The sequence below is a fragment of the Eucyclogobius newberryi genome, unplaced genomic scaffold (assembly GCF_026437365.1).
Source record: "Eucyclogobius newberryi isolate DKJ021-1_F unplaced genomic scaffold, fEucNew1.0.hap1 SCAF_21, whole genome shotgun sequence".
NCBI classification, from domain to species: Eukaryota; Metazoa; Chordata; class Actinopteri; order Gobiiformes; family Gobiidae; genus Eucyclogobius; species Eucyclogobius newberryi.
In genome coordinates this window covers 19788591-19851815 of record NW_027315846.1, presented here as the reverse complement: position 1 = coordinate 19851815, position 63225 = coordinate 19788591, and the positions used below count along the sequence as shown (strand labels likewise).

Genomic DNA, 63225 nt, shown 5'->3' with positions numbered 1-63225 from the left:
GCACATGACATTGATTGACCGAAATGAGTTTCACCAAAACAATTATCAGGAATCCACAGGAGCTCTGCCAATATTATAAGGCTGATGTTGCGTTGATTTGTGTCATGTGTCAATCCAGTGCACTGCTCAACAAAACAGAATAATAATAGGAATCACAAGGATTTTGACACATTCTCAGCTCTGTTTGTCGACAAACTGAACTGAAGCTTAATGCTTTTGGATTGAGTCTACTCTTTTAGTTTATTTTAACCAAATCAATTACATTTAACAATTATAATAAACTAAAAGAATAAACACAAAATAAATCCTACTTTTTTTTTTAATGCTGCTCAAACAAATCTTCCTGTGTCTCCTTTTGTCAAAACAAAACATCAGCCTGCGCAGGAATTTGATCGGTACAACAACTTCTGGCGAGGGTCAGCCACCTGCTTGTCCCCATGGAGATGATACTGCGTCGTCAGGAGTTGACACGTTCCACAGTATGACATTAATCTCCACAGAGAAAAGCAGGTGATGCCACAACGATCATTTACAGGTAAGAGCTGTGGATATAGACGAGCTATAACACCATTTGTAATTGAATAAATACGAGACATGTGGGACTTTCCTGGCATCGCAACAACAACTTTGAAGACCCCGGAGCTGGGGTATTAATCAAACGCTCCAGAGATCAACATTCAGTACGATACGGCTAATCCTCTGTCAGTAAATGCATGTGGTTTGGAGGTCAGAGTTTGGAGGAAGAAATGTTCTGTGTTAAATAGGATGGATTAAATGTCTGTATTAGTTATGTTCACAAAATCATTAAAGTCAATACTATTTAGTTCAAAAAAAGAAATTCATTAATTGATTCAAAAATCAAGATTGATTAATAAACTTTTTTTGTCCCCCCATGAGAACAGTTCAGACAAAAAAATAATACCGTATTTTCCAGACTATAAGTTGCACCGGAGTATAAGTTACACCAGCCAAAATAATAGAGATAGATGCATAATAGAGAAGAAAAAAAAACATTTATAAGTTGCACTGGAGTATGAAATTATTTTATTACTGCAATAAAGCCTGCTTATGTTCTGTGCCAGTTTGTCTTCCATTGCATACTCTGGGATCAATGGATGTGACTCTCCTTTGTGTGTGTGTGTGTGTGTGTGTGTGTGTGTGTGTGTGTGTGTGTGTGTGTGTGTGTGTGTGTGTGCGTGCGTGCGTGCGTGCGTGTGTGTGTGTGTGCGTGTGCGAGTGTGTGTGTGTGTGTGTGTGTGTGTGCGTGTGTGTGTGTGTGTGCGTGTGTGTGTGTGCGTGTGTATGTGTGCGTGTGTGTGTGTGTGTGTGTGTGTGTGTGTGTGCGTGCGTGCGTGTGTGTGTGTGTGTGTGTGTGTGTGTGTGTGTGTGTGCGTGCGTGCGTGTGTGTGTGTGTGTGTGTGTGTGTGTGCGTGCGTGCGTGTGTGTGTGTGTGCGTGCGTGCGTGTGTGTGTGTGTGTGTGTGTGTGTGTGTGTGTGCGTGCGTGTGTGTGTGTGTGTGTGTGTGTGCGTGCGTGTATTTTAATAACAGCTGGATCAGGCATTTGAAACATTGCTATTTCGTGAGTCCAACCAAAGCATTACAACAACTAGAACCATCTGGTTTTGGACAAAGCCTAAACATTGGGGAAAGACACACAAGCCAGATACAAAAAAATATGAATCTGGCAAAGTCTGTGTGTAACACAACGCACATTAAAATCTTAGTTTAGCTTACGAACTTCTTCACACATCAACATGTTGCTACAAAATGTCCTACAGTGAAGATAGAAAACCTAGAGAAAATACTGCACTGAAAACCCAATGAACAATTCCAGAAGTCAGCTATAGAAAGACAAGTCTCAAGACAAAGGCCAGAACCAAATTTGACCAAATTGTTTATATACTTTGACAAACTAAATAGGCCTGCAAAATTAGGCAAATAAACTAGTTTAAATGCATTCATACAGTTGTGGAGTCTGGACCCTGGAGCGCACTTACTTCATTATCTCAGATTTGGGGTTTGGATAGTTGAATAAAAATGTTCTTTGCAGTCAATTTTTTATCCCTATTTTTTCGTAGGAAGATTATGAACGTCAACGTGTAGCCTAATTCAAATAAGAGACTCTAGGCACTGCACACAGTTAGGAGGGACTTGGAGATGGGACTGGAGCTTGTGTGCGACAGTTCGCGTGTGACTCCAGTGTCCGGCTGTCAGACCTTCTCTCAGTCGCTCCATTAGCAAAATGCATTTAACTAACTCTGTGAATTACTGTACATGAACCACAGCTGCAGCCAGAGCATATCGATGCCAAAAACAGTCAGCTCTGTTAGGTTTAGTGCGTCAGAGAGTCAGAGGACGGGAACAAACTATGCGCTGGTTAAATTCACTCATATGACGTCACGTTACCTGTTGGAGGTTTTAAGGATTGGCTATTTATTTAAAAAGTTAATATGAGAAACATTTTGCGACACGATAGGCAGACTATAGATGAGGTGTAATATGTTAAAGAATGGTAGGATCAAGTTCATAATTGTGCTCACCCATCAGAATAAGCCCCGAGAGCAGAGCAGTGCAGAGTGTGAAATGTTCCATGTTCCTCCTTTAGTGTCGGTGCTCCGGCGCTGGGCTCCGGGAGAAGCGGCTCTTCTCTCTTCTCTCTCTTCTCTCTTCTGATGCTGCTGATGCTGCAGAGTCTGTGACGCCACGCTGTTCGTCTGAAGACCAATGTGACGCACAGCGTGTCTAATCCACGGCACGCCCCTTTATCTGGCGACACTTTAAAGGTTAGTTGTCCCGTTATAACTTCACATAGCATCAGCCAACAATTGACCATGTTTGTCGACGTCATTGCAGTGTGTGGGGCTTTGTATTTTTACACTTAAACTTTAGATTGAATGGACAAAACTCTAAATGTAAAGTTTATTTTAGACTATCACTGCGCAGACTCAGCACTAATTACGTATGCGCCATATATTTACTCAATATAAATACACTGTTGTTGCCCTGCAATAACAAATGTAAAATGACATTTCCTTGCGTCAAACAGCTGCAGCTTAACTCTGAACACAGTTATGCGGGTTATTTGGATGTAGTGGCATCTAACTGTTCAGTAAATGGATCCAAACAGACAGTAGACACTGTTGGTGATGCTGTGATTCACAACCAGAGGGAAGATTTACTGGTACCACTTTATTATAACTTCTCCTCAATTTAATTAAGACGTCATTCATAATGAACAAATAGTTTATCAAGCATGATTCAGGCTTAGTAACAGCTTGATTATGGTTAAGTTTAGGGTTAGGCTTAAGAAGTGTTCTATTTATTTATTCACTATGAATTAAATCTATTTATTCACTATGAATTAAGTCTTTGTTCATGCTCTACTAAGGCAGGAATAAGTGTAACTGATTAACTTGTATTGGGTCATCCAAGTTGACCTAGACATTATATTGTTATACACGTGTGCTGATAAGAGTCACAAGTTGTGTTGTATGTTTTCATGCACATAGGGTAAAACGAACTTCTGTCCAAAATCAGAATTTATGTTTTTATTTAACTGGGACAATGCAATCATACATTGTTACAAACAAAGCTTTTAGCCAATCCGATAAATACAAAGTTAATAGCCAGAACTAATTTTCAACTCCCGTCCCTGGTTGTGATTTTTTACACTTTTTACAGATATAAGACATTAAAACACATTTCCATTTTCATAAATATATAAATCTGTGGTAAATGTATACAGCTACACTGCTCATTCTTCGTGCACTTTCAGAACACTTCCAAGTGGTACAGATTTCATGTTCTTTCAGCCATAGGTTAAGTCTGGAGGTGGACTTCTTTACCTCAGCGATGCACTTTATTTCAGTGGGTAATGAATTCTAGAGTTTACAGCTCACATAAGGAAGGATGATTGTCCAAATTATGTCCTACTAAATTACATTACTTTTTTCCTCCCCAAGGGAACGTTCTTTTTGTCAGCCAACCAGCGGAAGAAATAGTCCAAAAATAAAGAAACAAAGACGAGAGAGGAGTGACTGCTGCTCTGCTGTATAGACATCTGGGAGCTGATCAGCAATTGCATTTCCATTGCAATTAAAAAACCTATTGAACAAATGAGCCTTGTCCACACTGCCCTCGATGCCTCCACCACTGGTTGGCTTGTATCCAGTGATGCTCCTCATGCCACTCCATATTTCCCCTGCTGCTTCCTACAGCCTCATCTGCACTTTCAGCTGACATCCCCTCCATTCTGCCTGCACTGTAGGCCGTCTTCTTGTTGTTAATGATGGTTTTAAAGGTCTTAGTTATGGATTGCTGTTCAAGTAACATAGTAAGTACACTAGTACATTCAGTAAGACCATCAATCTACTCCCTGTGGACTCCTGAAGCAGACAGACTGCTGACAGAGTGTGACGAAGCAAAGAAATGTGCATTATTTGTTGTAAGAAATGATGGTAAGAGTAACCTGGCAGAAGCTTAATTGATGCATGTAGCACTATTGATTCGAGGTGCACAAATACAAACTTGTGAGAATGAATGTTGTTGTAATGTTGCGATGGGACTGGTCTGTATTGGAAACTGCCTTCAGCTGTTGTTTGGATTGTCCTCACACTTCCTTTATAAACCTTGTGACAGTTTTGCTTTGAAGGAAAATCATGGCCTACCAGAACCACAGCCTCCTCTTCCCATACAGTAAACGCGAGATGAGTTCTCTGCCATTGCCCTGTTCAACTAAGTCACAGTTTGATGTTTGATTCTTTAGCGTGAGTGTTTCTAAAGAATCAAAGTTCCTATAAATAGATTAAAAGATAAATAGCTAGATGGATGGATGGATAGATATAGATACAGTCGATAGATAAATGCAGTTGATGGATAAATATATGGATTGATAATAATAATAATAATAACTTTTATTTATATAGCGCTTTTCAGTGACCCAAAGACGCTGAACATAATAAAAAAGGGGGGGTATTTACAGACAGGGGGGACAACACGTACAATACACATTAATATACAGATAAAATGAACAAGACAGAAGAAGTAGAGAGAAAAAGATGGGGATGTAACAGGGGGTAGAAGAGTAGGCAATGGGGTAGAGGAGGCTAGGGGTAGGGGAGGTCATAGGCTTGGGTGAAGAGGTATGTTTTTAGGCGGAATTTGAATGTTGTGAGTGAGGGAGAGTGGCGGACAGGTTGGGGGAGGGAGTTCCAGAGTCGGGGTGCTGTTCGGGAGAATGCTCTGTCGCCAAAAGTTTTGAGTCGGGATGTTGGTGCAGTCAGGGTGAGAGAGGAGGAGGATCGGAGAGTGGCTCCAGCTCCAGTCTCCCTCGTGTCCGTCTGTCCGTCTGTGAGAGTCGGATCTCTCCTTCACTGGAACTCCTCCAGGTTTCTACGCTTTTTTCCCAAAGAGGTTTTTTTTGTAGTTTTTCCTGGCCGAGAAGGAGAGTCTAAGGACAGAGGACCCTGGGACATCGTCCCTCGCCACCACAGACATTGTCTGACTCCCTCGCCACCACAGACATTGTTGATTCATTTCTCCCTGTGGCCCTCAGAGGCAACTGTTGTTGTGATTTTGGGCCTTACAAAAATAAATTGATATGATTTGATTTGATTTGGGTGTCACAGTGGGGTGTCAGTGGGGTGCCAGAGGTTCTGTTGTGTTCTTCACACACATTGCCTGGTGAAGTGCTTTAAATTCCTTGAAGGTGGAAAACCCCTTCCCCTTCTTTTAAACCTATGAGATTTTTGCAGAATGGCACTATATATAATAAATAAATATAAAGAGTTATGTGTGGATAATTATATAACTATTATTTTGGCCCCCAGGCCCCACCAAACAGTGCAGTGTGAAATAAGAATGAGACTAGAAAAGGACATTTAAACCCACATGGCAGGCATGTGTGCTTTCCTCTAACAATCAGGCGGCACCTGTGGCGTAATATCTATTATGTTTCATAATACAAAATGCAATTCAAGTACACATTTTGGGTATGTCCAGTTAAAAATGTACATTGAGTTAAAAGGCACACCTGGCCTCCTTTCATTTACTTGAAGTGTGAACTTTGGGTTTTCCTTAAGTCACTATTAAGTCACAGTGCGCCCTGCGTCACCACACCCCACTGACCTTTATCCAGATGCAGTTTCCCGGGATCATCTCAAATTGAATCAGCTGATTGGATTACAAGAAGCTCATTACTTTGAATTGGCTGGAGAAATAAAGCTTTGTCTTGGGTCTCATTTCTTGACATTTCTTCTTAAATATACATCAGGCCGAGGAGCAGATAAACTTAAACCCATGAAAAGTTTGGAAAGAATGTCAGGTCATAAATACAGCGAAATATGATTCACAAGTATTACTTTATCCTTTTTGGCTCTTTTTGGTTCATTCTTTGAGTTTGTGGATCAGGTAAAGGAAAACATGTTGTGTATTCTGAGGACACGCACCTTACACAAATGGCAGTGAGCATTCCATACAGCAAAGGTTATGTCCTCTAAGTGCCCTCATTATCAGACTACTCTGCACAAACTGGGCACATAACATAGTCCCTGGTGACCAAGTGGATTGTCCGAATGCTGTGCTCCATGTGCAGCCGGCCGAAGCGGACAAGTTCAGTCCTTCTCGGGTGGCAGCCAACTGAAAAGATGCACTTATTGCCAACCACTGTAGTTGTACAATTTCCATAGTTTTACGTCTTTTAATTATGTGTTTTACGCAATATCGTTTAAAAAAAAGAGAACGAGAGAGACAAAGTTAAAAAGAGAGAAAGAGGGAGAGAAAGAGAGAGAGAGAAAATGGAGAGAAAAAGAGAGAAAGATAGAGAGGAAAAAAAGGAGGACAGCCTCTATCTGCTTAAAGGTATAAATTGCTTGTCTCCATGGAGATGGAATGTTCCACAGCATGGCATTAAAGCCCATATGACAGATTCACATGTTTTTCAAATTATGATGTTATTTGGTGAGATGGTCCCTATGGTAAATAATAGTACATCGTTTTTCATCTGACAAGTTGTAGTTTGAGAGAAAATTTGACAAATAAAAGAACATTCTAAGAAGTAGACCTTCTTCTTCTTGTTCTTTTGTGTTTTATGGCGGTTGGTATCTATAGTGTTACATTACCATCACCCACTGTAGTTTAGATTTTTGGAGTTACTTCCGTTGTTGCTGTTGCTTTCAATGGTGCATCTCTGAAACAATAACTGTCTTTCCATCCAGACTTTTAATCTTGATTGCCTTCCTTTGCAGAGCGGCGTCTTTACACACAACCAGCAGCAAGCCATTTCAAAGAGCTGTCGCACCTTTGATTTCACCCACTGCCTAACTTAGATTCGATGTTAGTGTTACTGGATTCCACTCATTAATGAACGCATCACCTTACCCTCATTCCCGACTACTTTTGGAGTCAACAGTAGCAAAACTTTCATCCTTCGTGTCCTCCATGTCCCCCATGATCCACCACAGTTTCTTGGTTCCGCTGTAACAGAAAACCTCCACCTCTGTGATGTCACCAAAAAGCACAGTTCCGTAAAAAATGCAGAGAAAATTGGCACGCAACTTATGACAGTTTAAACTGTCAGGTGTAATTATATGTCAAATCATAACTTTTGTGTGATTTAAATGGATTTTGGCCTTTGTTTACAAACTGGATGCAGTTAAGGAAATATCTTTGTCATATTTGCTGCCCATGTCCAACCAGGAAGCGACATTATAAACGGCACCAAAATATTGCAGATTTATAAAGTCACTATGCAAGATCTTCACAGTTAGTTTCACATTCATTATCTCGGAGGCCAGCCAAGATGGTGCAGCAAAAAAAAGAGGCCAACCTGTCTGAATATAAAAGATTCATTAAAAAAGGTCTATAATATCATTATTTTACACAACTTAATGATATTCTGCAACATCAATCTAGTTTAGAAAATATGCCAACAAACAACAAATAACTAAATTTGAATGTCCATTAACTAAAGCTGTATTTTTCATAATCTGTGGATGAGGCAGGGTAAATTAATACATTTTGTTTCCTCTCCTTATAAAGTGTATTGTGAAAGCAGTACTTTGTGCCTAAATCAGAGCACTGCAACTGTCTGTGACTAAAAACATGTACTGATCACACACTTAGAAAGAGACGTGTTGCTATATGACACTATGGGATGAGAGCTGATTGGCTGTGCATTGGCAGTTCGACTCTGCTTGTCTTCCTTCACTTTTTTCAAAAAAGCTATTCTAAAGCTGTGCAAAAACTGCTTATGATACTAGTGATGTGCCAGAGTCGAACACTCCTAAAACTGGACTAGTGTTGTGATGACACGTGTTTCTCGTGTTCCTTTTTCCGGATGTTACCATCCCATGGTACCGCAATGTCCACCACCACGGCTTTCCTCTGCACCTTGTCGTCCACCATTATGTCCGGTTGGTTCGCCTTTACCATTCAGTCTGTTTTTGTCTGGAAGTCCCAGAGGACCTTGGCTCGGTTGTTCTCCACCACCTTTGGAGGTGTTTCCTACTTTGTCCTTGGGGTCTCCAGCCCGTACTCTGCACAGATGTTTCTGTACACTATGTCAGCTCCTGGTTATGGCGCTCCATGTGCTGTCCCTGTCAGCATCTTGCACCCTGCAGTTATGTGCGGGATGGTCTCAGGGCCCCACCCCCTTTGCACAGCCTACACCTTGGGTCTTGTCTGGTGTGGTAGATCTGGGCCTCTATTGCTCTAGTGTTCACACTGTGTATACACACAGTATATAAGGGAGTAGTCACAGAGAGGAAAGCGGCAACAGCCAAATACCTACAACGAGTGAGGCAAGTCCTAAGACGCTCAATGGCAAGAACAAGTTCCCGGACAATAAAGCCTACCCTGCCAGTGATCATATACCCTGCAGGAATAACAAGGTGGCCAAAGGGAGGGATACCGACCACATCTGCGTGAAAGTTCCTCACCATGCATGGAGGGTTCCAACCCAAATCCAGCACCCTGAGACTGTACACTAACCGTAAGTAACTAAGTGGACTAGTGAGTGTGAGAGCCACTAAACAGGATGAAACATCCAAGATCCAAAGTACATCAAGGACAAGCCCCCAACAGATGACGTGCTCAGGCAATGGGGAACAGAGGAGGAGGTGCTAGAGGAGGGAACATCATTGGAAGACAAACATATATTTAATATAAGTATATTTTTTATGAATTGTTGTATGAAACAGCAAAACATATTATTAACAAATCTTTCTTGAACTATAACTATAATAATCATTATACTGATACATTTTAGTTTTTGGTGTATATAATATTTCTACAATACCTCCCCAAACCCTAATATCACTTGCAAGTTGTGAATTGAGTCCCAGTCTGTTGGATTATAGATTCCATTATCTTTACAACATCAGATGAGAGTGCAGCAGAACTGTCCACACAGGAGGGCTCTCTCTCGGTTGCATGTGAGTGCTCAGGAGGAATGTGTGACAAATGGGCCTCATCACAAAGTTCCCCAGAGTTGTTATTATAAAGCACTTCATGACACCAAACTCAATGTACCTGTACATACAGACTGTTCCAGTGCTTGTTTAAAATGCAGTATTTTATATTCTCGCTGGTTCTGGTGGGCTTTCTATGGCAGTGTTTGGGTCAGCTTGATGGCTTCTGACATGCCCCAAGAAATTTTAGCCACAAATTGTTTATGGTCCCTTTGAATCTGGTGAAAAAACAGCAGATGAAAAGCTGACTGATTTGCTCTGCGGAAACCCCTCAACACTTACTATGTTCACTCTGATTCATCCAAATATGCACATGGAAGTGGAACAGTGCTGCAAAAGGTGTTTGCTTCCACTTGTCGTAACAAATCCAAGCATCATAGTTGTTTTGTCAGTATGTCAGTGTGCATCTGCTAGGCCATGTTTTGCATGGTTTATAAAGTCTTTGCTCTATGTATTTGAAAAAAAAGGTTAGTGCCAGAGTCATGTGACATTGGTGCGTGCGTTGGGTCTAGTCTAAACCAACATCGATGTGAATTCTTTTGGCTTATCTATTTGCAGAACCAGATGCGGTTAAATACATAGAAACACGCTGTGTGTGTTAGCTCTTCTGTCTACAGTACAAAAGTGAAAAAGGGGGCTTTGTTGTGATGAATTAATTAATTATTATTGGCTAGATTATTCTGAACGGTATGTGCGCACAATCCACTATGGTTTTATGTATCCTGCCCTTTCTGTTTGTACTTATTCAAGAACGATTTGACAAACTACTTGTGTCTGATGCGCACAGTGTTGATCTCACAAGTTTATGGGATGCACAGCGTGGGTTCATGCACATGTGCTTTTCACTGCCAGCTGGCCCACAGCAGCTCCACAGCTCCAGCAGGAGGTGAGCTCTGTGACGTCAGCCTCTTACTGTGGACGAGAGCTGGAACAGAGACACTCTGTAGCTCAGGATCTGACAGCTCTGCCTTTTCTTCTACAGTTTATCAAATAGACATACACAGTGCATATTGGCCCGACCAAAATCCCCCCTCTCTATTGTGCCAGATAAGACAGGTAACACAGAGTTAGCCGGTGGGTGCACTGGACAGCTAACGGTAGAGTATTGATTGGCCAGCGCTGAGTGGTTCTCAGTCCAATTCATTAGTGCTGAACGACTAAAGCGCCTGACCTCATGCGTAATGCCATCAATGCAACAGAATCCGTTAGATTTCTGCCTCTTTGTGACCGTAAAAGCCACCTCACAATTACGGATGTCGCGGCAAAGCAAAACGTGTTAAGTTAGCTGGTAAAAGAGAATAGGCTGTAAAAGACAGGTTTAGATGGACACATGAAAGAGCATTAGAAAGCACAAAACATTACCACATAGATCTGTTTGACTTTTTAAGGATGTTTTACATGGTCATATACCTGTTCTTTTGTGATAAGTGGTTACGCAGTCAATAAACACACAGTAGAAATGTGAAAATCAGAAATAAATATCAGCAGGACTTTGAACATTGGCGCAACAGAGGCACTTAGTCATCATGCTCATCCGTCCCAAAGCTAAAATAAATCTATACTTATTTATTGGTAATAAGAGTAATGGTGTTTTAAGAATGTCACCTTAAGCCCCTGTTATGAAAAGCACTGCAGTGTTCGCTCATATTTCTGGAGGAAGCAGAGCCAATCAGCTGGACATGAAGCTTCAAACTAAAAGCCCTCATGAATACAGTAGCAGCAGAGGCTCCTTTTTCACAGGGCACGGGAAACTCCAGGGGACACTGGAGGAATGAGCTCATTTTTACAATTTTTTACTGCAAAAAAAACACAGGGAAATAGGAAGTAATTAAATATAGTACATTGTTTCATTGGGGTACATTGTGACTGAGTAGAGTGTGTATTAAACTTATACACATTTCTGATTTAAAACGAAACCCAGATCAAAGCGTGTCATCCATGACTTGAAAGCCTGGCCACAGGATAAGAACTTATTACAGTAGACGTTTCTTTGCATACGAGGTTAAACTGAATTTATAATAGGTATTGATCAGATTAATCCAGGGTTTCGCACTGTAACCCGAGGGTAATCTTAACTACATCATTCCACTGATCAGTCAGATGTTTTCCCTGCTTTTTTTGCAACTGAAAAACACTTCACAAATTGTAGTAAATAATTCAACACCATTTTGAAGAGCTATGCATCATTCTGACCTGGTCTTCTCTACAAGCTAAGAATGCAAATTAACATTTGCCGCATTCGTGTTTAGCTGCGCCTCGTCTTGATGATCGACGAGATTTAATGGCTGCAATGGGCTTAAACAGACTTTTCATTGCATAAGCCTATGGGAAAAGGATCAAACCATTGCCTAGTAAATAAATAAGCTTTTAATTATAAATTTAATAACACACTGGAGTTGCGGCGGCTGCTCTTGCTGGTTGATCCCGTTTGGATTTTCAACTCATCAGCGACGTCAGAGCAAGTTGGGGTAAAGTCGAACACAAACTTTCTCTGGCTGCACCACGTTCAGATCAACGTTGATCAACACTGAACGGATCTGTGCAGGTCTTGCTTATCCCAAACGCGCCTAGTGTTGTTACAGGCCCCTCCCTCAAGTGTGAGTCGCTGCAGAGGCCCCTCCCTCAGGTGTGAGTCGCTGCAGAGGCCCCTCCCTCAGGTGTGAGTTGCTGCACAGGCCCCTCCCTCAGGTGTGAGTCGCTGCAGAGGCCCCTCCCTCAGGTGTGAGTCGCTGCAGAGGTCCCGTCCTCAGGTGTGAGTTGCTGCACAGGCCACTCCCTCAAGTGTGAGTCGCTGCACAGGCCCCTCCCTCAGGTGTGAGTTGCTGCACAGGCCCCTCCCTCAGGTGTGAGTTGCTGCACAGGCCCCTCCCTCAGGTGTGAGTCGCTGCAGAGGCCCCTCCCTCAAGTGTGAGTTGCTGCACAGGCCCCTCCCTCAGGTGTGAGTTGCTGCACAGGCCCCTCCCTCAGGTGTGAGTTGCTGCACAGGCCCCTCCCTCAGGTGTGAGTTGCTGCACAGGCCCCTCCCTCAGGTGTGAGTCGCTGCAGAGGTCCCGCCCTCAGGTGTGAGTTGCTGCACAGGCCCCTCCCTCAGGTGTGAGTTGCTGCACAGGCCCCTCCCTCAGGTGTGAGTTGCTGCACAGGCCCCTCCCTCAGGTGTGAGTCGCTGCAGAGGTCCCGCCCTCAGGTGTGAGTCGCTGCACAGGCCCCTCCCTCAGGTGTGAGTCGCTGCACAGGCCCCTCCCTCAGGTGTGAGTTGCTGCACAGGCCCCTCCCTCAGGTGTGAGTTGCTGCACAGGCCCCTCCCTCAGGTGTGAGTCGCTGCACAGGCCCCTCCCTCAGGTGTGAGTTGCTGCACAGGCCCCTCCCTCAGGTGTGAGTTGCTGCACAGGCCCCTCCCTCAGGTGTGAGTTGCTGCACAGGCCCCTCCCTCAGGTGTGAGTCGCTGCAGAGGTCCCGCCCTCAGGTGTGAGTTGCTGCACAGGCCCCTCCCTCATGTGTGAGTTGCTGCACAGGCCCCTCCCTCAGGTGTGAGTTGCTGCACAGGCCCCTCCCTCAGGTGTGAGTTGCTGCACAGGCCCCTCCCTCAGGTGTGAGTCGCTGCAGAGGTCCCGCCCTCAGGTGTGAGTTGCTGCACAGGCCCCTCCCTCAGGTGTGAGTTGCTGCACAGGCCCCTCCCTCAGGTGTGAGTCACTGCAGAGGTCCCGCCCTCAGGTGTGAGTTGCTGCACAGGCCCCTCCCTCATGTGTGAGTTGCTGCACAGGCCCCTCCCTCAGGTGTGAGTTGCTGCACAGGCCCCTCCCTCAGGTGTGACTCCTGCACCCCCCTCCACTCACTCAGCTTGTTTGGCAGAGCTCTGCGGAAGCTGCGGCTGAATGACTCCTTTGTTCATGTCCAACATGAGAGAACAGCCTCCTGCTTTTAATCAAATCTGTTTCACTGAATTACGGCGGCCTAATGGCATTATGACCGGCTGACACTCATTTAGTCCAGTTTGGAATGTTACTATGTTGGACAATGCAGACTAAACAGTGCCACCCCATGGTGATCTAAAACGGCTTATTAATAGAAACAGATTCATTGACTTCCTGTTTAAACTGTAGAACATCGTGGTATTTACTGTAGCAAGAAGCAGATTTTCTATTGTGAAAAAAGGGCTATGTGACATTTTTGAACCCCACATGTATGAACAGGAAACATTTTTTGAACTAAGTATAATATTTTTGCCACTAGATAACACTAAACCACAAGCCTTATATGTCATGTGGTATCCAGCGGTCAATATGATCACTTTGATCCAACGTTTGTGCTCTGGTGAGTAGGCGTGTCCTCCACGGCCTTGGGTTCCCTGTATGATAATGAGGGATCCACCCATACCACCTGTGGCCCTTCTGAAGTCATGTCTCATGTTGAACTGTACCAAGAGCCAGTATTGGCTGGAGTAGTGGTAGAAAATCTGCCTGGGGATCAGCAGAATCCAGGGTCAAAGCTCAGAGCAGACAGTTGAAACACTGGGGTACTGAAATTACAATTAGTATAGAAAAAAACCTTACAAATCTTATCCCAATGATACACATCTTTAAATGACCATTTTCCTGATCTCCTCCTTTGCCTTCTCTTATATTGTTTTGAGAAACTTACAATAAACTGATTAGAAATTATATTTTTCAATAAATGGTAAACTTTCATGGCTGTTGAGTCACTCATTTTTACTCAAGTGCACCTATTAAGTACTCCTATTTGCTTTTTATTGAATAATTTAATATTATTGATTCACTGACAGAAACAGAATGTACAGCTGGCATGATAATAAACATATTCAAAAGAAGGCTTTTTATGTGGGACATATTTGGTAGATAGTGCAGAAGTGAAAAGCATCTGTGTGAGGAGGTTCCTCTGTACCTCAAGCCACATCCACACGGAGACAAAACTGTGACAATCTTTTTTAAAAACGTGTAAACATGGAACCATTTATTTAAATGTGTACATTCACATAAGATGTCTCAATACATTGTAATCCATATGCCAGGTCCTTGGGGGCGCAGTTAAAAAGTAACACAAAGACATGAAATGAAATAATTAAAACAACAACAACAACAACATGTTGGCTTCAAATGAAATGTATAGAGAAAGAGCGGTTAAACAAAAAGTCTGCCGTACAGCACCATTGTTGTTGCTGTCGGTGTTGTAAAGTTGCAATGATGCAACCTTCACAAAAAAGTTGCGGATATGACTTAACGGCAAAGATGCCAAATCAGCGTTTTGAGATCTTTGCACTCTGGGGCCTGGTTTCAAAAGTTCAGTTTTTAGACTCCTGAAACACCCGCTCCATGTTGATAGTTGCCATTTTAGACAAAATATCTTTGCAGATTTGCCCAAGTTTATCTTCGTCTGAGAACTCATGACTGCAACAGCTCAGATCAACATCAGGGGTGCAGCCCCTCCCCCACCTATGCCTGCTCTCACACACCTGCCCCTCCCTCACCTGATTGCTCCTCACAAGGGAGCCATTACTTCAGAAGGGCCACACGTGGTATGGGTGGATCCCTCATTATCATAAAGGGGGATCTGCACACACTTTTCAAACAACAAAGATTGTTGAAAAATAATGCCCTCTGAGGGTTGAAAGGTTGAGTTGTTATACATTTTTACACAGTGCACTTTTAACCTTTTCAAAATTCATATCTCTTATTTTGTAATATCCAAGTAATTAATCATCAAGCGAAGGACCTCACTCGTTTTCATCTGTCAGCTCTATCAGCCCCAAAGCAAGGCAAAGCATTTCTGGTTTTGAAGAGTTGGATTAAAACTGTAAGAGTCAAGGTGGTTAAATAGGCATTTGACATGACTGATTTTCTTGAATGGAGAAAATACTAAAATACTATACTTTTTTACTTTGACTTGCTTTTTAGCAGTGGTGGAAAGTAACTAAGTACAGAAAGAAAAGAACTGTATCGCACTTTCTACTCCACCACATTTTTTACTGGACTGAAAAGTAGAAATACATGCCCAGTGGTCAAATGGTTAAAGCGAGAATTCAAATAACAGCTCTGACAATTTACTGCATGTCCTCCCTTCTCTCTCATCACCATTTAACACATCTACTATAGATACATCTATAGATCTCTCTCACAAACAAGCACACTACGTCTCAGTCTATCCAAACTCTGAAGAACATATTACGTAGATGGCTGCTCGCAGGCTTCTATTTGAGAGCTCTGAGGTAAAGATCTGGTCATTTAGGGCCCTTGGAGGTTGTGTTCTGTATGTGACAAAGGGGGTCTGCTTTGTCCCATTAGCTTGTTTACCGCTTTATTCATTTCCTTTTTTTGTAATTTGTCATACGCCAACCAGACAGCTAAAATTAAGTATAACAGAATGTGTTTTTTAGATACCACCAGTTAATTATCACACCTTTAAATATGTTATAATATAATAATGTATGTAATTAAAGTAAATACATTTCCGTTAAAGTCAGTCATTCATAATCAAATAAATTTCAAGCAAAAGAAAAAAATGTAGTTTTATGAAAAAGGCTTAAGTGAGTAAGAATCGAGAACATCTATCAAACATATTCTTTAACACAATGTATAAGAAACATATGGGCAATGTTTTTCCTTTATAGAGTACTAACAACATTTTACTTATTACAACACACTTTTGATCACTAAATTAGATCGAAATTAGATCAACTAAATTAACCACAATAAGTCTGAAAGTGAAGTAGGTCTCTGTGCCCATTAACATCTGGCACAGAGATCATCAGGCACAACTCTAATAAATAAAACTGTCTCTTCTGTTAAGGCAGTGTTTTTTCATGCTTATACAGTTAACTTGTGGTGGGCTCTTAAACTGAGCTGCATTGATCACCACAGGCTTTTATCAAAGTGAGTAGACCCTCTGGGCATTTTTCCAATTTCCCATGTTTAACAAAGACAGTAATTCATCAATGAGCATTAATGGGCTCCGTCAGTAAAGAGCCACTAAATGAGGTCCTGATCAATGACAGAAGCAGTGAACACAGCACTACCCAGTCTATAGAAAACATGTTTGAACATTTGCACAAATACAACTTTATTTTCCCTTTGTGTTATTATTGCTAACGTGTTTTAATGTTTATTTAGTCATATAAAAAAATACTCTTATTTTTGATCAAATAAAAAGAAGGGACAAGGTTAGGTGAAAATCCGATTTTATTCCCAGGCACTTCTAAACATGCTTTCATTGGACAGAGTAGATTTTATGTACAGACTAACAGTAATTCAAAAAATGTTAGCCAATGGACACATTTGTGGAATCAATTATTCAATCCATCTGATAGTCCATCCACAGCTTTTTTATTCTTACCATTTGTTGTTTTGTGGTTTCAAGACAGCCATAAAAACCCACGAAACAAATTATGATTGTTGCCAGTATATAAACACTTCTGTTAGTGTTTAGAACTGCTAGATCTCTCCACTAATGCAGCACAGGCCTATTCACATGGCGAAGGATCATAGCACGTGTCCCCTGTTCTCTCACTTCTCACTCTGATCTTGGTGGCCAGTGTCATTACTGGGGGGCGTCCTGTGGACCCAGGACTTGTTCCAAGCGCTTTGTCCTGATGGGAGGCAGCTGCTCGTACAGGTCAAAACCACAGTCTGACTGCTGCTGGGGAAGACGAAACCGCAGAAGGTGCTTCTTCAACACCTGAAACCAGAGGTGTTCAGTTAATATGTGTTCTCAGAGAGCACACAACTCTGATCTCAGGACAGCAGCACAGATCATTCATAACACACACATCTATCACATAGACAAACCATACAAACCATAAATCCCATTTCCAGACCTTTCAACAAAGATTTAAAGTTTAAATCTTTGTTGAAAGGTCTGGAAATGGGAGTTTAAAGTTTAAATTGACCTATTTAAATCAGTTTCCAAACCTTTTGTAATTTATTCCATGTTGAGGGAGCAGAATGAAATGCCATTTTACCTGTTTCTTTGCCAACATTTGAAACAGAAAGCAACACTGAGTCTTGAGCACGCAAAGAATACTGTCCATCTGTTTTTTGTTGAATATATGCACTAAGATATGGAAGTAGCGACACAATAATAATTGAAACATATTTGGTAATAAATTTGATACTGTTGAAATTTGGCATCTTAAACCACACCATATTAACATTAATGTGGGGTGTGCTCTTGTAGACTCTTATCACTCTTATAAAGCAAAAATAAATTATAGGTTTATATCTTTATTGACCTTTATTTAACCAGGAAAGTCCCACTGAGATTTAGAATTGCTCTTTCGGGAGAGTCCTCGTCCCAGAGTGGACTCTATTGTACACGTTTTAGTGGTAGAGGAAACCTACGCAGTTACGGAGAGAACATGCAAACTCCACAAAGAAGGGGAATCAAGCCGTGCCACACTGAGCTGTACAGCTTAGTGTCTTTGTAGTCGCACACAGAGCAACGGGACTGAGCTGTCGTAAGTATTTCAAATGGAAGTGAAGAGTAAAGCAGAAGAATGTACAGAGTCTGGGGCAGAGCTACCTCATCAGTCAGGTAGAAAATTTTCCGTAGCATACTGACACGAGCCGCTTCCACCTCCTGTAACACACATACATACATCACTACAGGCGCTGTGCATGATTAAGAGTTAGAGCCAAGAAAAAACACCTCGGGAATAGAGTATATTCTGAAGAATTCTGACCTACACTTGGCTAATATTAGACATATGAAGAAATAATATATCCTCCTTAGTATGCTTCCCCTCACTTCAGCAGCTTAGAGTGTCTGACTATGTGAAGTATGTGAACTCTTACACATGAGCAGCGGGCTCTAGCCTCCAGGCTCCTCTAAAATGGGTTTAACATCAATCTCCTGTCCTTCAAAAACACCACTTTTCTGTTATGCATTAGACTCACATCTTTGATTTGCATTAAAGCCTTTTTATGATTTTTGAGGTTTATAAATGTGCATCCTTAAGCCCATTTTGGCGTGCATTAGACTGATGGAGAGTTGAATGATGGAGAGTTGAACTGAGGTATACAATATTATATAAATGTAACAACTACTGTAGTTAGATGATTAAAAACAAATTGCAAATAATTACTGTAAATTAAATTCCAGCAAGGCTAATGGTAACCTGAAGTTTATATTAATAAAAAAAGAGTCAGAACGTTTGTAGACATATATAGCTTTACAGTGAAGTGTATGTTACCTGTGATGCAGCATGCTGGGAGAAAATGAAGGAGTTGATGTGAGAGAGTGCAACCACATATAGGACAGGGCACCAGCGCTGTTTCAGGACTCCTGTGAGCAGGCAGCGGAAGTACAGGCGCAGCAAGGCTAGGCAGTCTTCAGGGGGAGAGGTGTAGCGCTCCAGGGGGATGGACAGCTAAGGAATTTAAGAACTTTAAAGACTTCGAAAAAACACTTAAAATAGACACAAATGTTAAAAGTTAACTTCAAACAACTTGAATCAAACAATACATGATTTCTGCATTACTTGTAGGGTGTAATGCAGTTTACTGACAATAATATTACCTGTTCCATAGTGACATTGAGTGAGCGAAGCATCCCCACGTGCTCTCCAAACACAGCTAGTCTGAGATCCACACTGGACCTTCGCTGCAAAGGCAGCAGCATCCAACAGCAAAACAACGGGTCCCCAAATGACACAGCCTCATACTGAGCCAGTAGGGCTGAGTACAGGTCCTGGAAGGAGGCCAGGCCTGGGGGACGGATGCTCAGGTCCATAGAATTCAGCCGGGATTCTCTGAAAACAGAAACATCTTCTATGATCACAAAGTTCTATGTTTATATGAAGAGGAAGTGCGTTGAGAAATGAACCTTGTGAGCAGCCGGAAAAAAGCCCACGTGAGACTTTGGATGGGTCTCTCGAGGAACAGGTCACTGGAGCAGAGGAACACACAGGACAAACGGGCCAGTTTGGCTACAGCCGGGATCACCTGCAACAAGAACATTTTGTCGCGATCATTTAATCAGAGTCAGGCAGGTCAATGTGTTCCTGTGGGTCTTCTTTGGCATATAGGCTTTATTGAATAGGACAGTATAGTGTGAAATGGTGAGAAAAGCAGGGAGGACATTCAGCATATTGTCAGAGGCAGGAATGTTGTTTTAACAATACAAAAATAACAAAGAATGTTAAATCACTTTTATTACTGCCCATTCACAAACCAGCTGTGGTGGAAGCTCATGTCTAAACAATGATGGGACATATTTTGGGCAATAATCAGATAGTACCTTTAGAGCCTCCTCTCTCCAGACGTCCAGCATCAGCAGCCACTGGAGGCAGTGGGTCACAGTTATCAGTGCACCCGGGGGCAGCTCCTCCACGGACAGACCCCCACCCTCAGACACCCCGGCCCGCTCATACAGGCTCACTAAGGGAAGGTAGGGCCAATCAGAAGGCACAGTGGGACCACTGAGCTCTGGGAGGAACTGAGATGTGATCCAAGGGGTTCGACCGAAGAGTGAGTTTTGGGACACCGCAACAGCTGGTTCCAAATGGGCCAAATGGGTCAGAAAGCAGGCCCGGATGGAGGGCAGTTGGGCACAGGCCTCTCTAAGCAATGAGCCTACGGCCTGACCAGAGCTGGAGATTTTCTCCTGGAGCCTGAGCTCCCCCAGTTCAACTGCCTCTGGTCCTCCACTGTGGCCCTCTCTGCAGACAAACAAAGTCAACAACAAATAATTTCAACCGCGTCATTCTTTAAAGAAATTAATCACACTTTTTGATTTGGAACTAGATCTTATTATATTAAGGATTTCCATTAATTAGCCTATTACATAGTAGGTTACAAGGGTTACATGCAAACATCAAAGAAAGCACTGGACTACAACTGAATCAGAACTACATTAGAATTGCTCACGGTATGAAGGACTTGCTAAAGATGATGGTTGAGAGAAGCTCATAAGCCAGGAATTCACTTCCTGGTAGCAGCCAAGTTAACAGAACCAGCGCCATCTGGTGGAAGAGTGGAGTTTGTTTGGCTACTTCTGGATCAACAGGAACCTGCAGATTTAAAAAAAACAAAGCAAAAAAAACATTAAAACAATTATTCAAACCATATAAACAATTATTTTTGCACCAGCAATGGGATTTAGTTTACAACAAATAGTGTAGTCTTTTAAATGTATTCAACTTCACCAACATGGGTCATGTGAGGACACTCCTCATGTTACCACAATATTAATATCATTATTATACTTGAATATTAACAAAGAATTCCCGATGGTAAACATACAGTAATCCAGATTATAATGTTGCAGCAGAGTGGCTGAAGCGTACCAGCCTGTGTGCCAGTCGCAGCAGCAGGTACAGGAGATGGTGCTCGTGGCGCAGGAGCCAGGCTCTAGTGAGGGACAAGGTAGGGGTGGCACGGGCAGCGCAATGAAGGTACTCAAGAACAGGCTCAGAAAGGAGACTGGTGAACTAAAGAGAAAAAGACAAAGATTGTGACATATCAAGCACAGAGTATTAGTCAACTAGGTCTTACAGACATCTCCCTGCCTTTAATGCGAGGCCTTTGTGGATGGATGTGACTGTGTCCAGCAGAAAGGCCAGTCCTGTCAACAGGGGGAGGGGAGATGTGGAAGAAGCCGGCCCAGGAGAGTCCTTCCATCCCGGACAAGACAGGCCAGGTAGACTAGCAGTGGTCTCACCATGGTTCTGGAGAGCACTACACACCGCTGAGAAAGACCTGAGGCAATATAAACAATATTAACACGGATATATCATCATACCTACCACACAAAGCCCTTTCATATGGAAACTCACTTAAGATTCTTCATGAGCTCTTGTACCACACGATGGGACAGCAGTGTCATGAGCTCTGATGCCAGCCCCTCCAGTTCCTCCAGGGTGTGGACTGGACTGAAGCTCTTCTGTGAAGAAATGTTTGGTTTCAATTATTACCCTTAACATTATTTTGATTGTGCCATCATACAGTGCCTGTCCAAAAAATGTTGCAACCTGGATTCAACTTAGCAAATGGGTACGAGTCTCCTATAGATATTATACTCTGTATGGCTGATAGGTTTAAATAATATGTTGCAGCTGAAAGCCAAACTGATGCAATGAGTAGCTTCTCATTTCTGAAACAACCATGTGGAAAGACAAATCCCGTGGTCAAAGAAAATATGTCAATGTGTATGAGAAGAGTCAGATCTTTGGCATCGGGCAGAGAAAACATCTGAGAACCAGAAACGAATCTACTACAGATCTGAACCCCAGTGAGAGTGTTTGGGACGAGCTGGAGAAGAATTTGTGCTGTGGTCACTCTCTCACATCATCAATCATTATATATTTTTTTTAATGTATATAAAGCAACACTGGAATAAACTTTTAACTTAGCAGAAGCTTATTGAAACTATGCCACAGTGAATGTAAGCTGTAATTAAATTGATCAATGTTCACTGTCAATTATTACTTAGTATGTACTATGTTTTTGTGAGTCTGTAATCTATAGAAGCTGTGCCCAGTGAATATGCTTAAACAAGAAGCCTGTACCTGTAGAGACAGTTGATGGTAATAAGCCTGTAGGTAGATGAGGTATGCAGGAATAAGAGCCAGGCTGATCTCTTTCTGGGCCTCACCATCAAGTCCTTTCAAAAAGCTCTTTAAGTGAGACACCAAGGTCTGCTGCAGTCCAGAGACATGTTCCCAGCAAACAGGGGGAGGAGGCAGGCACTGTTCACCACCAGAACTATGTGTAGAGTTCAAAAATACATTAACAATGTTTGAACAAAGTCATGTGCCAAGCCGGGGTCTGATAACTAACCTGAGCATAGCAGTCTGCAGCTCCTGGTGGCACCCAGCTGTATGCGTGATCTGAGTGAGCAGACAAACCAGGGCCAGCAGCCTCTGGAGCCGCTCCTCTAACAGAGGCTCTGACGGGGTAAGGGGTCCAGGACACTGGAGGGACTTCAGTAAGGCTGGATACAAATCACTTGGAACAAAGGGATACATATGCGTTTCTAATGATATATGCAATGACAATACCTTTAAACAGTATCTCAAAGTGTACGTGCACTTACAGGTATAGGTCGCAGGCCTGCCCATAGCGGGCGGCCACAGCCCACAGTCGGTAAGCCTCAGTAGAGATCCTTAAAGCCTCAGCCTCCTGTAGTAGCAGGTCACCGGGCTCAGCACTGAGCAGGCAGGAGAGACGCTCCTTCACCCCAAAAGAGTTTAACTGGAGCACACACAGCCACATTCAGAGAGCGGTATGTATGTATGTATGTATGTATGTATGTATGTGTGTATATATATATATATATATATATATATATATATATATATATATATATATATATATATATATATATATATATATATATATATATATATATATATATATATATATATATATATATATATATATATATATATATATATATATCAGAATATAGAAGCTCTCAAATTATAATCACTCACTATTCTGGCACAGAGATGTCTGCCAGCTGTGGACAGCACTCGAAGCAATTTCAACGCACTGGTTTGAGGGATTCCATATAGAGACTTGGGAGGGGCTGGGCCAGGGGCCAACCAAGAGGAGGGCAGGAAGTCGCGCACAATTCCCTCGATCAGACGAGGGCAGTCCAACACCTGATACATGCACAGTATTAAAATGTTTACAAAAAACATGCATGCATTCTTTTTATGCAGCTAGTGTGTAATCATGACTGTAATGTAACAGGCAGCACCTGAGTGGCAGAGGAAGTGGAGTGCCTCGCAAGCCGAATAATGATCTCCATTATGTTATGGATGACGTGAGGAGGCGGACAGACAACCTCCAGAATGTATCGCAGTCGAGGAAGAAGATTCATTTTTAATAAACCCTTAAAACAAAAAAATCTAACAAGTCAGTAACAAATAAGAGAACATGGCCAGGGTGCACAGACTTACCCTTACAACATCCTGCCGTGCCACCTCATAGTCACTCTTGTCATTTTGCTTTTCTTTGGTCTCTTTTAGGGGCTCGTTCTCATCATCATCCTCCTCATCAGCAGATGGCAGCAGAGGAAATGAGGCCATGCCACTAATCCAAGAGAAAGTGCTGTCCATACATGCCTGATGTGGAACATTGCAAGAATATCATTTGTTAGGGTCATCAAAGTGGAGGAACAATGATGGATATTCAACACCACTTGTACCAGAATCTGTGTTAGAAGATTATAAACTTACTTCCTCCTCGGCACACACTAGTAGTGCATGTAGCGTGTGCACGGCAGCGCACACTACGCCCTCAACACTGTCGTCCAGAGAAAAGCGCAGCAGGAAGAGGAGGCCAGCATCAAGCAGAGAGGGGAGCACACAGCCCTTCAGGGAGGAGCGGTACTCGCCATATCGGGCCTGGAGGAGAGTAACCAGGAAAGAGATTGTACATATAAAATACAATACACATACTACTATTTGTATGAGTGTTTGACTAAATCTACTGTGGTTGTGGAGGTTGCCCCATAAACCAGGAATAGTTGTTTGATTTCAGGCCATCTTTATACGTACATAAACCTAATGCCAAAGTATGTTATTAGTATGCGAGAGGTTACCTTCGAAATAATATTAGCCAGAGTGCTGAGAGCCAAACTCCTCTGCTGGATCACTTGACTACGGGACAGCAGGAACAGTTCCTGGAGAGAATACCCTGCTCGCTGTGAAGAACAGAAAAGATGGAAAGTCTTTAATACAATTAACAGCGAGCAGGGTCCAACAGTTAAAGCCCATAGTGTGACAGATGTAGCAACTCTGACCTCTGGCTCCTCTCCGTGGTGGTGCAGACCCAGGTGAGTGGGTAGGTCTTCTGTGGGTGGGATCAGCATTCCAGCAAAGTTGAACCGTGCCTGCATGGCCTACCAAAACGCACTACATGTTGAGTTTTCGATTAAAATAAAAACATCTAGAAGAATACAACTCTCCTACTTTATTGGTTCCCCTGTTCCTTGGTGGAGGCAAGTCTCTCATCCACTCAAGCTTCTCAGGCTCCAGTTTATCCATATGCACCCAGTCTTTGTGAGGCTTCACTGGCAGGTCAGCTTCTACACACAACACTGTTCATTGAGCTTACATTAGCATCAAAATCAAGTAGACTTTGATAAGTAATGCCAACAAAGAGATGACTTCTCCCTGTCAATTTAAATATTTATGTCCTTATCCATTCATCAGAACAAGGGATGCTGAGATCAAAGAAAGGCACATTACCAGAGACAGATTCTTGGTCGGGCTCCATCCCCACATCCACATGAGCACTTGATGAACGAGCCACAGCGTCACGAGGAGGAGTGCTCTGGCCTCCAGGTGCTGGTGCAGAGGGTGGACTGTTCTGGGCTTTACGTGATTTTATAAACTCCACCAGCCTTGGATCTAAGGCAGGGGACAATGAGTGAAACATTTATCACATGGAAAGTTAAATATATAATTCTATATACGTGAAAAAATTCAATGAACGTTAAATTGAAGTCAATTAATGAATATGTTATGGTAAACTACTTAAATAGAAACAAGTAGGTTCCACTTATAATAGTTGGACAGTATAAATCCTCATCATTATAAACATTAAAGATTATTTGCATTGGAGAGTATGCAGGGCTTCTACAATTGTTTATCATATAACTCACAAGAATATTATTGGCTCGAGCCATTCCATGGAATGGAATGCGACGAGTCTTTGTTATCGTTATTGCCTGGTTTATTATTATTATTATTATTATTCATGGTAATTTTGCCACAACTCGGACATTTTTGACCCCCTGAACATCAATGAAAAGTCCCACATGGGGACATAGACGCGATCGGCTCGACCCGAATAAAATGGAGGTTGCAAGAACGCCCGTCGCAACAATGCCGACTAGTTCAAAAAAGAAAAAACATGAAACTCTTAATCTTTGGCCTAGGCACATGAGACTTGGGACAGTGATAGAGCTACCTTTGACATCTGACCTTTGACGAATAAAACACACCTGGCAGCATCGCTCTATGATAAACAGGAAGTCAGCCATGTCGAATTAAAAGTGGCGCCGCCACGTTTGACTTTTTTTTTCAAAATCGTACTTGTCCTAGGTTTTTTGTCCGATCAAGCTCAAAACAACACTTTGAGCATCTAAAGACATATATTGATATTCCTTACGGTTTCCGCGTAACACGCCCTCAAAATAGTGGTGTGGTCACGCGGGAAGGCGGCAAGAGCAGCTTTAATTCAGGTTTGTTTCTGCTGTGCTGTGTATAAATGTGTACCAAGTCGAGACAGAAGTTTCTTTTGCTCATTCAAGATCTCCGACTCCGACATGCCCTCTAGTTTCTCTTGGTTCTCTCTGTGATTTCTCAAGATCTCCTCTGAGCCACTTGGCACCATGAGACCCTGCCCCGATATCAGCCTGGAGCCCGCCACTGCAGCTTGATCTGTAGAGAACACATGCATACAACAGCTGTTTGGCAGAGAAGATATAAGCGCACAAACAGAAATATTATTTTGGATGGAATATAATAACCTGTATCCATTTTGCACCCCACCACCAAGTCTTTCTTTGTCTGTGCCTGAAAAGATAAACCTGGACCACTGAACCGTGCCTTTCTTTTAGCAGTGATCTGCCGTGCAAAGATGCTCTTTTTACAACCAGGACCTGAAGCGTCTGGCATCTATCAAACGAAAGTGTATTCCAATAAATAAAATGAGTTACTTTCTATTTTATCTCTTGAATAATATATAGATGCATTACTTTTACCTCACAATGTTCAGAGCGATGGAGAACTTTGGGAAACGCCAAACCAGTAAACTCCGGGAGTGACACAGGGACAGAGCTGGTATCTTTTTCCTTTAAGACAGATATTGTTTGCAAGAAATTAGCCAAAGAAACATACAAAACAAAGACATGTATTTAATTTACATACAATTATTCTAGACAGGACAGCACTGATGTGAGTGTCATGTTTGTCCATTTGTTCCTCAGCATCGTCAAGCTCAAAGGTCACACGGCTGGACTTGACCCTGGACTTCTTTGGTGGAGCTGGGGTCAGAGAGGGCACTTCATCTGGAAGGTCTGCAAAAGTCACATGTTTAGTACCACAAAAGTCCCATGTATATGCAACACATCACTAGATGCTGAGTGAATGTTAAACCTTCTATGGAGACGACATCCCTCTGCCCATGCTCGTCTGTGGCTCCACTCTGCGGTCTCCTCTTGTCCGGCCGGCGGACCACACTGGCAGCGGCCTGGGCTCCAGAGCTCAGGAACCTCTGCTGCTCCACCAACAGGTCCGACTCCGAGTCTGAAGGCTGTGGCCGCCGCAACATCCTTTTCACATCACATAACACAGTGGTTCATTTATGTCAGCAACATATGCACATATGCTACCACGTAAAACTGACAATAATGTTCTCAAACCTTGTAGGAGGATGATTTGTTTCACGTAGAACAGCAAGTGAAGTTTACATCAGTACAACTAAAGGTAACTTATTAATAGAGCTGAGCCGGTGTAACTTCCTCTGACGATGCAAACTCAAACATGAATTAAATGCTCAAAAATGTGAAGGCTACTCTGGCTCACTTTCTTTCTTGGATAAAGCTCCTCGTGCATTTACTGCGCCGAAGATAAACACGCGGAGCCCTTTTAGTGTGACACCAGTCCTTTTCTCAGTTCCGTTTTCAAAATAAAAGCCGTGTGTGCGACGATGCATTCAACCTATCCAACACCGGGACGTATTTCTTCTTCGCGACATGCATCACTCTGAAACGCTTCACTTGACCATTATGGCCGTGTCACATCCATGAGCGTCGCGTGTTATCGGCCTATCTCTGTGACTGGACCGCGCTTCTTGTCCCAGTCGTCGCCATTCACATCCTCAGAACTGAATTGGACTTGGACAATATATCACGCGGTGTCAAGGTCGCTATTACAATTGATCGGCTGCACCATGGTGAACCTCTGCTGCCTCTGCTGCGGAGAAATCCCCCAACCCCGCCCCCCCCGGTGCAGCAGCAGTCCGACGGGAGGACCTCCGCCAGCACCGCGGGGCTCCCAGCATCAGCACCACGGAGCCTCCATCACCGACGCGCCGCGCTCCAGGGACCAACACCGAGGCGGAAGTAACGCAGAGCGATCCAAGCCAGCGAGCAAAACTTCTTAATCTGTGCCCGGACATGCAAAAAGTAAAGGATGAGCTCCCCAAATCCGGAGAGTGTGGAGGCAACTGCGGCCTCTGCTGCTCCGAGTGAGGATGGGACGGGGGGGAGAGCGGAGACTTCGACAGGCGCGAGTGATGTCCCGGAGGAGGTGAGGTGTTTACGTGGCGAGATGGGGAGAATATTTAGAAATGCACCCAGAAAAAGCTAACTTCAAAGCGCGTAAGCCTAGTCACAGTGCTTGGGTTTGACAGAATACATCCGTTTAACGCTCTATTATCTATATTGCCTATATTTAAACTAAATCTGCCAGATAATAGTCAAAAGTGTGGAAAGTGTAGACTACAACAGCTTGTTTCTATGTTCACTTTCTCTTAACTGCTCAATGATGAGAAGATTGGTTACATTCTTTAATTGAGAAGGAAGTTATTTTAAGTGTCCAGCCAGCTCCAGTGTGTGCAATAGTCAAGCAATTAATAATCAATTAAGCAGGTGTTTCCCCTTATTTCAATTTAAAAGTCAATTTGAAAGTCATTACATTTTTTAATTACCAAAATGAAGAACAAAGGGTAATTTTATATCAATATAAAAATTTTCAGGAATTGTAACGACTTCAAGGACCTAACCACTTGGATATTTCTTACTTAAAAGATGAAGGAGACAAATTGTGATAGCACCTAAAAGTATTAAGCCAAGGAGGACTCCCAATAGTAAAAGTATGAGATCAATTTCCACCTTTCCTGGAAGAAAAACAACACACTCTAGTTTTGTCTTACTCGGACTACATGTTATTGCCACGTAGTCTACTTCATAGATTTCAAATGAGTTGAATGTGAACAAACCAGCTATTACATATGACGTTGATTTAAGTTAACTCTATTATTACGAAAGTATTATTATACGTCTATTAAGGAAAGGATAACAAGAAACAAAAATTGCTAGAAGATTGTGCACATGTCTACATTTCGCTCTGACAAAAAAAGGTGAAGAAAGTGTTGTTACAGAGTTACATTTTCTGGGAAGCTGGAGTTCCAAAAAGCAGTGCTACAATCACAGAAAAATATAATTAGATCACCAATAGGCCAAAACTGTGAATTTAACCCCACTATTTATGACACATAATATAATATATTATGACAAGATCTGGTCTTGTCTCATCCTCGTGGACCTGATCTTGTGTCTTGTTTTGTCTTGTGAGAATTGTGTCTCATCCAATCCCTAATGTCTATGTCCTCTTGAGTTCATGTTACTTAATTATTGGCAATGGAAATGCTTAGTGTGTGTGCGTGTGCGCGCGTGTGTGTGCGTGTGTGTGTGGATAGGTTCATTGCTCTAAGTGCCTCTGTCCTCTCCACAGCAACGTCCGGAGCAGCAGTCATTGGGAGCGTGCATGTGCCGCGAGGCCCACTGGCGCTGCTTGATCCTCTCTTTGCTCATGTACAGCTGCTTGGGCGCAGTGGCCTGGTGTCAGCTCACCACTGTCACCAAGATCAGTTTCAAGTCTTCCTTCACCCCCCCTCTCACTGCTCCTCTGTCCTCACCTCTACGGGGTCTCTCAGGAGTGGGCTTTGGGGGCCACTCAATGATCTACCACGACAGCCCCTGCTCTGACGGCTACATCTACATCCCTCTGGCGTTCCTCGTGATGCTCTATGTGCTGTATATGGTGGAATGCTGGCACTGTCGAGCCAGAAGTGAGCTGCAGCGCAAGGCAGACATTGACAGCGTCTATGAGCGTGTTCTGAAGATGCGACAAGCCCAGCCCTGCATCTGGTGGAAAGCCATTAGTTACCACTTTGTCCGCCGGACTCGACTGGTCACTCGATATCGAAGTGGTGACGCTAACATCACTACTCAGGTGTACCACGAAAGAGTGAACACCCATCTGGCTGAGGGGGAGTTCGACTACAGCCGGTGTGGTGTGAAGGATGTCTCCCGTGACCTCAAGGGTCTGGAGGCCTACGCTGCCACAAGACTCAGATTTACTAAGTGTTTCAGCTTTACGGAGACAGGCCCTGAAAACGATTATTTAAACCAGAGAGCGAGGTTCTTTTCCGAAGTGGAGGGTTTGGATGACTACATGGAGGCCAGGGAGGGTATGCAGCTGAAGAATGTGGAGTTTAGAGAGAACGTAATGGTCTATGTGGACCCAGATAAGATGCCTTGGTACAGTTCACAGGCGGCATTCTGGCTGGCAGCTTTCCTCACATTGTCTTGGCCACTTCGAGTTCTCAGTGAATACCGCACTGCATTTGTGCATTACAGAATAGAAAAACTGTTTGGCTTAGAGTACAATCCAGAAACGCCCTCAAGCCAACAAAATGAGCAACCAATAGGAAACCATACCGGCTGTATTATTCCTAGAGTGGACACATTAGATAGCACAGAGATGGAGGTGCACATACGTTGTAATAGACAAGTCATTCCAAGCTACTCCGAGGCCATGCTAATAAACACAAGCACCACTGAATCCATCTCTCTACAGGACACAGACTACACCGCCTCCTCAGACTGCCTCCTGTTGGACCGGTGTCAGACTCCGCTCAGTTACGGTGCACTAGTCACGCCAGATGTCTGCGAGCAAAGCACCGGGCCAACCCAACAGGAGAGGAGACAAAGAAGGAGAACCATCACGAGCAGCTGTTCCTCTCTCTTCTCGTGCCGTGGGACGCTGTACCTCTCACATCCGTCCTCGGACACCTCGCGCTTCTCTCTATGCCGAATGTATGGTTCCCAGCGTACCTTGGGCTTTTGGAGGAGCCGCAGCAGCAGCCTCAGCGAACCCTGGTGTGAGCAGTCCTGTCAGCCGAGCACCAGCGTCAGCCCCCCTTCATACGGAGACGCACACTTCTTCCCTGTTCTGATAGTGCAGCATTCAGAGGGCAGGGGTAGTGAGAGTGGGCATGAGGTGAGGGGCTGTTGTCTACGTAGAGACTCCGGTGTGGAGACGGCACTGTGACAATTAAAACAATCACTGCACTGTAGACCAAATAACTCAATGCATGTTAGTTTAGAAATAATAAATCATTGAAATGGTTTGTCCTCTTCCACAACGCCAAACCTGTTCCTGGGTCTACTCCAGTCATGTGGCTGGAGTTGGGGACCTGTGTTTACAAATGAGTACCGCATTATTACATTAACAATTTGAGGAAATACTATTTCAGCCCCTAACTGCATGCGGTTGGAAGTTGAATTGAATGTAAATAGATTAGCTAATAAATAAATGTCTAGTGATTCTCTTGATCATGTTGGTTATTGTTTCTATTGACCACACCCTGTTGTTAATGGATGGTTGGCATATTAAACATAAACATGACAACAAAAAAATCACATTCAAAGGGGATATACTATGCAAAATCGACTGTATTGAGCTTTTAACTTTCTTATAATTCTCATCATTAGTTTACACAAAGCTGTATTTAAATGGTTCATCCATGTTTGAGTAATCCTGTACTGTCCGACAGCTGGGGTTCAAGAGCTCAGAAAATTAGGTCAACATTTTGGGTTAAAAAATGTCACATAGCCACTTTTCATCTTTCATCTTTGGCCAGCATAATGACTGAAGGTTGAGCCTGTGACACCTGTAGATGCAGCAGAGTCTGGATAGAATATGAGACAAAAAATAATTTTGCCCATTATGCTATTATTAGGCAATTTTGCCCATTATGCTATTATTAGGCCAATAACAATCCGCTGCTTGTTATGATTAAACGTCACTATGAAGGTGTTACTTATCAGCTCTGCAGTTTTAAACGCTGAGCTGTTTTAGATCAATACTGCAGTTTACAATCATGATCCACCTATGTTTAAGTTTAAGTACCTGTAAATAAGTATATGTGTCTCGTTTGAACACATTGGCCATTCAAATTATTATTATCGTTAAAAATATTGATAAGAATAATAATGTATTGACCTTTCATTTCACTTTTCCCTCGATTTATGGTCAAAACTCCTTTAGTTACGTCACTTCCTGCGCGCGAGATCCCGCTAACAGGCTGCTAACTTCTGCCCAAGAGATTCAACCGTTCACGGAGTTCGTTCACGGTTCTCTTTCCCCGTGACGGTTGCCGGGCTGCTCTTCTGTGATGTCGGGTGTTTTCTGAGCCCGTTCTGACGCCGTTTGGAGCGAAGAGTGCTCTGTTGTTGACATCCATGACGGTTTCACTGCTGAACACAGAACACGGACGTTTCCATCAATGCTCCGCGCCCTCGACAGCGACAGCGGGAGAAACACAGCCTCTGCTCGGCCACAATGAAGCTGCAGTGCGACGTGGAAGTGCTAAATCGTCAGCTTCCCACGTACGGGATGAGAGGTCGCGGGAAAGGGGCGAGAGCGATTCTGTCCATCGGGAAACATTTGGACAAAACGAGTCAACGTAGCGGCGTGTACTTGCTGATCTGCACCGCCAAGGACCGAGCCGGCTCCAAGTACAAGGTCTGTGTGTGCTCCCCTGCCCCTCTGTCAAAGCCCCCCATCTGCAAAGTGTCTCCCACCCACCGAAAACATCCCACACAAAACCATCTGCTTCTCTGGTCCTTCTTATTCCTTTTATTTAATAACTACAGTTGTTTTTGTGCTTCTGTTCTGCTTTGGATCTGGTCTTTTTCTACCCTCAGTCCTGTTTTGGACACTGTGCCCCAGCAGGACATATTCATATTCATAAACAAAACAAAAGGCCCATCCACTATTTTTGTTTGTTATGATGTGACTGCTGTGCATTTCTCTGTGTATCATAAACCACAACAGTACCATAACCCCACAATTACCTGTAATATGTTTTGACAACTAATCATATCTGATAAACACCTTTACTTTGTTAAATGAGTGTTTGAACTGTTTGTGAATTGACTCTGCATTTTTCAGGACTCTGCTTTACTTCCTGTAATTTTCAGCTTTATTTAACTAGACTGATGTAAAGCTAATGGCAATATTTATAACCGGTATTATTCCACCGATCGTAATGCCATTTGCACTTCTCTCTCAGGACAATGCTGTGTGACTCTTACATTTGCTGTGGACTTTTCTGTTGCAGCTCAAAGACAACATCGAGAAGTTCTTCACATGGTTTGTAGAAGAGGGCAAAGCTACCGTCCGATTAAAAGAGCCAGCAGTGGACGTCTGTTTAAGCAGGGTACGACCTTATTCTACATCACTGTTCTAATGCCTTTGTGTGTGTGTTGTCAGCTGAGATCTAGATGTCTTGGAAGTATGTCAACTAGAGCTGCAATAACATAAGAAAATAGTATGAAAGAGTCCAACACATCATTGCCGTTAAAACATATTCTGTCAGATGTCATGATGAATAATAAATACCATATACTAATATACCGTACTGTGCTGATAATCCAGGCAGATCCGAACAGCCTGAAGAACTTCCTGTCTGCTGCGCGCTTGGCAGACAGGGGAAGTGAAACCAGCAGCCTGCCTCTGTCCACGCTCACGCCGGTGCGGGCTCGAGACGTGGAGCAGCCCAAGAAGAAGCTCTCCATCCTCTCCAAGAAGGACTACCCTCTGACCTCCAACTTCCCGTACTCTCTGGAGCAGCTGCAGGTGTCCTGGTGCAAACTGACGCGGGTCGACATGCGCATGCTCTCTCTCAAAGGCGAGTCCCACGTGGAAGGGTGATATGACGGGAAAAAAATGATCAAGTTAAGTCTTATCACCCAGCCCGATTCAAATTTGTCTTATTAAAAACTAACCAAATGTCTTTCAATTCTTATTTCCTGAACAGAAACAATTTAGTCTTGAATTCATGCCATTTAACACATAAAATAGTCAAATTTCCTCCTCTAAACTTATACTTTTTGGCTGTAGACCTCACAATTAACAAACTGAACTTTATTAAAACGTAATTAATTGCATAGCCCTTGTTATTGGGGATGGGCAATTCTCAAAATAATATTTAATCATTCAATATTTGAGTTTTAATCACTTACATCCAGCTGAAAAAACATAATAACTATTGTAGAAGCATATTTAAGTATTATAATTCATTCTAAAGTCACAAAAAATATTTAAATACTGTATATACTGTTTTGTCACATTTACCTTAATTTCTATAGACAAAGCTGGTCACAAATGTGTAGAATAGTATTAACTCGTTGCAGAATGGGAATGAAAGAAAATTACAGATTTCACTCTCTAATCGTGGAACAATTGTAACATTAAAATGTAATAATCAAGAAATGCACCAAATAGAAAATGTTCTGCTGGTGAAATGTTCTCTAACAGTCCAGAAGTAAACATCATAAACACGCTCCTTATGAGAGACAATTCTTTATTCAGTGATTCTGAGTTGTGGCCTAAATAAGTCAAATAAACAAGAAAATTCCTGACTTATCACATATTGACTAAATTAAAGCAGCATTATTGTGACGAACAAAAAAAAGTAGCAACATTTTTGTTCTTCTGAGGCCCAACCAAATCAAAATCCTGGTGAACTTGTGACCCATATTTAAATAAGACTCAAATCGTGACAAAACTGTATTGTCCCAGTAATATCAGTATTAAGGGTTTAACAATCACATTTCATTTAATATTATTATATTAACCTTACATTCTTCTAAAGCTAACCCAAAACTCTCCATGCAAACCTTTAGAGAAGTCATTACAGGTGTGACAAAATATCGATATATCGTGAAACTATCGACATTTGTAGTAAACTTCTGAAGTAAACTTCTTTATGAAAAACATGTGATATATTCACTGTTTTGATTATTTAATTTAAAGTTTGTGCAGGTTGGGTTTAACAAGGAACAACGGTTTAAAAAACGTATTTAAAAAACATATTTAAAAATAGTGGTTTATTGTATAATATATCATGAGTAATATATAGATTATCGCATGTATAGGAATAAGGTGAAATGATTGTGTCGTGAGCCGTGTATTGCATTGAATAGTAAAGGACCATGTGATTCCCAGCCCTAGTCGTCATGTCAGTATGTCCTTTCATTGTGTTCGCTGTTGTTAATGGCTCAAAGACTCATTATATTGTCACCACTACATTGTTCCATCCCTGTTTTTGTGCAGCGCTCTGTGTGCTGGACCTGAGCAGTAATCACATAAAGAAGTTGCCCGCGACTATCGGAGACCTGGGCTGCCTGTCTCAGCTGAACCTCCGGAACAACCACCTGGAGTCATTCAGTGAGGCTCTGTGTTTGTCCACGCTCCAGAAGACCCTGCAGTCGCTGGACTTGGCCCACAACCGGCTGCGCTCCCTCCCCACGGAGTTCTGCCAGCTCCGAGAACTGGTCACCCTCAAAGTGGACGACAACCAGCTGGTCTGTTTGCCCTTCCACATCGGCCGCATGTCCAAGCTCCGTTTCCTGTCGGCCGCCCACAACCAACTGTCGGTGCTGCCCATGGACTTCAGGAAGCTCAGCCTGGAGAACCTGGACCTGTTTGGGAACCCTTTTATCCAGCCGAACCCCCTCGACCACACCATCAAACTCACGTTCCCTCTTCCTCTGCTGGAGATCGCTTCCAGAGCTGTAGCAAACCAGAGGTCAGTCACTTCTGGTATTTTCAAATAAGTTTACTTCATTTAGAGCTTGTAATATTAAAATGTAACAAGATTTCTCAGGCTTTTTCGGCCCCCCTTCTTCAAATATTAGCCATCGTTCAAAATCATTGTAACAATTTGATGTGCAAGCAATCTCGTCCTTTGACCAAAAATAAAGGATATCAAATAAATATGCACATGTATCATTTGGTTGAAACATATTTGAAAGTGCAGGGCCAGAGACTGGTGGTTGATACAGTGATTTGTTGAACATGTTGAACTGCTCCAATGATGTTACTGGGGTTACAGTGGTAGAAATATTGAAATTTGCTGTTAAAAGCTCTGCCTATGATCATTGAGACAAATTTATCCGGAGTCGGAGGGCCGCATTTGGCCCCCAGGCTGTAGTTTTAAAGTAATATATCTCCTTTCCAGTTGAAGATGATAAATTGAGTGGCTGTAATTTGAAGTGTGTGCTTTTTCTCTGCCAGGCTCGTGTTTGGACCTCAGCTCATCCCGGCTCATCTGTGTCGGGACCTGGAGGTGGCAAAGACCTGCTGCTGTGGAAAAGTGTGCATCAGCCTGTACATCCAGAGCAGCGTAAGCATGAACCTGCACCAGGTGTCCCACACTGTGGTGTTAGTTGACGACATGGGGGGCACCGATGCCCCTGTCCAGCAGTACTTCTGCTCACTCACCTGCTACTCCCACTTCTTGGACAGTTCCCTCCAGAGGGCAGCCAGGTGAGGGCTTCACTTTGACAGATGCAAGGACTCAACAGTTACAATTCTCCAGTTCAACTCACATGAACCCCTGAGTATTTTCCAGAATATTCACATCTCTGTTACTGAGTTTAATATTGTCCCAAAATTCAAATCTAAACATCTGAAGCATGAAAGGATGGACTCTTCATTCAGCCCCATAAACATCAGGCTTGAGATGCCCTTCACTGCATCCAAGGTTACAGCATGTCCAGAACAGGCTGTTTATCTATAACTTTTATATGTTTAAGCATTTAATAAAATCTAATATTCTGACTCTGTCCCTGAAATGTTATGGAAAGAATTTGCTCTGAGCACCACAGATTATCGTCACCTCTTCTGTTACCGGTGTGTCTCTAGAGAGCTTTGGCCGAGTCGTGTAAAATGTATACTAAGAATCAGACGGTGGAAATCATTTGTGTTAACGATGTTGATGGATCGATTTGACAAAATATTTCCTCTTTAAAGGTAGTGGTTAGTCCTGCCCGGTGGTTGAGTGGTTAAGGCACAGCACACGTAGGCCCGGCGATGTCATGAGTTCAAATCCCGACTCGGACAGTGCACTGTAAAGCCTTCGGGCCAAACTATTATTTAAAAATAAAATAAAAAAATAAAAGTAGTGGTTTGTGTCTCAAAGCAAATGCAAACTTTATTAAAGCGTACAAAATAAAATAAAACAATCATAATTTAAAGTAAAAACGTCTCATATTTATTTGTAGATTACTTTGGTTTGTGGCATTGAGACAAATAGAGTGATGATAAGATAACGGAGCTCGCCCGGCTCTGCACAGGGAAATTATGACTTCACTTTTCAATAAATGAACATCTCGTATATAAATGTGTGAACATAATCAACAGTATTGGCCCTGTGCAGCTCAGTCCAGCTCGAACAGGAGGGAGTTGTGGAAACTGAAGCCAGCAGTGGTCACATGATCACTGAGGGCCCGCAGTGAGCCGTCCTCTCTCACCTCCGTCAGTAGAACGGGGGGATCACTGCTGTTTGAAATGTCCCTCTCTGATTTCAGAAGGTCTTCATTCATCTCTTCTGCAGCTCTAACAGACTCTGGGGCCCCTGGTAAATCCTCTGAGGCCTAACAAACAAAACAAACATGTCATTCATTCCCAGGGACAGATGAGATGATGAGAAACACCTCATTTTATTTACCTTTTCTGTTTCGATGAAGTCGTCTCTGATCGGAGCTTTTGACTCTAACTCAGTTTCCGACTCTTTCTCTTCTTGTAGTTCTTGTATTGCTTCTCTCTCTACTTTCTTCTCCACGCAGGCTTGGACTTCTTGTATTGTCACTTGTTCTTTCTGGTCCGTCTCATCAGTTACTCTCGCATGCTCCTCCGCCGTGGTTCCATCTTGGTGCTCCTCACAAAGCCTCAGATCTTCCTCTTCCTCACATGTGTCTCCAGTCTCCTCTGCAGCTGTGTGCTCCTGTGGTTCTGCTGCCCTCGCCTCAGAGTGGTCTTCAGGTTCCACTTCACCGCCACTCTCGCAGACGCCATCAGGATCATGCATGTCATCATCAGCAGACCCCTGAGGGCAGTTGTTGATGTGCAGAGACTCTGGAGGAGGCCGTACAGGGAGTGTGACCACCAGCTGCCTGCTCTGTCTGTTGAACTTGGCTGCTCCTTTTTCCTCATCTACAGCAAAGGCTAAAGGCAGCTCCAGTTTGTAGACAGGGTTCTGTGACTCCAGCAGAAGACTTTTCTCTTCGACCTCAAGAGTGATGGCTGCCACTGATTCGAGAAGTGGGAGGTCAATAGTTAAAATGATCTCTTTGGGCCTGGGGCTCCGAGTGGAAACTCTAGTGCACCTGAAGTCTTGGAGATCGATGAATGACCGGTATTTTAGTGTGTAGTGAGGCTTTGTTGAAGTCTGAGTGTTAGCAAGATGTTTGGAGTGACTTTGTGAGCCATTCTTTTGATCTTTTTGGGGCATTGTAGCTTTATAATCAGGATATGGAAAGGCTAGAGGATCATCTGAAGCATCTTTTGCTTTAAATCCAGGTATGGGTTTACGAATGACACAAGCTTGCAGGCTGGCATTCCCTTTATATTTTGTGCTCATGGTCTTAATGTTGGTTTTATCCAGACAGACATTAAACCCATCTTGGATACTCTGGATTGCAACAGTCGTCACCATATCCATAAACCTGCTGTTTGCACTCGCCATGTGAAGAGTGTCAGGGTGAAAAATCACATCATAAATAAGGATTTTGTTCCCTTTTGGATCCAGCTCTTTCCTCTCCGGGGGGAGGCTGTGCGGGAGAGACCAGTGATGTCCGCTCTGTCCGTCGTCAGACAGTCCGCGTTTACATGAAGCCTGTCCTATTTTGTCACTGGCACATACATTGACGTAGCACTTGTTTTGCCCGTTAACGCTGGTCCTGATGCACTTGAATGGAGTTGGGTGAATGAATTGGACGCTGTTGCCTCGCTCCTTCTCCAGAATGGCGATCTCTTCTTCGTATCTCTTCCTGTTCTCGGGGTCTGATATCTCCTCGGCGTAGTCCCGCAGCATTGTTCGGAAGTTCTCATCTTTGAAAGCCTTGGTGAACCTGCCCATCTCTTCCTCGGTCACATTCAGCTCTGGCAGTTTAGCTTCGTGCTGCATGGTCGCTGTGCAGTTGATTTTCGGAGAGAAACAAATGTAGAGCTAGCGTTGAACTAGGAAAAACAACTAACTATCTTTGACCTGACCAGATAGTGTTGATATTGCCATGACAACGAAAGGTGGTGTAACATCCAAATATTACCCCCCAAAACACTGGTGCCACAGGAACCAAACAAATGCCTACAAACGCATCATTAGGTTGTATAAATATTATATAATGCTACAAGCCGTACATTTGCCCCTAAAATCCCAACAGTCAGAATCGCCCCCTGGAGTAAAGGTTGAAAGTGAACGTGAGTTGCACATGTTCACCAGCAGGGGCCGCTGCGCGCTGCGGGCGGTGCGCGCGTGCGGAGCGCGGAGCGGTGCTACTGAGTTCGTGGATGTCGGTCAGTAAGGCAAAGGGGTGGGTCCAAAGACGAGCGAGCTCATTGGGCGCGCCCCTAACTGTTCAGATTTCGCACATTCTGATTGGTCATGACGCACTGTTACTAGGTGTGGGGCCATTGACTGTGTGTGTGTATGGCATGGACCCAGACAGAGGTCACTATCAGCTCTGCTGAAAATTCCGTTATGCTAGGATTAAACCCGTCTCTGATGTCTCACAATGGATAACGGAGCATTGCGTCCCTTTTCGACACATTTTTACTATTTTGTTTTTTAGCCTTTGTTACCGAGTGCATCATGAAATGTTCCGAAAAATAAACCTTTTGCCAGGCTCCAACTGTCCATTCTAGCCAAGTCATCAAGCGCTATTCCAAAAGCGCTTTTATAATACCTCAAAGTGAGTGGAATAGCGGGAACTGAAAACACCCACAGACCACTCAGCACGTGACGCAGAGGATGAGCATAACGCACTAACTTACTACACAGGGCAAAAGACTCATCTCTTATATTCAGCCTCACAAAATTTAGATTATGTTAGTGCCTAATAGTTTAAAGACAACAAGGAAACAAAGCACTTTCTTCAGAGTTTTTATTACAAATATGTATGTTTTAAATATGAAAAGTTAGACATGAAGGTTTAAAGTAATGATTAATATAGATTATACATTTTCTGTTCATGTTACTTAATTCCAAAAGTGACAAATAAATGCTTTTTTATAGTTCAATAAACTATACATTCACATATACATTTAATACACAAATTAGACACAAGTGTAGCGGGTGAAATGTGTAAGATACTCTTCATACAAAGGCTTTGGCAATGTGCATTCATTTTCAGCTTTATAAAGTAAACAAAAGGTCCATGTACAAATGAGCAGTAGAGAATGTCTTTCCAGTGCATGTCGTTATATATTCCCATGAATAGAATTGTGGCAGCCGTCTGTGCTTGGCTGCTCCCTGTTATTCTGGTGAACAGAAACTGTAGCATGGCATTTGTCTATTTTGAGCCAGCTGGTACCAGCATGCTGAGGGTGGAAAGGCCTGGTTTGGAGACTGTTTTGCCAACAGTCATCTTGTTGAGGCTCCTGACGTCGGCCTGCCAAGAGGGGATCTTCTTGGTTGTCATGTGACGTCTGGCATGTTTGGTGAGGTGGTCACTGCGCATGAACTTGCGTTCACACACAGGACACACAAACTTCTTCTCCCCTGTGTGAGTCCTCCGGTGACGAGACAGTTCATCAGAGCGGGCAAACCTCTTGTCGCATCCATCCCAACTACAACTAAAGGGCTTCTCTCCTGGAGAAAAAGAAAGCACATGGCTTACCAGGGTGAACCCACAGGCGTTACATCAAAATTCTCTAAAACATTTCCATTAGAGTAATTTATGAAGTATTCGGTACATACCTGTGTGCGTACGGAGGTGAGCTTTGAGGTGAGAGCTCTTGAAGTAGGTTTTTCTGCAGCCAGGGAAGGTGCAAACATAGTTTCTTCTGCGAGAAAAGTCAATTTTTGTGGTGGTGGCCGCAGGCCCTGCCGGAACGTACACAGGGGCCGGTGCCAGAGGTAGCAGCTTGGTGTTGCCCAGGGTCATGACAGTCTGCGGGCCGTGAGAGGTTTGTGGGACACTTGGCTGGGGCAGTACCAGCATAACAGTCCCCTGAGGTACTGATGAGCCCACCAGAAGAGACGGGACAGGGGATGAGTTGATTCCTGAGGAAGGCTGCTGCAGAGTGCGTGTGGAGCAGCCAGAGGGTCGCAGAGGAGATGAAGTTTGCACTGCGCTGGGGATGAACGCTGAGATGATGCCTGATTGGCTACTGACGGGAAACATCTGGCAGATGATTTGGGGGCTGGAGACAGGAGGAGGAGACAATGTGGGAGGGGCAGGGTGTGTGTTATGTGTAAGATTGTCCAGAGATGGGTTTGTGAAAGTTTGTGCTGTAGGGAAAAGGGCACAAGAATTGTTTATGGTTAAAGTCTTTAGCTGTTGATGCTGCCACACCATTGGTCTGACAGGACTCTCTGAGCTGGGGGCTGCAGACACGTGGTAGCGGCTGCTGTCTGCTGTGTGCCTGATCACACTGGTGGCCATGGCTTTGCAAGGTTGGGATGGCAAGTGCCCAGAAGTGGGCTTTTCTGTGATATGAGCCAGAACGGAGGAACACCGCTGACTAGAACCTGAGGTTGAGGCGTCCACAAAACTCGGACTATGTGGAGGAGTCATGCACTGGAAAAAGAGAGACATCCATCAGTTATCAATCACACAAAATGTAAAAAAAAAAAAAAAAAGATTTTGTTTTCCAAAGTCTCACCAGAGAAGAGAGTGATACAAAATCCTTGGGTGACTCTGACATCTCCGGAGGCAGAACGGAGTCACAGGAATCTGATGCGGGTGTGAGTGGTCGTGGTTTCCGCAGTAGAGGAGCATGGCCCCATGAGCTCATACACACCAGGGCCTCTGCGGCCTCCAGGTCTGTGTACTCTAGCCCAGTGCCTGCCCCGCTCTGCTCACTGTCATGCCTTCTGCGCTTCAACTGGGGCCCGCAGTTTTCTAAACAAACAGTCTGAACACATGAACAAAGCAGACATTAGGCTCAATTTCTTGACAGGAAAATTATGTTCAGAATTTGATCTTGAATTTAAAATCATAAAAACTTGAAATGTCAAATAAGTTTTCTTTGCATATTCTTGTGCTGGTATAACACTGTTCTACTTGCCTCTAATCATGTATCCCTGTACTAGTTGTTATTTTAAGCACATGGTCTTAGAATAAAACTAAATGTTTAGAACACATTGTATCAAACGCGCCAATGTGAATTGACAAGACTCTGCCTCAGTTGCAAAATATAATAATGTTGCCTACTCAAGCATACAAACATGAAGTCTTTGTTAAATTCTCTTGTGTGGCTTTCCAGTGGGGGCTTGGGGTGTGAGACTACACCCCGGTGCATGCACTGAGCGCTCACTGCTTTTGGCTCGCGCCCAGGACGCCTCCCATCTCCAAATATAGACTGCAGTGACGTGCTGCTGAGATGAGCCATGTGAAATCCCCATAAAGCGGGTTCGCACCAGGAAGTGTCCTCCGCATAACTGTAATAACGTACTTTAAGATCACTACTCTTCATATAGCAGTAAGGAAATTATAATCGGGAGGATATCAAAGTACTTTGCTCATAAATACAAATGAATCGTGCATGTGGTGTACATTCATGTCGATGCGCCCTGAACTGTTTTTTTGACAGTGTACATTTAGTAAAATGTATGTTACATTATAAGATATTATAAGAACATGTTAGATTTAGTTTAGAAGCACTCTGACAAAATGACACATCTCATCTCCATATGAGTAAACAACTAGCTGGCTTTAACGGTCCACCACAAGACAAAAGGTTAGATAATGCCAAAACAATAGTAAAGCACTGTCCTTACCCCCTCTGAGTCCATTTCAGTGAGATTTCGCGATGTCATGAAGAGAAGAACCGTTTAATGTGACTTAAGTCTGTCAGAGCCCGTCAGAACAAAGAGACGGCGGTTCCAGTGCCGCTGCCTTCTCTCGGCTGGAGGTTCTTTTTCTTGACTGGCTCCCCTTTCTCTCAGCTGTGTGTGTAAAACATGAGGAGGAGAAAAAAGAAAAACAAAACTCACAACACGCACCGGCGGGTGGCAACACTCCGCCAATCACAGGCGAGTGTGTGCGGAGCGGGGGCCAATCCCAGCGCTTTGTGCGCGTGAACAGCGAGTGCTCGCGGGGCGGTTGGAGGAAACGGGGTGCGTGGCTGAAGGGGGGCGTGTCCTCAGGAGTCAGCCGTGTCAGAGTAAACCCGATGAACTGCCGCCCGCTAAACTAGGCAAAAGGTCGATCCAGTCTATGCCACGTTCACGGAACATCCGAATTACCAGCGTTTCCAAGTTTGCACAGAGCCTCAACTCTCTTTCTGCGTATTCTCCACATATTAGAGCTGAGCTGTTAAGACGGAGAGAAATGGAAATTATTCGTCCTACAACCAGAGAAATGCACATAGATTAACTGGCAGATGAGAAAATGTAAGTGCTTTCTAAAGTACAAATTAGGTCCGTCAACGTGAAGAAATACACAGTGCACAAAGACCTTCTCATAACAGACCCGTGCAGTGAACGCATCAGTTGAGCGAGTTTTGGTGCACGTCCCTCAGACGTTTTTGGGACTTGTTATGAACATAGCTACTCATTAGACACCACGCACAATTAATCATAAAGTTACATTTATGAACAGTGCATTGTTAGACTGTATTTTTTAGATATTTCAGATTAAAGAGAACGTCGGAATGGCCTTGTATGGCCGACCTCCAAAATGTTCATGATCTCATCTTTAGGTTGTTTTTCTGTCACCAGAGCAGTACCTGGGTGGGGCCTGCATCTCTTCAATGTAGCCTACCAAATTTCCTCAGCAAAAAATAAAATCAGTTCATGTAAGAAGGGCAATAGGCTTATGCTCTCCTACTAATTTAAATTAACTACACTGCTAACATAGGGTCCTGAATTGGTTGGCAAAGCGTGCATGCGATACAAATAAAATGTGTTTCAAAAGTTCAAACTGTTGATTTAGATCCATAGAACACTTTTAAAGGGATGGCCCAATTTAATTTCTTTTTTTAACCGCCAAAATCACAACAGCCGTTTTCTCGGAGGGCGACAGTGAAAAACTGATTGAACAATCTTCAGAGGGACTTGGCAAAGTCCCAGCATCCCGTGTCCTTAGACCCTCCTTCTCGGCCAGAAAAAAACTACAAAACCTCCTTGGCAAACAGTAGAAACCAGGAATAGTTCCACAGTCAAGATGCTTTACTTGTTTCACAATAAATCTTTTCACAAGCGCGCACACATCTACTTGTCATTGTGCTTTTGGACTGTCTCCAGATACTTGTGGCCTCCTCCCAATGCCTAAATTACCTGTAGGTGAAATTGGGCCTTGTCAAATACCTGAAGATAGTCACTGGTTTCCACTTCTGCAAATAATGCAAAAGTAACCAGTGATCTAACAGGGCCATGCAGCCAGCACCCGCTGTGACCTCACTGGTCCGGGGCCTCAGGAGCTAGTCGCCCCTGGGTGGAGCCATGTGCTGTAGGGCGGCGCTGTCAGGAAAAACAGTTAGTATGAGGCCTGGCAGGTTTGCTTAGCAGCTGCCTGTTCGTCACAGAAGTGGGCCAGTCAGGGAATCTGGAGGAAAGGTTGAGTGCTGATGTGGGCCTCAGTATCTCCCCAGGCACGGCAACTCCCCAGCTCTACACTTCACCATGGGACACTTCAAAAGGGGAGGGATATATATACCAGCCATAGACTGCATTTCAGGGCCTGTTGCCGCCTTTGCCAGCACATGCATCCACTGTCATTTTCTACAGTGTTACTCCATATGACAAGCAAGGAACGATTCTGAGCACCCACGTGAACATGAACTTTGGAAGACCCCCTGTTACCTGTTCAAGCAGCAGTGAGGTGAACACACCGTAGGAATTTGGTAATTGCTTTTCAGACTTCAGACAGCTTTTTTTTTTGTTCGGTCAAAAAGCAAAAGACAAGACTTCTGTTAATGCAAGAGTGTTTTTGTCGTAGAGTCGGCCTGGTATTAGAATGACAAGACACCCAATTTTAGAGTGACAGAAAATGAACGAGGTTGTTTACTCTCGCTGGAGTTCCTCACAGCCTTTGGTCCAGAGAGTTGGGCAATGTGAATCTGTGCAGCTTCGCTTGATTGTGTCATCAGAATGTTCTGAATGGTGGTTTAATTTAGTTTGTTTTACCACGCATGGTAAATGTGTCAGATTATTGAAATAAAATGCCCAACATTATAGCTTATTGTGAATGACATTCCTGAATATGGAAATCTTCACGTTTCATAATCCTTTTGTTGTTGTCGATGGCAGTCTTACATCACTGTTCTCTTTACTCCTTTGTGTGGTACCTCCCGCACCAATCCGTGCCCCCCACTGAAGGATGCTGCAAGAGTGAGCTCCCTGATTGGTCCAGGGCAGGCTCCAAAGCCAATCTGTTGCTAAGAGACGGTGACGGTGTGTTCCTAGCTGCTGTCTGTCGTCCTGGTAACAGCAGGAGCAAGAGGCAGGTTTGAGCCCCCCCCTGGATCATCTGAGCATGTGTGAAGCCAATAATCAAATCCTTTTCCTCTACAAATGCTATATGCTCCTGCCACACATGGAGTGAGAGCCAGTGTCTGTGAATGGAGTGTGCGTAACCGTCACTGAATCACAACACAGACCTATTCCAGGCTGTTATGTAATGTTCTGTAGGATGTTAGTTGCTATGTTTATGTTATAAAGTGTTTTTAAGTGTTTTTAAGGATTTGGCAAATGCAGTTATACTTATATGGATTCAATGTTTTGATTTGGTCAACACTTAATGTTACTCATTACTCGACAAAAGCTGTAAACATGAAAACATACAACAATACAACATTGAATTATGTTTAAACTACTGAAATGAGCAAGCTAATGATTGAACACATCAGCAAAATAAGATTCCATTTGTTGTCCCATAGTCCCATCTCCTGTCCAGTGTTTGACTCTTGTCTGTGGGGCCCATGGATTACAGTCCAGGCAATATGAATGCAGTCAATGCAGTCAATAACTTTAACATAAAATATACTTTGAGTTTTATAATATTGTTAGTTTTTACAGGTTTGCTGTACTGGCTTCCTCCACGGCATGGTAGCACCAGTGAGACGACTTGGGTGCACCCCTCTCCTTGGTCTGCCAGTCTGTAGATGTCCTTTAGGTTTATAATGCAGCCAAATCTATCAATCCAGGCTTCTGCCCAAAATAGCAATGTCATTAAAAGCGGGCCTCCCCTATGATTGTGGACAAAGAAGGTCCAACTGAGGAAATTCAAGCTGCCAGCGCAGATGATGGTGCAGTTCTACACGGCCATCAATGAGTCCATCCTCACCTCCTCCATCACCGTGTGGTACGCTGGAGCCACAGCCAGGTACCAGAACCTCTCGACATAAGAACAGTTTCTTTCCTTCTGCCGTTGGACTCATGAACACATCAATACTATTCACACATTGTTCACTTTCTGCACGTCTGTAAATGTAACTGTATATTTGGTGTACATCATTCTGGTGTAACATAAAGATGCTTTTACACAGATGTACAACAAAACACTTTTATTCACTTTGAGCACTTTGAGCAACAAAACCTTAATAAAGATTAAAACCGGTACACTTTACATGACAGAATAAGTTGTTATAAAACACACATACAAATTACACAAACATACTATTGTCAAAAGAAAAATATCAACCCATATCCATGACATAATAATAAATATGCAGTAAGTACTGAGATACCACTTCTTATATACAAGAAATACATTTTCTATTATATAATAAAAGATTAATTAAATTCATATTTTCCATATCCAAATCTCACTTTAAAAAATAAAAACAATAAAAATAACAGACGCGCCTCAATATTTCTCCTATACTGTCTACAGGGACAGCAATAAAATGCCATCATTTAATACTTACAGTCTTTTATAATTGATCATTAAAAATGTATCCTTTTGTTAAAAAGTTATTTACAACATGACCTATTTCTGCTGTTGAACATGATCAACACCAAATACTGTTGATTGTATACACTGCGTGGCCCCTGAGGGCTTGGCGTTTACAATGGAGTCAGTGCTATGGAAACCTCAGATGCTCTGAAGTGATATTTACACAGACAGAAGTGGGGCGGAATAAGGTTGATCTGGCAAATCATGTAAAACACAGCGTGTCTGTTTTAAGAGCTAAATGATAAATGGCTTTTTCAGGTTTCTATGTTTGACACAAAAGACAATTTGTGGAACGTGTAAACCTCCTGCAGACTCCAGGTCCTAAGATTTTGTTAGTGATGCCACTTTTGGTACGAGGCTCATATCTCTGTGAGAGTGAGTTTATACTGGCCACCGTTGTCTTCTATGGACATCTGGAAGGTGTCCTCGTTGGAGTAGTGTCGGATGATGTTGTCGTCCATGTGCACCAGGATTCTACACACATAAAGAGTCAGCTTTTCCACCATCATTTGACATTATAATTCTTAATTATACCGGTAGCCATGCAATCGTGAACAATAAGCTCTTACACCCAACAGAATGATTGAGAATAATATTATACTATATATACTACTACTTACCCTTTCTTACACTTCTTGTACACTTTTCCCAGTTTGTCCAAAGGCAAATCATACTTCTCTGAGACCTGAAAAACACAGCAAAGTTAGTTTGATTCAGCACATCATTATGGTTTATTACTTCAAACACAAAAGTGTGGTGCACCATTTACATGTCAACTGAGAAACTCACCGCTTCCATAAGTCCTTTGAGAGTGGGATTCTTCAACATGACGGCATCAAACACCTCCTCTGTCTCTTTGCGCACATACAGCAGCACTGTGGGGGAAAGACAAGAAAAGCAAGTCTGTCACATCCCTGCGTCATCATCATGCGCTGATGCTGTAGTACACGATAAACGAGATGAATTATTCTAATTGATACTGCTCTATTTGAAATACTACAACAGTATCTTCAAAATAAGACACAAGGCTTTGTTCAATTTAAAAGTGAAAAATAGGTTCCCAAAGCCTAGTTTAACCCTGGGTCTTTTATTGAGATCCTGAGGGATAAAGAGTGTCGATTGTAACAAAGTTGCAATATTGTGTGTATTGAATATATGACATTGCATCTACATCATTATAGATTGTCATAAAAACATGGATTAATGTATTATCTTACATTGATGTTTGCGACTGCATTGAACTGAAATTGTGTTGTTGTTTTTTTCATATGAATCAAAAACACTGAACGGGAAACAAGAGATCTGATATAAATAAAAAAAAGTAGACATCCAACAAATCACAAAAAGAGAAAGAAGAGAGAATTATGGCATAGGAAACCCAAAGAAGGAGTCCCATTTTATCCAAAGTCTGTCAAATGTGTCTCTTTTCAGGTTAAAGGCGAAATGGACGATTTTTCGGCGATTTGAGAACTCAGGCGGAAGTGCGCATGCGCACTCCCACGTGCGGACTGATACAACACACACGTGCGTTTGTTTGTCAGCTCGACGGATCACATCGCATCTCTCGTCTCCCGTAGATTTCCGTCTCTTCTGAGTCAGCTCGAACTGTCTTTCTCCGTCTTCATTTTGTCCCGTACACTGAGGGGACTATATTATGATAGATCAATGCTCTTAGACACGTGGAACCCGCAGCTGCAGGTTTTATGATTGATACGTGGCGTGGACTGCCGATTAGTCCTGCCACGGAGGAAATAAGACTCAGATTTGGGCCATAAAAATTGTCCATTCAACCTTTAAATCCGAAAATATTTTTTTCTATATTGCGAATGTCCATTAAACCGTTAGTCCAGTCCTTGGTCGTAGGTGAATTTTATGTCAGAAATGGTGGTTTTATCTCATGAAAGAGTAAAGCAGGTGCAACTGTGTGCAGGGTCAGTGTAAATTAGGCAAAGGGACCTTTAGTGGAAATGTTTGTTGGGGCGCTGGGCACGTGTGAGTGTTTTGAAAGAGCTTCTGATCACATGGCTCTCGGGCGGGGGATGGACTTTCCTTGATCAGCATGTGAGAGCTACACACATACCTTTCTTTGGTTCGTCCAGTCGACCCATTTTGTTGGGAGGCGAAGCAAACTCGTCCTCGTTGAAGGGTAATCGCTTCATGCCCGAGCTGCTTTTAGACACAAACATCACATATTAGAGACACAAACACACACAACCATGTGCACATGATGGGTTTATGGGGGATGTTATGTTGACTTATATTCATCATTTTTCGGGGACTGAGTTGAACCTGAACCAACGTTATTTAATCTAATCTTAACCAATTTTTTGCAGTTCTCTATGAATTGAGTGAGTTACAGACTTTGGCCTTCACGGTGTAATAAACACTTGGCCCACACACACGAGGCCAGGGAGTGCACTGTGCCTTTAGTTCCTAGAAGACTATGTCCTCATATATCTTGGACAGGAATGTTGCTGGATGTTGTTTCCTTTGCACTCACCTGTCTTCTCCTTCTTCTGATACGAATGGCTGCAAAACAAACAAGAAAATGGACATTGGCTTTTCATACATTTCATGGTCATTTAATTTTCTCAAAACTGATGGAGAGAGACACTCAGTCAGAGCAAGAGTGTGTGAGGCGCTTTGGACGTTGGTTGTAGAATGAGTAAACTGGGCTTAAGGTGAAGTCCACAGGCAGGTCCTAACTGTCCTAAACACAAGTCAAAGTGCAGCAAAACACTTTACGTATTTGTTTATAGGCCACAACAAAACCATTTCACCGAATGAATAAAATGTTTGAACATCAGGAACTTTACTGTTTGTTTGGAACCTTTCACTCTGCGAACATTATTGATTTGAATGGCTGCTGTTAATAGAAATCTGCTGAGAGCAATGACCCGGCCTTATCTCCAGCGCCCCCAGTCCAGTCAGGTTCACCTTTACAGCCGCTCTAAAAATACAGTGCTTCTGCTGCATGGGCTCCGCGTGCACAGACCTTTCACATAGATAAGAAATGTGGCTGTGCGCTTCTCAGCCAGCAGGGGGCAAACAGACCTGACTATTATTGGATGTGTATTTAGTGGGGCACAGAAAGAAGGCCCTTTTATTGTGCATATGAGATTACAGGTTAGACTAGCAATTTCTAAAACATAATTAAAACAATTATGTTCAAGATTTTGCTCGGAAAACAAAAAAATCCATGTCGTAGTAATTTCTAGTTTCATCATTTGGGTGAAGTTTCCTTTTTGGGCAGAAAATGTGACAAAAGTGTTACTAACCACACCGTAAACAAGGTCCAAACTCATCTATTTGACACAGTACTTATTAATTGACAATAGGGATGTCACAATAAAATTGTAAAGAGGTTTTTTTAGTTAAATTAAAAGGAAATGTGACCATTTTCAAGGCAAAATTAAGTCCTATCTGCTCACCCTCATCTAAATGTAAATGCTTTTTTTTATCTTGCTGTTTATGTCAAATTGATCATTTAGAAAGTTTGATTTCATGAAGCAGGTCACATGTTGAGAAGCGATAATGTGTTAAGAAAACAAGAAGGAAATAAAATTTAGAATTGTATTGTTGTTTTGGTCGTGATGTTGCGACTAATCCTTAAATCGCAATGTATATTCTGACAATAATTGTTACAGAAAAATTAGAAATTGTAACATCTCTACTTGTTACATTCAAATATATGTCAACACCTACATTTTGTTTAATGAATCTCTATCGGGGGTCACCAACCTTTTTAGGGGCACAGGAAGGGCACAGACTTGGTCCAGGGCTACCTGTTCAATTAGCCTCACTGGGGCTATAATTACATTCATAATCAAATGATAAAACTATTCAACTGTGAGTGAATATTTGATATGAGTGTATGTGGGGCATTTATGTGTATTTATCATGTATTTGTCTTTTTGAAAGCCAATCTTAATTCACGTTTTAAACCAGTGAGTGAGTAACAAAACAACAGTTTTCATAAAATCATACAATCAGATAACTTTGCATTAGATCTTGCACTATCTCATGAGTAAATTACACTTACTCATGAGTTAGTTAAGGTTAAATCCACAAATTGATTAATTAATTTGTGGATTTAACCATTCCAACGGTTTCTCCTCCCGTGGCTCTGTTTGGACCTGGTTCTGTTCTGTGTGAGTCCTGGTTTGGGTTAGACCTGTTTAAAGCATGTTTGGATTGGATTTGGTCCTGTGTGAGTCATTTAACTTGAGACCTTTAGAGTTAGACCTGGTTTAGTTCTGGGTTAGACCTGGTCTAATAGTGGTCCTGTCCTGCGCTGACGGCTCCTCCTCAGCCGTTTGTTGCCATCTCTACATGTCCAACTCTCATTTAAACAGGTTTAGCAGCGTTATTGATGAAACGAGAACACTTTGTCTAAGCTGTTTTAAATTTAGAACACGCGGGTGACTGAGAGAGGCCCAAAGGGCGCCCAGGTTGGTGACCCTTGTATCTAGATTCTAGACACTATCAGAAGAAAAAAAAGTTAATTGGTCGTAATTGTGCCTTCATTTTGGATGGAATTTCCTTTCCTCAACTCAATCCCACTTCCTGTAAGCCTATTTTTTATTTTTATCTTATAGCTTATTATTATTGTGTCCCATAGCAGATTTCAATTGTTTCTTTTTTGACTTATTCATTGGTCATTGTTTTATGTTGCGCTGAATCACCAAGACAAGTTCCTATATTTGTGAATTCTGTTCATTGATCTTATTCTGATTCTGTATTTGTCAACGGCCCCTTGACTGCATGATTTACTTTTATAGCAGATACTATCCCATCGGAGAAAAAGAATGAAACCATGTTAACCTGTCAACCAGCCTATAGAACAGAGTGGGTTTTCACTCACATGGCGCTGGTAGGTGCTGAAGTGGATGTCTGGGATGAAGAGCACTGGCTGTGTCTCCAGATCACCCATCATTTTGAAGATAGTCACATCATTGCGCTTCTGGATGATGGGCACTTTGACATCAACAACTGTACATAGAGAAAAATGAGTTTGTGCCTGTGACATTTAGGGCAGAATAGAGGAGCACTCACAGGACAAGTTAGGGTTCAGCTCAGGGATCTTGCCTTTTCGCCTGGACTGCTTTCGCTCCTCATCGCGGATCTTTCTCTCAGCGCCCTTGTCACAGAACACCTTGATCTGGCAGAAGGCGCGATGGATGGGCTTGTTGCTGCGGTTGTTGTAGCTGTAGGTGTCGATCTGGATGTTCAGAGGGAGGCCCTTCACCCCCTTCTGAGACGAGAAGTCTGTGCTCAGGCAGTTGACTGAGATAAAGATCTGCAACCAGAGCAGGAGGTTAGAACAGGATGCACTGGGAGAACACAGTGTTTAAAACTGTTGTAGACTAATGACTAACTTCATCGTATTCATTTTATTAGTCACCCTCCATATTTGTGTGTGTATGTATGTTGCTATTTTTGCCTCTTGTTGGAAATGTACTTGCAACATACAATACTTTAGTTACTGTTTAGTTAGTTTAAAGTTTAAATTCTAAATAGCAAACCATATTTATGTAACTCTTACATTTTTACTTTTTACAGTACTGTCAGAGTAAGAACTTGCTTTGTCCGGTAGTCCTGACAGTCACATGCCTCCCTCTGCTGGCCAGACTAAAACATTACATTACATACGCAGCCTGTGTGTACTACACACAGTCACACAAACACGCGCGCACACAGACACGCGTGCACACACGTGCGTACGCGCGCGCACGCACGCGCGCGCACGCAGGAAGCCTCCAGGCGTCAGGACAGTTAGAAACAGCTCATCAGAGACATTTGAACAAACAGCCTAGGAGCAGGTAAACAGTTCTGCCCTTAGTCAATACACCAGGCTATGTGCAGGGGAGAAGGGGTTGTCATTTAACACCTTCAACGTTTTAAGTAATAACAGAGTGATAAGTATCCACATCTGTGAGCGAGTCAGAGCCACCCATGACCGATGACAGTATATCCTGGTTCTCTATTGTGTGTCTCTAACTGTCATCACTTGACACAGTGTGCTTTTCTACATCAAACTTGTTAAACAAGACCATTGACCGTCCTGTTCCCGCCCCTGTGAGTTTCCTCATTCCAGCACAAAAACATCTCCTCATTGCATTGGACTCCACAGCAGTGAAGACGGGCTGGTTGGACCAGTCCAGACACCCTTTCCCAGCACACAGACGTGACATCACCCTGCTACTGCAGATCACAATAAACTGCTTTGTCAGCACTCCCCTCAAACCAGGATTTATTGTTCCCTCATGATGTTTGAAAAGTTCAAATAGTGTCATGTGGCTGAGTAGTTAAGCTGCAACACATATGCAAAGCAGCTCATCTTTACCCCCTTTACCCACCTTAGCTTCCTCATTGGTATCCCAGGTAAACGAAATAGCATTGTATGAAATCTCCTCAATGTTTGCGATGGTATTGAAGCTCTCCTTGTAGTCAGCTGAAAAACACAAGATTTGAAATGGTAAGAGGCTTTGGGTAGTATCAGTGTACCTAAACTAAAACAATATTAGAAATGAAGTCATCACATTTTATCTCTAGCAATTTGAATAAGAAGAAAGATGGAGATGTTGAACTACAAAGCCTGGCTATGACCCGCATTGAAACGTCATAATACACAACTTTCTTACCAATGTCAAGACACCTCTGTTTGGCTGTGTGCTGTCTGGAGTGCCAATACTTCCAGTGCTTCAGCTGGTCTTCTCTGCACTTCTCCTCTCCAAACACGACCATAACTACGCTCTGCAACACCGACCATATATCATGAGTCTCCCTTCAGAGGTCCAGCGCGTCTGCTTCTGCCCCTCCTCTGTTTCACACTCACCCGCACTTTGGTGATGGGTTGCTGCAGTCCTTTGCTGTCCCCCTCCCTCAGAGTGATGGGGTAGAACTGGCCCTTGTTCAGGTATGTCATTGTCCCATCCCCTGTTTTCTGTCGAAGAGACTTGGAAGCTTCCAATGTGTACTCGAAATTATTCCTGAGTAAAAAGTAATGCAAAAATGAACACAGAGTCACTAATAACCCAAGTGTGTGTAAATGTAAATGTTTTTCAGTGAATCTGTGATCACGGCTACACACATAACTGAGCAGTGGATGTGTTCTTGAGTTATGAACAGAGGTCAGTTATAGCTCAGTTGTAGCTAACATATAATAAATACATGGCTGAATATAATGCGCTGAGATGTGCTCTGGTAGAACCGTGAGCTGGCCTGTGTAAAGAGTGGGTGGTGTGGGTGCTGGAGAGCGGAGCTGTGCGCTTGGATTTACCCCTGCACGTTTTCAAAATGAGCGTAGTCTTCGGGTGTCATGGAAGCCATCCGCAGGTGGAGTTCCCCTGGGAAGGAAAATACCTGCAAACAAAAAACAGACTATGCCTTGTAGCCTTTATGTGTAACAATATTTTATGTTTTTCTGTGATGTATATATATATTATATATTTGATTATTCTTTTTTCTTTATGACAGTTCTCTTTATGGTCCACCTCCTGAACCAGCCCTTTTGTTGTGTTACTGTTTTCTAAGGTAATTTCCCTCCAGGTCAAACAGAGAAAAGACGAGAGAGAGGGCTTTGGCTATTGTGAGAGTAAAGTACAGCACTTTATTGTGTGGGTGAGACAATGGCATAATAACACACTGGCCACTATTTTGGCATGTTCAAATAAAACCAGGGAAGGCTGAGCCCACCACTGGCTGCATGGATCGGGTGAAAAGTTCTATTGTTCCCAGGATGTGAGAGAGAAACGTACCTCCTGGGAAGCGTCCTTGAAGCTCTCGGAGAAGGTGGAGTCAGGGGGTGTGCGGGCCTGGGTGTTGGGGCTAAACTGGACCGTGTTGTGGGAGAGCTGTCGGTCATACACTCCCACATGGGCCTCTTCATTGCAGTTGTTTGGCACCGTGACAGAGAAGCTGTGAGTGGGCACTTCTGTCTTGATGGGAGCAAAGTTTGGCACAGCAGCAATGGATACTGTCACGGTGGTGTCTGAAAACAAGACAACATTTCACAAAATATACCCACAGAGAGGTTTTCATGTGGCGCCGTGTTGTTTGGAGTAAACGATACACTCTACGATTAGTCTGGTCTGGTCTCACCTGGAGAAGGGAACTGGTTCCGTTTGTCCGGGTTTAGGTGGAGTAGGTTGAAAGGCCCTTTGAGGACCTGGATACGGTTCTCCATCCCAGGCTCCTGAAGAGAGCCTATGGAATGTGCTGTCTGAATTTGCTGCCTGCAAACAAACATGCCGCATTATTCACAATCATACTCAACAATTGAAACAGAACTATCTGTAAATAAAGGTTCTGGTCAAGTTACAAATGTGCTACAACCAAATTATTACCGTTGTAGGTATTAAGACTCTTGTTCCTACCAACTTAGAATGTATTTGTGCTCATGTTCAGAGGGCCATGTGTGTTATAAGTCTGTGTTTGTACCTTTTGTTGTGATCCACATCTGAGAGCATTGTGTCAGGTTTGCCCTGAGCTATTGTCCTCTTCTCCCTGGGCACCTGTGAGAGGTAAACAGACACTTAGACCACATCATCCTACAGCTCCACAGTCACACTGCGTCATATGTGATGATCAGACAGTCCAGATACGCAAAATGGCCATGTTGCTATCAGTCTGCCCCGGGGCAGTTGTGGCTGCTGCTGCTAAGTGTGTGTGAGGCGTGACATATCACATCCCTTTGGTCTCCAATGTCCACTACAGGCTACAGACGTTGGGCCCTTTTTGGGGGACATTTGACTATTGGTCCCTTTAGCAAAGATGACATTAAGGATAACAGGCATAAAGGATAAAGAGTGAGTGAGAGGGGCAGACCTTGTAGTAGTCGTAGAGCAGTCCGAGAGCAGCAGCACTGTCCTCATCTCCATTGATGCTCATCATGGCTTTGGTGGCAGCAGTGAGTGGGTTCTCCAGAAACGACTTCCACGCTTCATCTTCGTTTGTGAAGGGCCGGCGCTGCGCTCCATAGCCCGTCTCATTCTGGAGCACCAGCACAGCTCGCTTACTGTAACACACCACAGCATTAAGCTATAACATGGTTTTAATCCAGGAAATCATCATAATAGAACAATGATGCTAGATTTTTATAGATTCACTGATGTCATTAGAACCATCCACCTGTACAGAGCAGATTGACAGAGGAAATGGTGGATTGGTTGGACCAGTTGTACAAGATTTTCAGTGATTGTGTAACAAATCTGAGCCATGGTATGAAAAGATGCTCCACAGCCCTGTCCAGTGTGACAACTCTGCCCTCTCTACACAGCATCTGATTGGCTCGGAGCCGATCTCAGTGGTGTCTGATTGGCCCGGAGCTGAGCGAAGGTGACGGAGGTGGCCCTGCCACATTCCTGCACTATGTTGAGGCGGTGCCACTAATGTGAAAGAACTTGTTTAAAAATACTCTTGCTTCGTAATAATAATCTTATAGTGTCTATTACAGCCTCAGTCAAATTCACATTCAGAGCAGATGGGGCTTTTTCTTCTGCAATGTCAAAACAGAGACATCAACTGTCTTTGGTAGGAATTGTGTGAAGGTTGTGATTGTTCTGTGAAGCCCACATGCCACTGTCACAGCTCATGCTCTATGGAAATCTCAATGTTAAGTGTAAACGGACAGGCTCAGTTTCCAAGTTTAGTATCTACAACAAATAAAGCTTTAAACTCCACAGTGCCACTGAAGTGATGATTAGTAACCCTAGATGTAATTGTGCCACTGACAAATTGCAACCTGATAAGAACCATTCATGTGGGCAGTGGGCTTTATTTTGAACAAAGACTCACAGGTTTATTACAGACTCCATTCACATACACCAGTTAATAGTCATAATGGGATTAAAACACAGTTTTTTGTATTTAAAGAGGGCATGTGCTATCCAAACGCTCACAATGGTGCATGTAAGTGAGTCCAAAATGACTCCAAAGTGAGGCCACTACAATAGCCAATTTTAACAACATTCTGTGAGCGTAATATTGGGATGGGATAAATAGGTTTAGTGGATGTTGGATCCTAAGTGAAAAGCACCCTGTGCTTTTTACATTGTGTGTATGAGCAGTGAGCCAACGCCTAACAGGTGTACAGTTACATTCCCCTCAAAAGTCCTGTCATATGCCCTCAAAATCAAAATCTGTTCACGACATTTTTACCCACTTTAACCCCACGTACGGGTCTGGACTAAGACCCGCTGCCTGCACTCCCCTGAAGTCAGAGGCGTCTTTCTTTAAACAAACATGATTAGCACAAAACCACAGAACTGTTGAGGCTTACAGCTAAACCAAACACACACCGCCCTGCACGATCACGGGACGCTCTCTCTGACACACACACACACACACACACACACACGACAGGTGGAGATACACCTGTGCAGGCTCCGACATGACAGGTGAACGCGCTGAGGCGCTGCGTGCGTGGGAAAAACAACCGCGGCCGAACACACCACTTTCCCGTTGGGGAGTCACTCTCCGTTTAAATAAACCCATAATAAACAGTCACGACAAGGCTCAGAGGCCAAAAGCTGCGCGGGCCGAACGACACAAAACCTGGTGCTGCTCTCTTCACATGAGCAACTCTTTAAGTCATACATTAGGCCTAGGCATCGCACACTCGTACAATACATTTATTTGGAGTCCTATAATGCAGGCCATTAATTTGCAAATTGCATAGAAAGTAAGTAAATAAATAAATAAAAGAATCTCCAGTGGTCATGGCCTAAATATTTGCATCCCATTTAAGCTGCGTTCAAAACAAGCATTTGAGTGGGACGCAAAGTTGAAATTAATTAATACCTGAGATAAACACCTATTTTCTCAATCAGCCTATAAAGATCAAAAAAGGCAAAAGCTGCTGGACTCAAATGCAGTGAACAAACATTGTACAGAATTCAGCAGGACAGCAGAAGGTCAAGGACAGTTGAATAAATGTAGCCTAAAATCCTTAAAATGCAAAGAAATGCCCAGAGTGACTGGGTCGGAGCGGATGGGCTGTTTGCGCCAGAATCGGGACGACTTACTTGTCATGCTCCTGTGACATCTCCTCGGTCGAACTGGACTTTCTAGTTGGTACTGAAAATCCGATCCGTCTTCTTTGGCTCACTTTAACGCAGTGGATGAGGGCTGCGGCAACAAACAACACGAGAACCCGTTTTGTCAGCTTTTCTCGCTTTTTGGGGCAACTCTGAGAAATTAAGGCCGGTTTTACCTGTGACAGGCCCGTGGATTGGATTACAGGTGAACTGAGGGGCGGGGCTTAATGCAACATTTTGCCTCTGCGCTCTGTGATTGGACAGGAGCTGTCCAACCTGAGCTGCGGGGGACCAGGACAGGTGAAGTCCGGAGAAACCGCGGCGATTACGTCAGTGGATCCCGTGTATTAGGCCTGATACAAACAATGTAAACAAACTACACATTAGGTAGTTCTTCATAAGTGTTTATGGCCTATATTGAAATTAGGCCGCGTAAAGTCAGTTTAAACATGACATATTAGTCCTTGATGATCCAGGGGACTCTTGTTCATTATGACCATGGGCCATGTTGCAGAAGTGAGCTATGGTGAGAGCAGAGTGAGACACAAGTGAGAGAGAAACCGCTGGCTTTCACTGCTTTACGAGGCAAGTCCACTTAGCCAATTGTTTTTTGTGCTATATATTTTTTACTTTAGGCCTATTTGATAAAACAGCATGTTTGTACATAAGGCCTGTGAATAAAATTATAAATCATTATACAAAATAGGCTTCAATTAAAAAAATGTTCTTTTAATTTTTGTAGTCCAAAACCCCTGTTAAGTGTGCACTTCTGATGAACAGAAGTGGAAAACTTAATTGGTATTGGTTGCTACAGTCAGCCCATTATGTTTCATCCAGCCACATTTATTCTGTAACAAAGGACAATGTGGGGATAGTGTCTTGCCCAGCTACTTTGCAAGTAGGCAATTTATAACCAGATTCACTCTTGTTGCTTTCAGCGTATTAATTTCAGATTTAATATTTTAAAGTTTGTGTTTTACAGATGCTGGGGGTTTGCAGTGGTGATGCACTTCCTCCTTTATCTGGTGTACATCCATAAAGCTGCTGCAGGTGAAGAGCAGGTAAATGATGTTCCAGAGTGATCAGAAGACCTGTGGGGACAGCAATCAGCCCCTGTGGTCAACTGTAAATTACTTGTTTTCAAAATGCGCTTTGTACAGTCATTATAGAAGGAAATGAGAATCTTGCCAATAAAGTGGTCAGTGCATTTTAATGGCCAGGTTCCACACATGTAGGCCTATCATAGATTTCTTGTCGTATTTTTAATCTTCCGTGTGGTCTCAAATGTATAACAAATCCAATAACACAGATGCATGGCATGAAAACAGAAACAACAAACAGCTTTGTTCAGAGAAGAGGCTTAAGAGATGCTATCAGCCATATTCAAAGTACATACCCCTCCCTGCCCCCATCACAGGCAGGACAGAAACCCCTGCTCCTCCCCCGGAGCTCTGGATCCTGCTCAGTGTTGGCTCTGCGGCTACATGGGACAGAGGGTGTGTGCTGGATGCTGACATGACACAGCTCTCAGTGGATCAAAGGACACATTTTTAATCTACAAACTGTAAAAGGATTCTTGGCAAAACTTTCCCCCTGACATTATTACATAATTATTGCATCAAACAAGTTAGATATAATCTATATTTCTTGATTCTTGCTCTAAGCTAAACAAATGACTACAAATATGACAAATACAAAATGTAAATATATTGGTATGAGTGATGTTTTTAAACTACAACCCAAAGCAGGAATGGTCGATCAGGACTGGCTGTTTTGTTGGACGAATTTGAACTGCGTTGTTATAGATTTTCACTGTTGTCAGAAGAGTGATCTTCTTTGCCAAAACTCTTGTTATTTTTGATGATCCGACAGTTTGGATCCTCCATCTCGGATTGTGATAGAAAGACCGTTATCCTTTCACCCCGGGAATCCCACAGGGATGGAAATCAGATGCAAATCCAGCCCCACTTTGACATTGTGGGACATGTTGGCACTTATCTCGGGGGGAGCATTGACTGGGCCTTACGGAGCTGAGATGTTGGGATCTGTTATTAGATAAACACTGTGAAGATAAGACTGTATAAAACACATGTATCTTTTAGACTTTAAGTCCTTTTTCGAGCATGTAAACCTACATCTGAATGACTAAAACATAAAGAAGCATTGTTTCTCTTGACATTAGAAGAGAGCAGGACTTTGGGATGATGTTCACATATTGGTATTGACATTGTGGGCTGTTCCTGGTGAGTGTCTGTTTGTCTTGTACCTGCCGCTGTGGAGGGGGGCACAGAGTGAAAGCGTTTTGCTGAGCCTCAGAGATGTTTATCACAAGCCTCTCAGTGATGACAGTAAAAACAGTTAGAGACAGTGAGGGCCTGGCACACCTGTATCTCATGCGAGCTCTCACAACACATTATCTCTCATTTCCGTGCATGCTGTGAATTGTTTAAACACTTTTACATCCACTTTTACATCCTACAATTCTAAAAACATAAAGGATTCTATTTTCAGAGCCACATTGAACAAATGGGTTGTTGAAGGAATGTAGTTGAGCAGAACACACTGCATTTCAACAACATGGAAAATCTGTCAAACGTACACGGCTAATGCACAAACAAACATCAACCTACCAAAGAAAGAGAAAGAAGTCTAGGAAATTAATTCACCCACTTGGTAATCAAAGTACTGCATCTCTTATTATCAAATATTATTTTTCAGTATTCTCTTTCTGCTACACAAGAGGATACATGAGATCTAATAGTCATATGTTTCTCCAAAACCTACGATAATGCAGTTTTTTTTCAATCACATTGGGACATTTTTCATAAATTTGGCAAATCCTTTGCACACTTTTCAAAACTATTCACTTAAGTCACAAAACAGTTCAGACGGTTTGAATAATCTAACTTTGTGAATAAAAATCATCAATCATCAGATTTATGAACTTAATAATCATCAAAACACGGCCTGGAGAATGCTTTAGCACTTAAGATGTGTTTTGAGGGAGGTAGAGACCGATAGGACCCAGGATGTGTCTGTTGAGTGAGGTTTTTTCTGAAAAAAATTATAAAATATTACGCAGATAATTTATGTCACAAAAGCAGCTTATTTTCATATCTATATAAATACTTTTTAGCATATCAGAGCTGTTTCATATTTTCACTACAGACGTCTTTAAAGTTGGACAACAAAATATCGTCATATGACTCCTGCGTGTTCGGTCAATATGCAGTTTGTACAGGCAAAGAGAGTGTTACGGTTACTGTGATCTGTGTTTAAATAGTTGATCATTGGGTTGTTTTGTAATTAAGGCTTGGAAATGGATATAAGGTTGTAACGAGCTGAGCGTTTGCTCCTTGAGCGACAACCTTTTGAATTTGTGCCAAAATTTCACAGTGTCATAGAGTCAAAACCAGTAACTGAGATTTCAACTTGGAGACACAGGTGCTGAGATTCTTAAGTCAGCAATGCCACGTGACATCGCTGGAGATGAACTAATTACATCGGCTTCTTCCAGTTCCAGACTTTACACTTCAGCATCACTGAGGACGATAAAATGCTTGAACACCGGGCAGCTCCTCTACCAGAAAAGATACATGAAGCTGAAGCAGAAAAGGCCCTGCAGATTTCTTGGCTTTAATGTCTGGGCGTCTGGGCATTCAGTGAGCAGTTTGTGAGGGATGGAAAACCAGTTCTGCCACCACTTCCTTCACCTACTCTCGCCCATCAGGTTTAGCATCTTTGGACGGATTTGAAGTCAACACAAGAGCACAAATCACAGCCTACACCTCTGAGCAGATGCAATCAAACAATCATTCCTTTGTCGGCTGGTTTAGAATGTTATAAATGGCATGGGACATTTTGGTAGCTTTGTAATTTGTCTTGAAACGCTAATATTCAAACATAAATGTCAAATTTATTCAAGAAATGAACTCACTGTCTCAAGGCACTGTAGTTTTTGTTGTTCTAGATTATCATTATTTTTGCTCACCTTCTGGCTACACTTCTAAGCAGTCGTGAGCACAATAAGACATTATACTTTTTCTGTCAGTTTGTGTTTTGGGTGCAGCTCTTCCTTTCGCCCACAGAGGAGCTCAAAGGAATCCTCCCAGAACAGAACTGTGGTCAAACCTGAAAGGTGTCTTTAGGAGGAACTAGAAGCTGAGAGAGAGCTGAGACCATGTGAACTGCTTATGAACACACAGACACACAGCATCGTCACACTTAGTAATGTCTGGATCCATTGTTTGCAAATTATCAGATATTTTAATGTCATACGAATCTAAACATACCATTTTAATACCAGCAATATCATAATATAATAAAAGTCACATTTAGGAATTTGTAGAAAAAATGCAAGCGAAAAATATATATTGCACTAATATTTCATGGTGTCTCAATAGTTGAGAATAATAGTGATAATTATATAATGCTTGGTATAATTATAAATAGAGATCAACATGATTCTTAATAGAAAGTTTTGTTCCTTCTATATCTGTGAGTAGTGTAAAATCACAGTGTTCTTGTCCCGTTTGGATAGGATGAACAAATCCTAATGTAGGATCTGATAATGTCAAAATAAACAGGTTAAAATTATTGTAGAAAAAGCTTCAGTTTGTAGTCATCTGGACTCTGACCTTTCGACTCTCATCCAAGAGTCATTGTCAATAATGGATGAGAGTCGAAACGTCTAATTTTTCTGACTGTGTCCAGCTGACTACAACTGAAGCTTTTTCTACAATGGAACACGTCTGGATGAATGAGGGATTACACCGACAGGTTAAAATTACAAAAATCTAAAACTTAATAATAAACATCAATGCAATCTTAAACTCGAGTCCTTTCAACTGACAACAATCCCATCTTCAGGGGTGGCACCATTTCCTGAGGCTATTGTGAACAAATAGTTTCACTTGTGTTGATTTATTCTGACAAGTCGACTTTCAACTTTGTGCCAGTCTTTGTTTCATATGGTTAGGTTCAGCAATTATAGAATTAACAAAAAACAAGGTCAACAAATCTGCAACAGTTAATCAGCAACTTTACCATAGAATTCTGACCTGCCCTCCACCTCAATTTTAATCTAGCATTTAATTTGAATGGCTTCATGTCACGTGAACACATTCTACTATAGTATATAGCTCATGAGACCAGGACTTGGGTCACTTCAGACTCAGACATTGTGAGGACATCATGGTATGTCATCTTCTTTGTACATGCCAGTGTACAATGTTACATTGACCAAAAAGGGATGCCCAATGCCAGCTATAGCAAAGATTCAAATTCCCCTTGTAGTTCCTGGGCATGCACTCATTGAGTTGGAAATTTGTATGCATCACATCGGCTACAAGCTTTGTTTTGTATGTACTGTATGATTGCAGTGTCCCTGTCCCCAAAAACACTTTTTCCCACACTCTTACTCCATAAAGATAATGTGAAATAAGGTTGTTTGAATTCTTTGCAAATGTATTAAAAATAAAAACGTAAGTGTTAACAATCTCGAAATTGAGCAGAGGTACATTTCTTTTTTCACTGATCGTCTGTGAGATGTTTCTACAGCTGGATTGGAGTACTCCAGTGAAAACACACACCTGTCCATATAACAGGTGTGTGCAGTTATTTTTCCTCCAACAGCCATATTCGAATCCTGGGAAGTGGCTGAGGGCTAGACGCGATCATTGGTGTAACAAAGTGTCATGAGTTTGAATCCCAACAATTTCCTGCATGTCCTCCCTTCTCTTTCGTCCCCCATTTCACACTGTCTTTATAATAA

The 63225-nt window shown here is 42.8% G+C and overlaps 6 protein-coding genes across 7 annotated transcripts; 2 read left to right on the top strand and 4 right to left on the bottom strand.

The window, feature by feature from the left end:
- Positions 1-7380: 7380 nt before the first annotated feature.
- rpap1 (RNA polymerase II associated protein 1) lies at positions 7381-27075 on the bottom strand. The gene is given in 29 exon segments (XM_072457438.1): positions 7381-7496; positions 16994-17027; positions 17029-17154; positions 17998-18054; positions 18668-18844; positions 18994-19225; positions 19300-19418; positions 19714-20134; positions 20343-20485; positions 20762-20905; positions 20984-21173; positions 21251-21357; positions 21983-22178; positions 22254-22421; positions 22510-22667; positions 22910-23080; positions 23179-23313; positions 23381-23545; positions 23660-23827; positions 24025-24126; positions 24226-24324; positions 24395-24510; positions 24674-24835; positions 25706-25870; positions 25960-26107; positions 26194-26283; positions 26360-26508; positions 26588-26763; positions 26854-27075. Coding segments are annotated over 28 exon segments (4233 nt in total). The 5' UTR covers position 26763; positions 26854-27075.
- Positions 27076-27120: 45 nt separating this feature from the next.
- LOC140370781 (transmembrane protein 151B) lies at positions 27121-30618 on the top strand. Its single transcript, XM_072458014.1, has 2 exons — positions 27121-27742; positions 28949-30618. Exons 1-2 carry the CDS (start codon positions 27626-27628, stop codon positions 30548-30550), a joined length of 1719 nt encoding a protein of 572 aa, XP_072314115.1. The 5' UTR covers positions 27121-27625; the 3' UTR covers positions 30551-30618.
- Positions 30619-31596: 978 nt separating this feature from the next.
- Positions 31597-36384, top strand: lrr1 (leucine rich repeat protein 1). Its single transcript, XM_072457976.1, has 5 exons — positions 31597-32026; positions 32625-32723; positions 32942-33194; positions 34622-35096; positions 35585-36384. Exons 1-5 carry the CDS (start codon positions 31844-31846, stop codon positions 35838-35840), a joined length of 1266 nt encoding a protein of 421 aa, XP_072314077.1. The 5' UTR covers positions 31597-31843; the 3' UTR covers positions 35841-36384.
- Positions 36385-36700: 316 nt separating this feature from the next.
- Positions 36701-38489, bottom strand: LOC140370323 (protein kintoun-like). Its single transcript, XM_072457437.1, has 2 exons — positions 37020-38489; positions 36701-36945 (listed from the first exon to the last, which is right to left on the bottom strand). Exons 1-2 carry the CDS (start codon positions 38475-38477, stop codon positions 36730-36732), a joined length of 1674 nt encoding a protein of 557 aa, XP_072313538.1. The 5' UTR covers positions 38478-38489; the 3' UTR covers positions 36701-36729.
- Positions 38490-39436: 947 nt separating this feature from the next.
- On the bottom strand, positions 39437-42557 carry klf11b (Kruppel like factor 11b). Its single transcript, XM_072457242.1, has 4 exons — positions 42294-42557; positions 41177-41428; positions 40269-41091; positions 39437-40160 (listed from the first exon to the last, which is right to left on the bottom strand). Exons 1-4 carry the CDS (start codon positions 42330-42332, stop codon positions 39862-39864), a joined length of 1413 nt encoding a protein of 470 aa, XP_072313343.1. The 5' UTR covers positions 42333-42557; the 3' UTR covers positions 39437-39861.
- Positions 42558-46586: 4029 nt separating this feature from the next.
- grhl1 (grainyhead-like transcription factor 1) lies at positions 46587-57605 on the bottom strand. 2 transcript variants are annotated; one of them, XM_072457671.1, is made up of 16 exons: positions 57441-57605; positions 55243-55432; positions 54856-54929; positions 54517-54650; positions 54174-54406; positions 53696-53778; positions 53252-53405; positions 53058-53169; positions 52773-52867; positions 51469-51712; positions 51278-51405; positions 48914-48942; positions 48494-48582; positions 47203-47288; positions 47034-47098; positions 46587-46887 (listed from the first exon to the last, which is right to left on the bottom strand). In XM_072457671.1, exons 1-16 carry the CDS (start codon positions 57458-57460, stop codon positions 46773-46775), a joined length of 1851 nt encoding a protein of 616 aa, XP_072313772.1. In that variant the 5' UTR covers positions 57461-57605; the 3' UTR covers positions 46587-46772. The 2 variants fall into 2 exon arrangements, with proteins under 2 accessions (XP_072313772.1, XP_072313771.1); XM_072457670.1 differs by having other exon boundaries at positions 48494-48579.
- Between the last annotated feature and the right edge of the window lie 5620 nt (positions 57606-63225).

Excerpts from the sequence above, each read along its gene's own strand:
- LOC140370781 (XM_072458014.1), top strand. The coding sequence starts at position 27,626 with ATGAGCTCCCCAAATCCGGAGAGTGTGGAGGCAACTGCGGCCTCTGCT. Across the intron at positions 27,743-28,948 it reads CGAGTGATGTCCCGGAGGAG|CAACGTCCGGAGCAGCAGTC; the intron begins GTGAGGTGTTTA and ends TCCTCTCCACAG.
- lrr1 (XM_072457976.1), top strand. The coding sequence starts at position 31,844 with ATGAAGCTGCAGTGCGACGTGGAAGTGCTAAATCGTCAGCTTCCCACG. Across the intron at positions 32,027-32,624 it reads GAGCCGGCTCCAAGTACAAG|CTCAAAGACAACATCGAGAA; the intron begins GTCTGTGTGTGC and ends TTTCTGTTGCAG. Across the intron at positions 35,097-35,584 it reads AGAGCTGTAGCAAACCAGAG|GCTCGTGTTTGGACCTCAGC; the intron begins GTCAGTCACTTC and ends TTTCTCTGCCAG.
- LOC140370323 (XM_072457437.1), bottom strand. The coding sequence starts at position 38,477 with ATGCAGCACGAAGCTAAACTGCCAGAGCTGAATGTGACCGAGGAAGAG. Across the intron at positions 36,946-37,019 it reads ACTTCATCGAAACAGAAAAG|GCCTCAGAGGATTTACCAGG; the intron begins GTAAATAAAATG and ends TTTGTTTGTTAG.
- klf11b (XM_072457242.1), bottom strand. The coding sequence starts at position 42,332 with ATGACATCGCGAAATCTCACTGAAATGGACTCAGAGGGG. Across the intron at positions 41,092-41,176 it reads TTGTATCACTCTCTTCTCTG|TGCATGACTCCTCCACATAG; the intron begins GTGAGACTTTGG and ends CTCTTTTTCCAG. Across the intron at positions 40,161-40,268 it reads TCACCTCCGTACGCACACAG|GAGAGAAGCCCTTTAGTTGT; the intron begins GTATGTACCGAA and ends CTTTTTCTCCAG.
- grhl1 (XM_072457671.1), bottom strand. The coding sequence starts at position 57,460 with ATGTCACAGGAGCATGACAA. Across the intron at positions 54,930-55,242 it reads TGCTCTACGACTACTACAAG|GTGCCCAGGGAGAAGAGGAC; the intron begins GTCTGCCCCTCT and ends TACCTCTCACAG. Across the intron at positions 54,651-54,855 it reads GATGTGGATCACAACAAAAG|GCAGCAAATTCAGACAGCAC; the intron begins GTACAAACACAG and ends GTTTGTTTGCAG.